Below are 72089 nucleotides of genomic sequence, written 5' to 3'. Positions count from 1 at the left end.
AGCTTGTAATTCCTCCCTAACCGCCACCTTTTACAAATTTCAAAAGTAGACATTCTTCTACAGAATGGAAGAAGTTGTCAAAGAGAAATATTTTCATTTGATTTTTATATTTATTTTTCATGTCTACCAGGCATTTTAGATAATCGTTAAAGCGATCAAAAATTTCGGTGGAAGAATTGTGCAATTTCATTGTGCATTCCTTTTTGTGCTAAAGAGAACCTTAATGCAGAGTAATGAATGTGATTTTTCTTCTGCTATTGTATGTATGTGCACTGTTGTTCCTGCAGTAGATTATTTACAACAAACTTCATGAAGGTATAAATATACTGTGAAGCAGTAATAAAAATGCCCATCTCCTTAAACAGAGGTCTGTGAGATGATCATCAGTGATTACCACATATTATTCTTACAATACTCTTTGAACAATGAAGACTTTGTTTCTTAAAGCTGAGTTATCCCAGAACATGGTTCCATATGATATTGTTGAATGAAAATGTGAAAAATATGTCGGCTTACTGATTTGTTTCTCCTCAAGATTTGAAATAATTTACAAAAAATTGAAGTTTCCACCCTAGTTATTACTTCCTCAAAATTTGGTACACTTGTCATTGGTGTATATCCTCTAAATGTGCAGAACTGAGTGTGTTGTGTCTTTTTTTTTAAATTGAGAGTGAGACCATTCACAAAAAAACACTCAAAAATACTTTGTTTTATTTTCTCTGTATGACGACAGATCCTTTAACATTGTGAGGTGATACCTGGCTGAATAAATAAATAAATTACAGACAACAGCCTTTTTGGATGAAAGCTTATTTTGTGACAGTGTTTTTGTTGTGCCTATCTGCAACTCAGCATCTCTGTTATATGCTGAGTAGCAACTATCCTGTTCGTAATATTGTTACATTCCATCCTGGATTTTCCATTATTTAATACAATATATACATACAACATAAATGAAACAACATTAGTTTTCAATATCATTTTGGAGACATGTTTTAAATTCATATACTGGTTAAAATGCTTTTGTCTGAGCAAGTTTTGTGTGGTGTCTTTAAATACACTAACGAGGGGACCTTCTGGGAGGTGCATCGAGTTATGAGCTCCCACTTTGCCTGCTTATAGTGTGGGTAGGCACCTATCACACCCTAAAATTGTTGGTGCCAATATGCCCTCATTTTTTAAATATTGCCTGTTAAAGTTTGAGCAGCCCTTTATATATAGAAAAGGTTCACTATTGTGGCAAGTGAGCGAGTAGCCGAGTGGCAAGCAAGCGAGACTCCCATCCAGGCGACCCTGGTTCGAGACCCGTATATGCTGCTTTTGTTTTTGCGAAACACTACATCCATCGCAAAAAGAAGTATTCCATAACGTCAATGCAGTGGCGTTTCCTGCGGACTTGAGAAAATACAGATGCGATTGCGACAAAAATGAATGTGCATTCATACAATGCTCATGGTGTCGAAAGTACAAATGTTTTGATTGTATTTATAACAAGTATCATCTGTCAGAATGTACTCATCAAAATATAAGAAATATTGATTAACTTTCCATTAAATGAAAGATATTTTTAATCCCTTATTTGTTTTTTTTTTAATATTCCCTACCTCAACGGAACAAAATTAAAAATACAACAAAAACAAATTGAACAATCATAAAATATTTCAAGATATTATTTTATGGTTAATTTCCTGTTAAAATAAAAACGCAAATGATGGAAACAGAATGTGACATTCAATTTGTAATTTTGATTTATAGAGGCTTGTAATTCTTTTTAATCAATTCCTTGCGGAATGTTCATGATTAATTATAAATTAAAACAGGCATTTGAAAAAAAAAGAAACAAAAGTAGCATAGACGGGTCTCGAACCAGGGTCGCCTGGACGGGAGTGTAGCTCACTTGCCACTCGGCTGCTCGCTCACTTGCCACAATAGTGAAACTTTTCTATACATAAAGAACTGCCCAAACTTTTAACAGGCAATATTTCAAAAACGAGGCTGCATTGGCACCTACAATTTTAGGGTGTGATAGGTACCTACCCACACTATAAGCAGGTAAAGTGGGCGCTCATAACTCGATGCACCTCCCAGAAAGTCCCCTCGTAAGTGTCATGCTCAATGCCTTTGCTGGCAAATTGTTATATGTTTATGTATCATATTGCTGCACAGACTGTCAGAGTTTATGGTTGTGTTGGTTTTCCTTTCTGCATATCAAATAGTTAAGATTAAAGAGAGACCTAACTGTTGGTATTGTCAGACTTTTGAAACATTGTCTACTCTGTACATAGATGTAACACACAAGTTTTTCAAGTCAACTTTGAGTCAGGATGAATCCTGAGAAGTTTAGCAGAAGCATAACTATTGTCAAATGTAATACAAAAACTGAAGAGAAATTTACAGTTAACATAGGCTTGATTTATTCTAATCTACATACTAGCTGCTCTGAAATTATTTTTACTTTTATGCTGTCAAATCTTTCCAACTGTAGCAAATGGATGGCATCTGCATATAGTATGAACTTGCACAACATAATACTTTTACATAGATTATGAATGGGGAAGGTCTAAACACAGGACTTTGTGACACACCACATATGACAGCGAAAACTTTCATTCTATTGTTGAACTACAGTATTTCTTTTCTATTACTGTCATATGAGCTGATCAAAAAGAGTTTTGTTTTTTTATCAGAATCATGTGGCTGACCAATTTGGGTGCCTTCCTGAGATCCAATGGCTTAGCACTAACAAATAGTCACAGGTGAAATGAGTGTAGCACTAATGAAACTGTGTGTTGAACTGCTTTCACTTTAGACACACCAGACCATCATACTGTGAGTCACTGAGAATGTTATTTGTTGATAGATGCTCACAGATTTGCTGCATACTCTAGTACTTAGAATTTTGGTCATAATTTCTCATGAAAAATCAAAACAATTGTGATGCAGAGAAAGTAAACTACATGAGGTTATAAAGTAAATACATATTCTAGTACGTTTGCATACTCTAGTACTTTTGAAAGAAGTGTGAACGAGAGAGATTGTCACTATTTTTTAGTAGAGCTTGAACTACTACGTTGTTTAAGGATGAAGCTTAATAAATACTATTAAATACTCAATGATTAGAGAACATAGAGGATTTGTTGTTATGTCAGTACTTTTTATTGCAAAATTGGGAATACCATAAATGTCCTCTGATTTTGAGTGACTAAAGTTTACTACTTTTGTGGTAATTTACTTTAACCTCTTTGCATTTAAACGCAAAAACAATGAGTTCAAAATGTTTCAGTAAGTTATTACCATTATTTGAGGCTGAAAGTTGTCAAATTAATTTGTTCACTTGCAGCAATATTATTTAAATCACAGGCATTATTGAAGAAACTGCTGAAGGCATTTGGGGTGATACCAACTTCAGAGGAAGTATTTTTGCTATTTGTACTTCTTCCCAGTTGCTCCTGATAACATTTCATGTACTTTACAATGTTTTGAGCGTTATTCACTTGGTGAATCTGAGCTCTACCATATATTTACTGTATAACCTCGTGTAGTTTACTTTCTCTGTATCACAATTGTTTTGATTTTTCATGAGAAATTATGACCAAAATTCTAAGTCTTTTCTGCTCTACTGTGAACCATTTATGCACAGGTGTGAGATCGTGTTTCCTGTACTTTGTTTATTTTGTTTATACTGCCTTAGGGCAACATGATTTTAACATACCTGAGTGCATTGATAAATAACAGAAATGCCCTGTTGAGATAAAAATGTTCAAGGTTGTATTTTAAACAAATACTAACAAAGAGATAGAGGTGCTGGCCAGTACTTACCTCAGCTCAGTACAGCCGATAGATACACATAAAACAGAACTGAAAATTTACGTTCCTAGCTTTCGGAACAAATGTTCCTTCATCGGGGTGGAGAGAGGGGAAAGAAAGGGAAGAAGGGAAAGGAGATTCAGTTACTCACAACCCAGGTTATGAAGCAACAGGGAAAGGAAAATAGGGAGGGTAGCAAGGATGGAGGCATGGTTGTCAGAGGGAAGCCAAAGATATTCTACTGTAAGTACTGTGCCAGCTTCAAACCAAAGAGGATGCATACAGAAGTAAAGAGGTATATAGTATAAAGATAAACACAACTATGTAGGATGAAAAGATGCGTGAATGGCTAAAGAGGAAAGGGAAAGAGGAGAAGACTGAAGAGTGAATGGGAGTGAGGTTGTTTAACGTAGGTTCAGTCCAGGGGGATGGCGGGATGAAAGGATGTGTTGGAGTGCCCTTGAGCACTACCTCTCCCAACGCCCACCCGAAGATCTTCCAAAAACCTCGTTCCTTATCACACTTACCAACTTCATCATCACCCATAATTACTTCACTTTTGAAGGCCAGACCTACAAACAAATCAGGGGAACGGCCATGGGAACCAGGATGGCTCCATCCTATGCCAACCTCTTCATGGGCCGCATGGAGGAGGCTTTCCTGAAGACCCAACAGCTGCTTCCCCTGGCCCGGTATAGGTTTATAGATGACATCTTTGTGGTCTGGACTCATGGTGAAGAAACACTCCTTAATTTCCTCCATAACCTCAACTCCTTTTCGAATCTGAATTTCAGCTGGTCCTTCTCCAAAACCCAAGCCACCTTCCTGGATGTTGACCTTCATCTTGTTGAAGCTCACATCCACACCTCTGTCCATATCAAACCCACAAACAAACAACAGTACCTTCACTTTGATAGCTGCCATCCTTTCCACATCAAACGCTCCCTTCCCTACAGCCTAGGTATTCGTGGCAAACGTATCTGCTCCAGTGACGAATCCCTCAACAATTACACCAATAACCTGACCAGTGCTTTCCTCTCCCGCAACTATCCTGCAGACCTTGTCCACAAACAGATTTCCCGAGCAATACATTCCTCCCCGTCCAACAACAATGTTCCTACCCCCAGACCACACAGAAGCATCCCCCTTGTCACCCAATATTATCCTGGCCTCGAAAACATCAACAAATTACTCCGCCAGGGATATGACTTTCTCAAGTGAACCCCTGAAATGAGATCATCCCTTGACAAAATTCTCCCCACACCACCCAGAGTTGCCTTTCGGCCCCCCCCCCCCCCCCCCTAACCTCCGTAACATCCTTGTTAAACCCTACAATATTCCCAGACTACCTTCTCTACCCAGCGGTTCTTACCCCTGTAACCGACCCCGCTGCAAAACCTGCCCCACGCATCCCCCCACAACCACCTACTCCAGCCCCGCTACTGGTAAAACACACAATTCAAAGCACGGCTACGTGTGAAACTACACATGTCATTTATCAACTGACATGCCTGCACTGCACAGCCTTTTACATCGGCATGACAACAACTAAACTGGCTGAGCGCATGAACGGACACAGACGAACTGTCCACCTAGGAGATGCCCAATACCCAGTAGCGGAGCATGCCCTCCAGCATAATTCTAGGAACCTGCTACACCGTATGTGCCATTTGGCTTCTCCCACCCAACACCAGTCCCTCTGAACTGCGGAGATGGGAACTTGCACTCCAACACATCCTTTCATCCCGCCATCCCCCTGGACTGAACCTATGTTAAACAACCTCACTCCCATTCAGTCTTCAGTCTTCTCCTCTTTCCCTTTCCTCTTTAGCTATTCACGCATCTTTTCATCCTACATAGTTGTGTTTATCTTTATACTATATACCTCTTTACTTCTGTATGCATCCTCTTTGGTTTGAAGCTGGCACAGTACTTACAGTAGAATATCTTTGGCTTCTCTCTGACAACCATGCCTCCATCCTTGCTACACTCCCTATTTTCCTTTCCCTGTTGCTTCATAACCTGGGTTGTGAGTAACTGAATCTCCTTTCCCTTCTTCCCTTTCTTTCCCCTCTCTCCACCCCGATGAAGGAACATTTGTTCCGAAAGCTAGGAACGTAAATTTTCAGTTCTGTTTTATGTGTATCTATCGGCTGTACTGAGCTGAGGTAAGTACTGGCCAGCCCCTCTATCTCTTTGTTAGTATTTGTTTCACATCTTTATATGAGATTTTCCATTAATCATTTAGATCACCTAAAGGGTTGTATTTTCTATTTTTGCATTATGAAACCTGTATATTGCAATTCTCAATGTTCTCACCTTTGCGAAGTCTTATATACTTCGTTTTCTGGCAATGCTCTGCAGCCATTTTAGTTTTTAATTTTAACAATGTACCTTTTTGGGCCAAAGTTAAATAATGGAGCCACCTTGCACAAACAAACAAACCTAGACTTTGGGATATGCTGCAGGTTACTCTGCCACTAAAATTTATATATTACGGGATGGGGTTAGGCCACTGTCATCCTCTAGTGACCTTTATGAAGTGATAAAAATAAATAAATATTGAACAGTCCAAGTTCCTACTGATTTTTCTGATCATTGGCGACTACACTATCAAAATTCTTTTTGGTTGCTCATTAAAAGAGACACTAAAATATGTATACTTTGCTCAGGCAGAATCCTTACTGTGATATGGCATAATTTTTTTGGGTAAACGCATCTGCTAGCAAAGTTGTTTTATATGCCAAAAGAGCCATAGAGAATGCTGCCTCAAGAAGCTCATGCAAGCCCTTATTTAAGAAACTTCACATACTTGCACTACCATGTTTGCATATTTTACAAGTAATAATATTTGTTATGAAACTGTTAGAAAATAGCAACAAACTTGCATTAACTTACCAGAGTATCTATCTGTATAGATTATACAACAAGCTACCTAATAACATTAAAAGACACTTCAAAACTTAAAACTGCTGTCCATAAATATTTATTACAAAAGTGTTCTTATAGTATAGGTGAATATCTTGAAACATAAAAATTTATGGCCAAATATTTAAAAAAAGAATAAATGAAATGTTAATCAAAAGTTTTATGGGAAAAAAACCAGATTGAATTACTTGTTTTAAATATCATACACAAAAGCTGAATTTTAAGTTGTAATAATATTAAGCCTAAACCAATGTAAATATTCTTCTATGATTTAAAAATGTGCACTGTAAATCGCAATGACTTATCCAATGTCGTATTGTACACCTTGTACAACAAATGATTAAAAGGACCAACAAAAGATAAAGTGAAATGAAATGAAATACATTACCAAGACAGAAAAATTATCTGCTTGCATTACTAATGCGATATGGGTCACGTGATCTAACCATATTTAGAAAATTAAATTGCTCAGGTGATATCAACATTTACATCTCAAAAGTTTAATAGCCTGTATTTAAACCATTTTTCATAACATAAGATCGTTTTCCCCAAAAACTGTGCAGATGCTTCAACATTAATGTCTGGTATATGGTATGGGCATTGTACTGCACATCTGTGCCAGCACTAATATATATCAGAAGCGACACATAATTTTGTTTTTCTTTGTTTAAATACAAGATATGTATAGCAAACTATTGTGTATATCTAAAAAGAAAGATGATGAAACTTACCAAACAAAAGCGCTGGCAGGTCGATAGACACACAAACAAACACAAACATACACACAAAATTCTAGCTTTCGCAACCAATGGTTGCCTCGTCAGGAAAGAGGGAAGGAGAAGGAAAGACAAAAGGATATGGGTTTTAAGGGAGAGGGTAAGGAGTCATTCCAATCCCGGGAGCGGAAAGACTTACCTTAGGGGGAAAAAAGGACAGGTATACACTCGCACACACACACACACATATCCATCCACACATACACAGACACAAGCCGACGAGGCAACCATTGGTTGCGAAAGCTAGAATTTTGTGTGTATGTTTGTGTTTGTTTGTGTGTCTATCGACCTGCCAGCGCTTTTGTTTGGTAAGTTTCATCATCTTTCTTTTTAGATATATTTTTCCCACGTGGAATGTTTCCCTCTATTATAAACTATTGTGTATGATATATGTATATGCATCAAAATTCTTGGCAGGCATTTGTCTGTTATCCAATATCGATTTCTCATTTTATTTCACAGTTTTAGTTTTTATAATGAAAAGTCCATTAAATATGGCATGAACATAGACATCAGGCTTCGTTACAGATTAATTTGGTGCCAGAACTATTATTTCATTTCCACACTTGTTGGCTATGCCACCTTGCCAAACCTTGATCTCAGCCATTGCTATAGATTTAACCAAATGAATACTCAACCTTGTTATGCCAATCTTAATCTAGGCAGATAAAATAAGTGGTTACACAATCTGAAAATTCACTGGTTTTTGGAACATGTAAGAAAATTGCTTTTGAAATGCTGTGTTACAGAAGAATGCTGATGATTATATGTTGGTAGATCAGATAACTGAGGTGGTACTGAGTCAAACTGGGAAGTAAAGAAATTTATAGCACAACTTGACTGAAGGATGGGATTGATTGAAAAGACACATCTTGAAGAATCAGGGAGTTGTAAATTTGACTTTGCTGTGAAGTGTGAAGAGGAGGGCGGTAAAACTTGCGGAGGCACACTAAGGTTTGACTACAATAAGCAGGATCAAATGGATGTAGGTTGCAGTTATTATGTAGAAATAGAGAGACTTGCACAGGGTATACGAGCAAGGAGAGCTGCGTCAAACCAGTATTTAGGCTGAGGAAGAAGTCAGCGACTATAACATTTGAAAGTTTTGAAGTTTACATTTATGTTCCAATGCAATGAGCTTTTCTTTCCCTCTATGTGATTTGCAGGTACATCTTTACTCCTGTTACATATTTTATTATTTCATGAATTTTTTCAGGCAAAAGACTCATCAAAACTTAATCTATTTAAATGTAAGCCGTCCGTCCCACACTACCTCTCAGAAGTGTGTTAGGATCATAGGATATTGCAGCCATGTGTGTCTTACAATGAGCGCAATACCAAAGTTCATGTACCTGAGTGAAACAATTTGTTTGCACATATAGGTGTATCTCATCCAGACATAACATCTTTTTCATAACTGTCCATATAGCATTGTGCTTTATAATAAAATGTTTTATGTCTCCATGCTCTTCATCAAATATGAGGAGTCTAGGAATTCTACGTACTCAGTTTGCCAGACAAACAATTCAAACAAATCATATTAATGAGTTTTATTACAAAATGAAAAGAGACAATACTTAATTACACAGGTATGTCAGAAGTAAAGGGCAACATACAAAATAATCAATTTTCTTCAGTATAGACCAGGGGTTCCCAACAAAATTTTCTCTAGGACCTCCTCATCAAGCATGATTGGTACCTTGTCATATCACAGTATCAAGAACTTAAAAAAGCCACATTAAGAGTCTTTTTATAAGTTTTTTATTTTTGGTACTTAGAAAAACATTGACATAGTCATTATTGAAAAAATATTGAGTTTACAACTTTTTCAGTTTAGCCATCATTGTTATTGTTAAATTTTTGATTATTGCTCAAAATCTTTGTCTTCAAATCTGGGTGTTTAGTATAACAAACTCCTTAAAAAATAAAAATTGAATATGAACTGAAAATGACAGGAAAAAATTAAAACTGAGTGACTTACTTGCTTGAACATCAAATGCATTCAGAATGAGATTTTCACTCTGCAGCAGAGTGTGCGCTGATATGAAAGTTCCTGGCAGATTAAAACTGTGTGCCCGACCGAGACTCGAACTCGGGACCTTTGCCTTTCGCGGGCAAGTGCTCTACCAACTGAGCTACCGAAGCACGACTCACGCCCGGTATCAGCGCACACTCCACTGCAGAGTGAAAATCTCATTCTGGAAACATCCCCAGGCTGTGGCTAAGCCATGTCCCCACAATATCCTTTCTTTCAGGAGTGCTAGTTCTGCAAAGTTTGCAGGAGAGCTTCTGTAAAGTTTGGAAGGTAGGAGACGAGATACTGGCAGAAGTAAAGCTGTGAGTACCGGGCGTGAGTCGTGCTTCGGTAGCTCAGTTGGTAGAGCACTTGCTCGCAAAAGGCAAAGGTCCCGAGTTCGAGTCTCGGTCGGGCACACAGTTTTAATCTGCCAGGAAGTTTCATCAAATGCATTATCTTCCTCTTCATCTGTAGGCCTTTCTCGTTATAATGAACCACTTTTTAACCAACAGTCCATATGTAACTACATGAACTGTAGCTTTCGTGAAAAACAACGCTTTACAAACATTACCTTTTTAATACAGAATATTGAATATGTAAACAACACGGTCTGTGAAAGCACTGGCAATAAATTACCAGTGGTCGATTGTCGTCTGAAATGCGAGTTTGTGTGTAAAGTGACTGTCAGTTGTCAGCTGCAAAGAGACAGTTTTGCGCTAGAGTGTGCTAGTGTCAGTTGGCTCTAGGGAGACACTAGACGCAGAAGTTAGCGTTCGCTAAAGCTCTGCTCATGCAGGAAGCAGCAAAAACAAAAAAATCTGTTATCATACGAAATATATTTAATATATTTTTTATTCTAATAGCATCTTGCGGAGCCCTCTATCACAGCTAGCGGACCCCTGGGGGTCTGCGGACCACCTGTTGGGAACCACTGGTGTAAACAATCCTAAGTCGCTGCTATACAAGTCACTAGTCTTGAAGCTGCTATTGTACTGGGCATCGACAGCCAGTCATGGTGCTTATGTCCTCTTCACATAGGGGCCGTTGCTGTCGCATTGTGATTGTGGAGCGTGCAATTAGCTGATGTCTTCTAATGGCCACCTCTTCTCTTTTGTACCCAACTGGCATGCCAGTACTTGACTTTATGCCATAATAAAATGTATCAAGTTTTCTGAGTAGCTTATAACTGCAGCTAATGCTTGTAAGTGTGACGTGCATCGACTTTTTTTGTCAATAATTGTCATAGTTGCTTCTGAAGGATATCACATATATTTCTGATTTTTGCTATTTTCAGTCATCTATTCTCAATTACAATATATACTATCAGCAAACGTTTTACACAATGCTGGGTGTATGTAAAACCATTTCTATCACAGTTCCAGCATGTTGAAGAAAATATGTCGTTCAATTTTAATTGTGTAATTGCCAAAGGAAACTAGACTGCATCCGTCTTGTATTGCTTCATTTGCGAATTATTTTGCAAATCTCGTACTTCATTTATAACAGACTAAAAATATTAAATACAAAATAAATTTTAATCATTCTGGGTCTAAAATACAGTGTGTCTGCAAAATAAGTAACTATTTCCTTGAAAATGATATATTTCAGATTTCATACATTTTGCGTGCTACAGACATCTTTTATGTTGGTTTTATTTACTACACCTCGCTGGTTCATTTCAACGTGTCTGCCATTGATGTCTCTGTACACTTCCCATCTGTGCACAGTTTCATGAAATGCATTTTGCAGGTGTTATGGTGTGATTAGGACACAGCATCAGAGATTCTAGCTGTCAGTTTTTGTCAATTTTGTTATGCAGACTTTTGATTTAACTAATCCCCATACAAAAAAAGTCTTAAGTGAGTAAGCTCCAGTGACCCTGCTCCCATGGTCAATGGCCTCTTTGTCCTATCCACCTGTTGGGAAACACTTCATTCAGTTAGTCCCTGACCACTATCACATAGCAGCATGGGGCACTATGTTGGTAAACAACAGTGTCTAAGATATTATCTTGTTCCAATTGTGAGCGGAGAAAATTAAGTCAGCATATCCAAGTAACAGGTACCATTAATGGTTTACTCTCTGAAAATGAAATGTCCGTAAATCTATGTCCTCATAATTCCCAACCACAATTTGGTGTTTGAACTGCCCCTGATATACTCAGTGAACTGAGTTGGGGTTGTGTCAGGCCATATGTGACACTTATGCTGGCTGACGTGTCCACTTACATGGAAGGTTGTCTCATCACTAAACAACAGGTGTGACATCAAATCATCAGTCTCCACAGAAACCAACAAATCTATGCACATCACCATGCATTCCACTAAGTCCTCATAATGAAGTTGGTGTAAAACTTGCAAATGATATGCACACTTCTTCACGATGAATTTTAGTGCATTGAACACTGTTGATTTTGGAATTTGCAATTGACAAGAAAGATACTATGCAGATTTAGCATAGCATTCAATTGATTCCCGTATGGTGTCGGTGTCAGCTACTCTTGTGGAAGGAGGATCTGGTTGAGACTCATCAGCAATTGGGCCTGTTCATCGAAGTTTATCCAACAGTTTCCATATGCTTCTATTCATTGGTCCATCCTTTCCATTGAAACCATCATTGCAGCTCATCATAAGAAAAACCCTATAGACACCATGTGACAATGGCAATATGTTCAGAAATTGTCAACATAATGCTCAGTGATCAACCAGTAACAAAAAGACATTTGTAAGTTATCGCAAACTCATAATAATTACACCCTGTATTGTTTTGCAATGTTGCAAAGGAACTGCTTAAGGAAGCAAGATGTACTGGACAATCTCTCGTAGCAAATTAGCATTCTTTGGCAGTACTTTCAGTCTGTCATTGGTGTTACAACTGCTAGAGAATTAGACAAGGAAAATCTTGGGAATATTATAATGTTTAAAAAAATTCCAGTTCTACATTTTGCTTTCTTTACTCTGTGCTTTTTTTTTAATTTTTGGCCACAACTGAGTCATAAATAAGCAAAAACTGCAGTTGTAAAAATTAGAGTACTGTGTGTGGGGATCTGCTGAAGACCAACAACACTGTACTCCAGTGTTTACACAGTCACTTTCATAAAGGACTTCAGTGGATACTGATACTGTACTTATAGAAGGTAGCAAAGACATGAAAATTCATGAAATGCATGTTGTTGTTGTTGTTGTTGTTGTGGTCTTCAGTCCAGAGACTGGTTTGATGCAGCTCTCCATGCTACTCTATCCTGTGCAAGCTTCTTCATCTCCAAGTACCTACTGCATCCTACATCCTTCTGAATCTCCTTAGTGTATTCGTCTCTTGTTCTCCCTCTACAATTTTTACCTTCCACACTGCCCTCCAGTACTATATTCGTGATCTCTTGATGCCTCAGAACATGTCCTACCAACCGATTCTTTCTTCTTGTCAAGTTGTGCCACAAATTCCTCTTCTCCCCAAGTCTATTCAGTACCTCCTCATTAGTTATGTGATCTACCCATCTAATCTTCAGCATTCTTCTGTAGTACCACGTTTCGGAAGCTACTATTCTCTTCTTGTCGAAACAATTTATCGTTCATGTTTCACTTCCATACATGCCCATACTCCATACAAAGACTTTCAGCAAAGACTTCCTGTGACTTAAATCTGTACTCGATGTTTACAAACTTCTCTTCTTCAGAATTGCTTTCCTTGCCATAGCTAGTCTACATTTTATATTCTGTCTACTTTCTCCATCATCAGTTATTTTGCTCCCCAAATACAAGGTGTACAACTTAACTTTGCTTCCGCCGTTTGCTGATGTTGGTAACAATGGTAAGTAGCAGTTGAAATAAACATATCGCAGACATCAGGCAGTTAGCTTGGACCTCGGTCAACATAAACTCATTCAAACATTAGTCGATTTGTGTCTGTATCATAAAGTTGTTCTTGATTGAAAATGTCAGTTTACGAGCGTAATTCTCATCATTTGCAGAAGGTGCTATTGTTTTGTTTCATCAGCTGAGTCTCATCGAATGCTCTCAAGTACGTATGGTAAAGAAGCTATTAGTGAAAGAACATGTCGTGAGTGGTTTCAACACTTAAAGAACGGTGATTTTAACGTCGTAGACCAGCATAGTGGTGGAAGAGAGAATGTTTTCGAAGATGCAGAATTGGAGACATTGCTGAGTGAAGACTCCCATCAAACTTGAGAAGAATTGGCATGATTAGTGAGAGTGACATAGCAACCCATTTCAAAATGTCTCAAGGCTATGGGAATGATTCAGAAAGAAGGAACTTGGGTCCCGTGTGAACTGAAACCAAGAGATGTTGAACGGCATTTGTGTGTTTGTGAACAGTTGCTTCAGAGGCAAAAACGGAAGGGATTTCTGCATCACATTGTGACCGGGGACAAAAAATGGGTTCATTACAATAACCCTAAATGCAAAAAATCATGGGGATATCCCGGCCATGCTTCCACGTCAACGGCCAAACCGAATATTCACAGCCCCAAATCATGCTCTGCATTTAGTGGGACCAGCTCGACGTCATATAATATGAGGTGTTAAAACCAAATGAATCAATCACAGGTGCTCATTATCAAATTCAATTGATGTGTTTGAGCAGAGCATTAAAAGACAAACAGCCACAATACAGTGAGAGGCACGATAAAGTGATTTTGCAGCACGACAACACTTGACCCCACATTGTAAAAGAGTTCAAAACGTACTTGGGAACATTAAAATAGGAAAGCCTACCCAACCTGCTGTATTCTCCAGACATTGTTCCCTCTGACCATCACCTATTTAGATCAATGGTGCATGGCCTGGCTGACCCAACACTTCCGATCTCATGAAGAAGTCACAAATTGGATTGATTCATGGATCGCTACAAAAGATAAACAATTTTTTCGATGTGGGATTCGTACACTGTCCGAAAGATGGGAGAAAGTAGTGGCCAGTGATGGAAAATACTTTGAATGATACATGTGTAACCAATTTGTTTCATTGAGGCGTCAAATGTTGGGGAAAAACAGCAGAAGCAAAGTTGTACAACTTGTAGCAAAACTCATCTACTACTTTAAGTGTCTCATTTCCTAACCTAATTTCCTCTGCATCACCTGATTGAATTCAGCTACATTCCACTATCCTCAGTTTGCTTTTGTTGATGTTAGTCTTATATCCTCCTTTCAAGACACTGCCCATTCCATTCAACTGCTCTTCCCGGTCCTTTGTTGTCTCTGACAGAAATTGCATGTAGCCCACTTAATATTTAAATAATCAACTGTATATTTCAGTTAACGCTTGTTAGTACCCTCAGACTTCAAGAAGAATATAATAATTCCAATCCCAAAGAAAGCAGGTGTTGACAGATGTAAAAATTACCGAGCAATCAGTTTAATAAGCCACAGCTGCAAAATACTAACGCGAATTCTTTACAGACGAATGGAAAGACTAGTAGAACCCGACCTCGAGGAAGATCAGTTTGAATTCCGTAGAAGTATTGGAACATGTGAGGCAATACTGACCCTACGACTTATCTTAGAAGCTAGATTAAGGAAAGGCAAACCTATGTTTCTAGCATTTGTAGACTTAGAGAAAGCTTTTGGCAATCTTGACTGGAATACTCTCTTTCAAATTCTGGAGGTGGCAGGGGTAAAATACAGGGAGCGAAAGGCTATTTACAATTTGTGCAGAAACCAGATGGCAGTTATAAGAGTCGAGGGACATGAAAGGGAAGCAGTGGTTGGGAAGGGAGTGAGACAGGGTTGTAGCCTTTCCGCAATGTTATTCAATCTGTATATTGAGCAAGCAGTGAAGGAAACAAAAGAAAAATTCAGAGTAGGTATTAAAATCCATGGAAAAGAAATAAAAACTTTGAGGTTTGCCGATGACATTGTAATTCTGTCAGAGACAGTAAAGGACTTGGAACAGCAGTTGAACGGAATGGATAGTGTCTTGAAAGGAGGATATAAGATGAACATCAACAAAAGCAAAACGAGGATAATAGAATGTAGTTGGATTAAGCCGGGTGATGCTGAGGGAATTAGATTAGGAAATGAGACACTTAAAGTAGTAAAGGACTTTTGCTATTTGGGGAGCAAAATAACTGATGATGGTCGAAGTAGAGAGGATATAAAATGTAGACTGGCAATGGCAAGGAAAGCGTTTCAGAAGAAGAGAAATTTGTTAACGTCGAGTATAGATTTAAGTGTCAGGAAGTCATTTCTGAAAGTATTTGTGTGGAGCGTAGCCATGTATGGAAGTGAAACATGGACAATAAATAATTTGGACAAGAAGAGAATAGAAGCTTTTGAAATGTGGTGCTACAGAAGAATGCTGAAGATTAGATGGGTAGATCACATAACTAATGAGGAGGTACTGAACAGGATTGGGGAGAAGATAAGTTTGTGGCGCAACTTGACTAGAAGAAGGGATTGGTTGGTAGGACATGTTCTGAGGCATCAAGGGATCACCAGTTTAGTATTGGAAGGCAGCGTGGAGGGTAAAAATCGTAGAGGGAGACCAAGAGATGAATACACTAAGCAGATTCAGAAGGATGTAGGTTGCAGTAGGTACTTGGAGATGGAGAAGCTTGCAAAGGATAGAGTAGCATGGAGAGCTGCATCAAACCAGTCTCAGGACTGAAGACCACAACAACAACAACAACAGTACTAGGATAAAGATGTGAACAGAAACAAGGCACCGAAATTAATTATTTTACTTATTAACACTAGCATTCCCACAATGCCATAAAACCTGATACATTACTGATTTATTATATGGCGAATTTCCCCAGCAAATCTATAGACCTAGATGTAAATCAAGAGCATATCACATTAATTATTACATTATGTGTGATCAGATCCAACACACACAGTGAACAATTCACATTTAGGTGCTAATTATTGCTTATGCCAAAATCCCTCATGATTTATAGGTCCTGTGAAGTAATAAGGTGCACCCTCTTGTCTTCTTCAGTATGGATGTAGTGTGTCACATCATCCTAAAACCTCAGTAACCCTGCACGTATCTCAATTTTACCTGCAATGTTTCAATAGTTAGCCAACCATAAACATATCCCTAAACAAATACCACAAACTTGCATGACATTATACATTTTATATCACTCTGTCAGGTTGAATTCTGGGTGACAGCAATGGCCTGAACTGAACAGCTGAACAATGTAAAATTGCTGTGAGGAATAAAGCTTACTGCAGTTCACTACAGACTACAGTAATGTGCATTTTATTTTAACAATATTAGGAAAAGGGTAGACTGCTATGCACCATAAAGATGGCCTACCGAGTTGGAGACAGGCACAATGGAATGACTGTTTCACATTATAGCTTTTGGCCAAAGCATTCTTCAGCAAAGAAGACACATGCACGGTCACCCAAGCAAGCACACCTAATTGTCAGAGCTGCTGGTGATAGCGATCATGTGTGTGCGAGGTGTGCTTGCTTTTGTGAATGTGTGATTTCTTTGCTGAAGAAGGCTTTGGCCAAAAGCTATAAAGCATAACAATCTTTTCATTGTGCCTGTCTGCAGTTCAACAGGCCATCTTTATAGTGAGTAGAAATCTATCCTTTTCCTAATATTGTTGACACTTCAGCCTGGAATTTCCGTTGTTTCTTTGTATTTTAAGTAGACTATATGCAAACTACAGCTTTAACACAACTAAGTGGTACTGATATTTTTGCTTTTAATCTGTAGAAGAGACACAGAAAAATGTACTATGTATGGGTGTGAATGAGGCAGCACATGAATTTGAAGGATATACAGTGGCAAAATGCTGTCTGCTGAGGTGCTCTTGTAAAGAACATACACTAAAGTAATATACTTAGTCTGCTACAGAGGAACACTATTTGGAAGGAAAGTACGGTACCAGGTGGGGCAAAACAATTACTACAGGAGAGCCAAAATAAAACTGTCACGAGACTTTTTGTGGTTAACTTTTTGACATTTCACATCAAAAATAGCAATTTCTGGCACTCTCTTCATTAATTAGTCAGTGTACCGGATGGTTATAATTTAACTTTCCCTATTTAACATATTACTAATTACTAATACTTATTAGTAATTAGTACCAGTCTACCAATAACTAATTACCATATGAGTACCAAACTTGCTGACATTAATTTCAAGGACATGGGGAAGAGAAACAATCCAGAATCAATTAAATTGAAACACTTTTAATGTGTTTCTATGGTACATCATACCATTACATACCAGTACCATTACTGCTACAAAAGGGGCTACATAAGGCGCCCATCAGTGTCCAGAAGAGTCTGAAAGCACAGGATTGCATTTTGCACAGCAGAACGAAGTGTGTCTGTAGGTATGCTGGCTACCTCTCTTGATATGCTGTGCTTCAGATCAGCACATGTGTGAATGTTCCCCTGGTAAACCCTGTCCTTCAGGTAGCCTCACAACCAGATATCACAGGGAGTGAGATGAGTTGATCTTGCTGGCCAAGCATATGAAAGCAGTTGGCTCATAATTCAATCGTTTTTAAATGTGTTTCAAAGAAGCAGGGGAACTTCACGAGCATTGTGTGGTGGAGTCCCATCTTGCATGAAAATTCTTGAGTTCAGTGCGTCTCTCTCCTGTAGGGCAGGTATGACATGCTGGTGGAGCATATTGCAGTAATGCTGGTTAGTCAAACTGCAATCTTTGGTCCTTGAGCACCAACATTTTCAAAAAAGAATGGGGCAGTGATGGAAGCAGCCATGAAGCCACACTAGATGCTGGCACATTCACCATACAGAGGAACTTCATTGGCAGTGGCTGGAGGTGAAGATCCCCACACTTGGCAATTTTGTGTGTTCACCTCACCCCTCAGAGGAAAATGAGCCTCATCTGTCCATAGGATGATCCAGGGCCAGCCCTTGTCAACTTCAATCCTTGCGAGAAAGTGGAGAATGAAGTCAACACATCTTTGTGCGTCCTGTGGTGCAAGCTGCTGTACAATATGGATCTTTTACGGATACCGTTCGAGAATGGTTCGAAGCACCTTCTGTACAGTGGACCACAGATAATTCAACTGTCGTGATACCACACGCGCACTGCCTGACAATAGGGAATTGCATGCAGCATTGTCTGCCATAGCAACAGCGATTTCATCAACCAAATGTGGTGCAACCGGTCATCAGTCTCTTCCCGGAGCAATGCCCAGTTCTCTAGTTGGTTCGAACTTCTTCATCAGAGACCTGGCGAGACCACATGACATGAGCTATGACTGGCTTACAAAAGCAGATGGCAATCTCGATTTCAATGGTTCATAAAGTAACATGCGGTGTTTGATGGAATTCGAATTTATACGTCCGTAATATGAAAATATGCAGTGTACATGTTGCTGCATATCATAGATCTTTCCAAAATGTGACTTATTTCCCCAGAGTTTTATTTTCTAAAGTACAGGGAAATTCTACAATGCTGTATAAAACCATAACCATTCAAAGGATTGATAAGTTTTACAGTTCCGAGGAAAAGTATACTGTCACTTAACATGGAAAAAGTGTATTTTCACCCAGGAGAAAGTGTATTTTCAACTGGGAAATCCAGGAAAAATGTATGAATTTTTTTCCTTGTCCACATATACATCCTATAATAGTTTATTATGTGTATTGAATGATGAGTACTGCATCTGAGGATGAAAGACAGAGACCTTCAGATTATAACAATGTCAGGAAATGGCAAGTACAGGGCAAATGAGCACAGTCATGAAGGAACAAAGGGTTCAGTCACGAGAACTAGGAAAGGACTGCAACTGTTAAGTTGAAGAGTTTTGGGCTAGTAAGTGCTGAGGAAAAATCAAATATTATTCGCAAATTTATTGATATGTCAGAGTGCAATGAAGAATCATTGTGTCTGACAGGCATCAGAACAATACTTCCACTTCACAGAAGGTGATCAAGGAAGAATGAAAATGAAACACAGCTTCAAGAGTATTGTTTCAGACACAGAGTAAGAGTGAAAGGTAGCCACATTGTACATGAAATTCCTATACACAGAATAGTTTTAATGGCAGTAGATAGAGTTCAAGATGACAATTAACGACAGTTCAGAAATTTTTGAAGTTGGGTAAGTCTTTTTGTGCTGGAATGGGTAAGCATGGAAGTAGGCCATGGACAATTAAGGAACAAATAGAAATGGCTGTGCATGATCACATTCCTTCATTTGAGGGTATATCAAGTCTTACAACAAAGACAAGACCAAGAAGTTGTATCTCCCAGAGGAATATTGGGTGGAAAAATTGTCTGAATTGATCCAGGAAAAATACCTGAATTTTGACATTTCATATGAAATGTATAGAACAGAAATCAACATCAGATTGATTAAATCTTTTGGGTTTCCAAGGAATGATGCTTGCTCTAACTGTGATAAGTACATTGCTGAGATGAAAGTGCTGGATTCAATGTTATCTGAAAATTTAGATGGTGACATGAAGAAGCAAGTCTTGGAAAAAATTAATAAGATCACCATTTACCAGAAAGTATTCAAAGTGAAAGCTGAAACATTGTATCCCAGAAAGATAAGTTCTCGTTTAAGAAGTCAAAATTCTAATGAAACAGAAGCGATCTGCATTGACTATGGAAAAAAATTTCACTTACCAAACGTAAGTACTAATGACATTTATTGAAAAAGGCAGTTATCGGTTCACTCTTTCAATATTAATCATCTTTCAATTGCAACTTTGACATTCTACACTTACAGTAAAGATATTGGAAGAGAAGGGGCCAATGAAGTTGTTCCTTTTTAAATCTCTTTGTGGCAGAATTGCTGCACAAGAAAGTCACACATTTTGAAAATTTTTGTTATTTGCACTCAAGCTGTAACAGGAATTACATTTTATCAAGGTGTCTTAAATATCCTGTGAGTGAACTGAAATTTTGGAGACAGTGAAAGTAACTTTCCATATTAGAGGACACCCTTTTATGGAGTGTGATAAGAATATGGTACTGACGAACATATAAGCTATAGCAGAAATTCCAACGGATATGTGTGGATCACAGTTGAAGCTTGATGTAAAGCTAAGCCTCTTGATCTTGTGGTGGTCAATTAATATATGATACAAAATTGGGGGCCATTTATGAAGAATAAATATTTGAGGAAATATCTTTTCCCTCCCCCCCATGAACCATGGACCTTGTCGTTGGTGGGGAGGCTTGCGTGCCTCAGCAATACAGATGGCCGTACCGTAGGTGCAACCACAACGGAGGGGTATCTGTTGAGAGGCCAGACAAACATGTGGTTCCTGAAGAGGGGCAGCAGCCTTTTCAGTAGTTGCAGGGGCAACAGTCTGGATGATGGACTGATCTGGCCTTGTAACATTAACCAAAACGGCCTTGCTGTGCTGGTACTGCAAACGGCTGAAAGCAAGGGGAAACTACAGCCGTAATTTTTCCCGAGGAAATGCAGCTTTACTGTATGATTAAATGATGATGGCGTCCTCTTGGGTAAAATATTCCGGAGGTAAAATAGTCCCCCATTCAGATCTCCGGGCGGGGACTACTCAAGAGGACGTCGTTATCAGGAGAAAGAAAACTGGCGTTCTACGGATCGGAGCGTGGAATGTCAGATCCCTTAATCGGGCAGGTAGGTTAGAAAATTTAAAAAGGGAAATGGATAGGTTAAAGTTAGATATAGTGGGAATTAGTGAAGTTCGGTGGCAGGAGGAACAAGACTTTTGGTCAGGTGAATACAGGGTTATAAATACAAAATCAAATAGGGGTAATGCAGGAGTAGGTTTAATAATGAATAAAAAAATAGGAGTGCGGATTAGCTACTACAAACAGCATAGTGATCGCATTATTGTGGCCAAGATAGACACAAAGCCCATGCCTACTACAGTAGTACAAGTTTATATGCCAACTAGCTCTGCAGATGATGAAGAAATAGATGAAATGTATGACGAGATAAAAGAAATTATTCAGGTAGTGAAGGGAGACGAAAATTTAATAGTCATGGGTGACTGGAATTCGTCAGTAGGAAAAGGGAGAGAAGGAAACATAGTAGGTGAATATGGATTGGGGGGAAGAAATGAAAGAGGAAGCCGCCTTGTAGAATTTTGCACAGAGCATAACTTAATCATAGCTAACACTTGATTCAAGAATCATAAAAGAAGGTTGTATACCTGGAAGAATCCTGGAGATACCAAAAGGTATCAGATAGATTATATAATGGTAAGACAGAGATTTAGGAACCAGGTTTTAAATTGTAAGACATTTCCAGGGGCAGATGTGGATTCTGACCACAATCTATTGGTTATGAACTGCAGATTGAAACTGAAGAAACTGCAAAAAGGTGGAAATTTAAGGAGTTGGGACCTGGATAAACTGAAACAACCAGAGGTTGTACAGAGTTTCAGGGAGAGCATAAGGGAACAATTGACAGGAATGGGGGAAAGACGTACAGTAGAAGAAGAATGGGTAGCTCTGAGGGATGAGGTAGTGAAGGCAGCAGACGATCAAGTAGGTAAAAAGACGAGGGCTAATAGAAATCCTTGGGTAACAGAAGAAATATTGAATTTAATTGATGAAAGGAGAAAATATAAAAATGCAGTAAATGAAGCAGGCAAAAAGGAATACAAACGTCTCAAAAATGAGATCGACAGGAAGTGCAAAATGGCTAAACGGGGATGGCTAGAGGACAAATGTAAGGATGTAGAGGCTTGTCTCACTAGGGGTAAGATAGATACTGTCTACAGGAAAATTAAAGAGACCTTTGGAGAGAAGAGAACCACTTGTATGAATATCAAGAACTCAGATGGAAACCCAGTTCTAAGCAAAGAAGGGAAGGCAGAAAGGTGGAAGGAGTATATAGAGGGTTTATACAAGGGCGATGTGCTTGAGGACAATATTATGGAAATGGAAGAGGATGTAGATGAAGATGAAATGGGAGATAAGATACTGCGTGAAGAGTTTGACAGAGCACTGAAAGACCTGAGTCGAAACAAAGCCTCGGGAGTAGACAACATTCCATTAGAACTACTGATGGCCTTCGGAGAGCCAGTCATGACAAAACTATCTGGTGAGCAAAATGTATGAGACAGGCGAAGTACCCTCAGACTTCAAGAAGAATATAATTATTCCAATCCCAAAGAAAGCAGGTGTTGACAGATGTGAAAATTACCGAACTATCAGTTTAATAAGTCACAGCTGCAAAATACTAATGCGAATTCTTTACAGACGAATGGAAAAACTGGTAGAAGCGGACCTCGGGGAAGATCAGTTTGGATTCCGCAGAAGTGTTGGAACACGTGAGGCAATACTAACCTTACGACTTATCTTAGAAGAAAGGTTAAGGAAAGGCAAACCTACGTTTCTAGCATTTGTAGACTTAGAGAAAGCTTTTGACAATGTTAACTGGAATACTCTCTTTCAAATTCTGAAGGTGGTAGGGGTAAAATACAGCGAGCGAAAGGCTATTTACAATTTGTACAGAAACCAGATGGCAGTTATAAGAGTCGAGGGGCATGAAAGGGAAGCAGTGGTTGGGAAAGGAGTGAGACAGGGTTGTAGCCTCTCCCCGATGTTATTCAATCTGTATATTGAGCAAGCAGTAAAGGAAACAAAAGAAAAATTCGGAGTAGGTATTAAAATTCATGGAGAAGCAGTAAAAACTTTGAGGTTTGCCAATGACATTGTAATTCTGTCAGAGACAGCAAAGGACTTGGAAGAGCAGTTGAACGGAATGGACAGTGTCTTGAAAGGAGGATATAAGATGAACATCAACAAAGGCAAAATGAGGATAATGGAATGTAGTCAAATTAAATCGGGTGATGCTGAGGGGATTAGATTAGGAAATGAGACACTTAAAGTAGTAAAGGAGTTTTGCTATTTAGGGAGTAAAATAACTGATGATGGTCGAAGTAGAGAGGATATAAAATGTAGACTGGCATTGGCAAGGAAATCGTTTCTGAAGAAGAGAAATTTGTTAATGTCGAGTATAGACTTAAGTGTCAGGAAGTCATTTCTGAAAGTATTTGTATGGAGTGTAGCCATGTATGGAAGTGAAACATGGACGATAACTAGTTTGGACAAGAAGAGAATAGAAGCTTTTGAAATGTGGTGCTACAGAAGAATGCTGAAGATTAGATGGGTAGATCACATAACTAATGAGGAGGTGTTGAATAGAATTGGGGAGAAGAGAAGTTTGTGGCAAAACTTGACTAGAATAAGGGATCGGTTGGTAGGACATGTTTTGAGGCATCAAGGGATAACAAATTTAGCATTGGAGGGCAGCGTGGAGGGTAAAAATCGTAGAGGGAGACCAAGAGATGAATACACTAAGCAGATTCAGAAGGATGTAGGTTGCAGTAGGTACTGGGAGATGAAGAAGCTTGCACAGGATAGAGTAGCATGGAGAGCTGCATCAAACCAGTCTCAGGACTGAAGACCACAACAACAACAACATCTTTTCCCTATAAGGTCTATCAGTCATCAGAAAAAACATCCCCACCTCATTCAACATGGAGCAACTTATAATGGAACTTGGATTTTATTGGTGGTGAGAGTTTCATACCAACTTCAAAGAGCAGCACACTAATATCAACAACAACAATAATAATTTGTCTTTATGTGTCCTCTGACAACACAAAACCAAAGTATCAGTTCTTCCAGGTTTTGAAGTAGTATTGCAGACAAGAAGCTAGAGTGTTTTATGCAAATGTTTTTCACTAGGCTGAGAAGTGCATGTTGGGAAAAAGTGATACTGTGTTTTATTGTTTTTATACTTTACCACATGAAATTGAAGTAGCACAGAGAAACTAATAACCAAAAAATATCTTTATTGTTGCAAACATTGTTTTCCATTACAAAATAATCTGACATTGTGTTTAACAAAAACTGCAGTTTTACTTGCAATATTTTCATTCCACTACATACAAGTAGCATGTTTTTCCTTGTAACAAATGATTGTACTAAATATTATGCAAGTAAAACCACAATATAAATGTTTAAGAAATCAACTTACATTAAAATTAATGAATTAATCACTTTTGTATTCATTGATTTTGTTCATTAGTATCCACGTAATTCGGTTTAAAATTTGGAACTGCTCTCCTGAACAGTTTGATAATGTGGACATGGCAAGTTCTTTTCCTGTGCTCTTCAAATGGCTAAGTTTAACATTAAATTAAATGTAGGGCAAACAATAAGTGAATCTTCTAACACGATCAAAGTTATTGTTGGAGTAATGCCCCAGGTAGCGAAAGTGAATCCACTCCCCAGCAGTAAGGTAATATTTTGCAGGGATGTGACAAGGCAAATTTGACAAAAGATTCCCTTGAAGCACATGTTTCAGGAGAAACTTCTGTTCGTATAATAGGTGACGCTTTGTCACAATTATTGATTGAAATTTTCTTTCTTCTTCCATATGGTCTCGCCAAAGATGCAGCACTGGGGTCGGATACTTCTTTAGTTTGATGATTGAAACCAAGCAACAACCCAACAGTAATACTACGTCATCAATGCAGGAAGATGCACTCCTAAATGAACCAATTTTGGGCATGAAGTAGCGCAAATAAAATTTCTTCCACTGATATTTCGGTGGTCTATCATCCAGCCATCCTCAGAGTGAGTCACAAGACTGAAGAAAAAGTGCCAAGCGGGGCCTTATATGCTCCAACACAGCGGTACTGTGCATGCGGGTCACAGACCCTGGTCGGTGGCAAAGAAATATGCTTACACATGCGCCGACTGTGGCGAAGGCGTACAGACATTCAATTCACTTATCGATGTATGTTCGGTGGTGGTGACATCATGATGACTTCTCTGCAGTTTAATTACCCCCAAGATCTGGATTCCATGCTTTGTCCAAATTAAAACCATTATCTCTATTTATTAAATTATTGAGTAAGCTAATCTCTATAGCCTCCTTGAAGACAGAACCCTAAAAGCAAGAGGTTGATGTTAAAATGTTCACATCACTGTAGCTCATGGAACGCTCTGTATCAGTACAATGTTTAGCCATAGCTGATTTGTCTGGTTGTGATAAGCGTATGCATCTTCGATCCTCCACAAATCTCTCATGAACAGTGAATGTTGTTTGACCTACGTATGACTTCTAACAGTTTCCACAAGGAATCTGATACGCACCCACTTTACAAAGCAGTAAATCGTCCTTTACAGAGCCGAGTAAAGCTGCAATCTTTGTGAGAGGCCGTAAGATCACCTTAATAAAGTGTTTCTCGAGAATACGGCCTATCTTTGAGGAAAGAGCACCCACATAGAACAAAAATGCACTTGCACTGAAGAAATTACTATCTTCTTCCCCATCACATACTTGCATCCTAGGTTTTTCATTTAATGCTCTATGAATTCCCTTAAAAATGCTCTTAGGTTATGTCAACTCTTCTTGCAAAAAATCTTTATTTGGTATACAGTGCGCCCTATGCACTAAGGTCATAAGGACACCTATGGTATATGAAGAGTGATGGCAGCTACTGGCATGTAGGTATATATTTGTATGTGTTGGTTTACGATACACGGCAAGTCCTAGTGTGCCATCAACTTTACAGTGAATGACAACATTCTAAAAGGAGAGGCAGCCATCATATTCTATTTCCAAAGTAAATTTGATACTAGTGTGGATAGAATTCAAATGCTCAAGAAATTGATGTAATTCATCAATCCCGTGTGGCCATACCACAAATATGACATCCATGTACCTCCAGAAAACCGTTGGTTTAAAACTTTCTGAGTCCAGTGTCTTGTCCTCGAAGTCTTCCATAAATAAATTAGCTACCAGTGGGGAGACTGGCCTTCCCACAGCAACGCTATAAATCTGCTCATACAATTCACCATTAAACTGAAATAAGATGATAAATGCACATAATGTTCTTATCAAAATATTGGCCGATAAGAGATAAAGTGTCCTCTAAAGGTACCTTGGTATACAATGATACCAAGTCAAACCTAATGAGGACATCCATACTATTTAGTCTGACATTGTTAAGTCTCCGAATAAAATACAAAGAATTACGAATGTGGTGACTACATTTTCCTACCAATGGTTTCAATAAGGAAGCTAAATATTTGACAGAAAAATACTTTGCCGAACCAATAGTGCTCATTATAGGCCACATAGACAAGTCCTGTAGACGCTGATCCTTATCCGTCTTGTGAACTTAAGCAGCCCATAGAATCTCAATCGTACTTCACTTCTCCACAGGCGGTGCACGTGTAAGTGTATTTGTTTGCCGCCGACCATCGTCTGTGACCGGCATGTGCAGTACTGCCCGGTGGAGCATGTAAGGCCGCACTTGGCACCTTGATGTCAGTCTTGTGACTCACTCTGAGAATGACCGGACAATACGCGGCTGAAATACCAATGGAAGAAATTTTATTTGCGCACCTGCATGCCTGAAAGTTAATGGACTATTCATTATTACGCGAGAAGTTGAAAACTGCACATAACATAAATTTGCCACTTAAATACAGGGTGTTACAAAAAGGTACGGCCAAACTTTCAGGAAACATACCTCACGCACAAAGAAAGAAAATGTGTTATGTGGACATGTGTCTGGAAACGCTTACTTTCCATGTTAGAGCTCATTTTATTACATCTCTTCAAATCACATTAATCATGGAATGGAAACACACAGCAACAGAACATACCAGCGTGACTTCGAACACTTTGTTATAGGAAATGTTCAAAATGTCCTCCGTTAGCAAGGATACATGCATCCACCCTCCGTCGCATGGAATCCCTGATGCGCTGATGCAGCCCTGGAGAATGGCGTATTGTATCACAGCCGTCCACAATACGAGCATGAAGAGTCTCTACATTTGGTACCGGGGTTGCGTAGACAAGAGCTTTCAAATGCCACCATAAATGAAAGTCAAGAGGGTTGAGGTCAGGAGAGCGTGGAGGCCATGGAACTGGTCCGCCTCTACCAATCCATCGGTCACCGAATCTGTTGTTGAGAAGCGTATGAACACATCGACGGAAATGTGTAGGAGCTCCGTCGTGCATGAACCACATGTTGTGTCATACTTGTAAAGGCACATGTTCTAGCAGCACAGGTAGAGCATCCCGTATGAAATCGTGATAACGTGCTCCATTGAGCGTAGGTGGAAGAACATGGGGCCCAATCAAGACATCACCATTAAATGCCTGCAATGAGTCGCATGTCAACACAAGCACTGAAGTCAACATTACCTTCCTTCAATTGGGCCAACTGGTGGTGAATCGAAGAAGTGCAGTACATACTTACGAAACTAAAATGAGCTCTAACATGGAAATTAAGCGTTTCCGGACACATGTCCACATAACATCTTTTCTCTATTTTTGTGTGAGGAATGTTTCCTGAAAGTTTGGCCGTACCTTTTTGTAACACCCTGTATATGCAAACAATGCTCAGTCAGCAAGGTATTATAAGTAAGCTGTTTGAACAAATGGATAACAAGTTTTATCACCAATTGAAACAAATGCTTGACAAATAGCAGGAGTTAGCTTTTCATAGCTGGGATTCACAGTCATGCGATTTTTTTTTTTTTTTTTTTTTTTTTTTTTTTTTTTTTGAAAAGACATCATGTTTACGCCAGTGACTGTTGAACTTTTTATTTCCACTATTGCAATTTCGGCCTTAGGTCATCATCAAGTGCAGCTAAAATACAAATACACTGTTTGTTGTGTTCATTGGTAATTCAGCAAAATCCTGTGTGGCTGGCTAGGCAAGCAATTAACTAACTTAAAAGTTAACTAATTGTTTGCCAAGCCAGGCACACAGGATTTTGCTGAATTACCAACGAACACAACAAACAGTTCATTTGTATTTCAGCTGCACCTGATAATGGCCTAAGGCCGAAATTGCAATAGTGGAAATAAAAAGTTCAACAGTCACTGGCGTAAACATGATGTCTTTCAAATAGCAGGAGGTTTCGTAAAGGTTAGATGATCTTACAAGAAAACAATACAGTTTATGGATTGCACATGACGAATTGGCAAAAGATGCATCTGCCGTCCAAAAGAAATGCGATCTGTCTGTATTAAACGACCTGATCAAGTACAGATATTGCTCGAAGAATAGGTTTTTTTAAGCTCAAACACGAATGCCAAGTGACAATTGAAAGAAACTTAATAATAGTACTGAGAGAGGTTTTTTTGATAGTGATACTACTTTCGCTGAAAAGGTAGTACACCCACGCTGAACTTGAATTAAAGAAGTTGAAAATTTTATATCTTATAGAAAAAGTGAAAAGCGTTTCTGAAGAAGAGAAATTTGTTAACATCGAGTATAGATTTAAGTGTCAGGAAGCCGTTTCTGAAAGTATTTGTATGGAGCGTAGCCATGTATGGAAGTGAAACATGGACGACAACTAGTTTGGACAAGAAGAGAATAGAAGCTTTTGAAATGTGGTGCTACAGAAGAATGCTGAAGATTAGATGGGTAGATCACATAACTAATGAGGAGGTATTGAATAGGATTGGGGAGAAGAGAAGTTTGTGGCACAACTTGACTAGAAGAAGGGATCGGTTGGTAGGACATGTTCTGAGGCACCAAGAGATCACCAATTTAGTATTGGAGGGCAGCTTGGAGGGTAAAAATCGTAGAGGGAGACCAAGAGATGAATACACTAAACAGATTCAGAAGGATGTAGGTTGCAGTAGGTACTGGGAGATGAAGAAGCTTGCACAGGATAGAGTAACATGGAGAGCTGCATCAAACCAGTCGCAGGACTGAAGACCACAACAACAACAAGAAAAGGTGAAATTCTTATGGAAGTGGACAATGATTTTAAGGTTACAGTGCAGCAGATACACACTGAGGTAGACTCATGCAAAATCAGTCCAGTCGAATTAACTGCAATTTATCTCCGCGATATGAACAAAGATTATACAGAAAAGTCCTCATTCAACTTCACCAATACATTGTGCTAGAGAAGAAAACAATGGCAATTGCAATCTAGCCATGTCACTAGTCAGTCATGTAGGTTACCAACTACCACCACCCCTGTCAGTATCAATATAGCCGGAGGCAGAACCCTTGCTTCTTCAGTATTAGTCGATGAGAGTCTGTTGAAACATCGACAATTCGAATATTTTCTTCTGACACAAAGGAAGTACACTCTGGTTTTTAGAAGATATTTTCGTAATGTACTGCCCCATAACTGGACAGAAGCTCAGAAGATACATTACACAGGGTGATGCTTTAATTTGGGCAGCAGACATAGCTGAACGACGTCACACTTACATACAACTTCAAAATGCCTTCTTGGCCAAATTCTGGTCTTGTTTAGTCCAAGTGCATCTTTGTAGAAAGGTATTTAATACAGAATTTTTTAATGGTGAGTAAAGGGGCTTATACAATTACTTTTAGCATTACATCAACAAGACAAGATATTGGAGTAAGCCAATTTCACATATTGATGCTCTGCAAATTAAGAAAAGACAATTATCCTCTAGCATTTGTGAAAAACTAGTTACTGTGCCAGAAACAGATTTAGAGTGTTTCTTTTCTGTACTTGATTCAGTCTATCTCATTCATGAGAATGAGAAAGGAAAAAGTAATAATACAAATGTACATTGTGGTTCAAAGGGTAATGGACATTCGAAGAATCATAATAATAATAATAATAATAATAATAATAATGATTATAATAATTCCAGTGGTTGGCATCCCCCTAACTAGTATTAGAATAACGGTCAACTAAACATGAATTACCATACAAATAGTAACAATTATCAAAGGAGAGGGGAATACTGATACAACCCTGGGTATCAAAACATAATGAACCAACACAATAACTGTGGCCACTTTAAAAACAGGCAAAATGTTTCAGACAACAGATGTGTGATCATGGTAGAACAGCAAACACTGAACAAATGCAAGGGAAAAATATGCAGCTAGGTAACCAAAATCTTCACAACGACACAGACATGAATTGGTGGAACAGAAAATCGACTGTCAACATAGTCAAAGTAACAGGTAGTAGGAGTGCTGGTCCACTGTTCGTGGAAACCTAAATCACCCTTGTTAAGCTCTCAGGCAATGGTTAAAGGAGACAGTGGGTGCAGGCAATTTGAATGCATACAACTTTTATGATACAACTAGTAACAACTTGTTCGCAATAAACTGTGTTACATGGAGGCGCCATATCAAGAAGTAACTGAAAAAATAACACAAGCAGTAGTCAAGGTTCAGACTGGTGACATTCCTGTGGTCATTATTCTTGACACAGGTGCATCCACAAATTTTATTTATACAGGTTTATTTGCTGAAATTAGAAAAATGATTTGCATACTCATCTTTCCTATAGAAAATAGTTGTCTGTTGAATGCCAGTGGATAGTATATGACAAGGTGTTAAGACTCATGTTCATGTTCCTATGAAATTTTATTGTATAACTGTGAAATGTTCATTTGTAGTGGTAGATAAACTGGTTTTCAGTAGTATATTTGGAATCAAGTTTTTTCAACAATGTGGAGCAAAAATATATCTTGACAATGGTAAGTGCAATTTCTATGTGGGTGAACAATAAATTTCTTTGAATTTGCTTAAGACTAGACTGAACCATAATAAGTTTTTTTCAGAAAGTGACTTTGCAGCTCATTCACCCAGAACTATTATTTTCCCATGAGCAACAAGCAGACACATTAGTGGATTTGCAAATTGACTTTCCAGTCATAAAAGAGAAAGTAAAGGAATCCTAACTGCAGTAGAGAAAGATTAATTATTTGGGTTATTATCATAATATTTGCCAGCGTTTGACAAAAGACCTGGGATTATTCCTGAATATGTGTGCAAGATGAAAGTTTTTCCTCACCAGACATCCTGTCACGTTTCTTAGCCTATACCTTGGGCAAAAAGGGAAGCAGTTAGAAGCAAAATTGAAAGAATGACCAAAGGCTGCAAAGCCAGATGGTAGCATACAGCTAGTGTCAGACATAAGTGCAATTAACAGAATTATCTACATCCACATCGACATTTATTTTCCGCAAGCCACCCAACGGTGTGCGCTGGAGGGCACTTTAAGTGCCACTGTCATTACCTCCCTTTCTTGTTCCAGTCGCGTATGGTTCGCGGGAAGAATGACTGCCGGAAAGCCTCCGTGCACGCTCGAATCTCTCTAATTTAACATTTGTGATCTCCTCGGGAGGTATAAGCAGGGGGAAGCAATATATTCGATACCTCATCCAGAAACGCACCCTCTCGAAACCCGGACAGCAAGCTACACTACGATGCCGAGTGCCTCTCTGGCAGAATCTGCCACTTGAGTTTGCTAAACACCTCCGTAATGCTATCACGCTTACCAAATAACCCTGTAACGAAATGCACCGCTCTTCTTTGGATCTTCTCTATCTCCTCTATCAACCCGACCTGGTACAGATCCCACACTGATGAGCAACACTCAAGTACAGGTCAAACGAGTGTTTTGTAAGCCACCTCCTTTGTTGATGGACTACATTTTCTAAGGACTCTCCCAATGAATCTCAACTTGGCACCCGCCTTACCAACAATTAATTTTATATGCTCATTCCACTTCAAATCGTTCCGTACGCATACTCCCAGATATTTTACAGAAGTAACTGCTACCAGTGTTTGTTCCGCTATCATATAATCATACAATAAAGGATCCTTCTTTCTATGTATTCGCAATAAATTACATTTGTCTATGTTAAGGGTCAGTTCCTGTTCCCTGCACCAAGAGCCTATCCGCTGCAGATCTTCCTGCATTTCGCTGCAATTTTCTAATGCTGCAACTTCTCTGTATACTGCAGCATCATCTGCGAAAAGCCGCATGGAACGTCCGACACTATCTACTAGGTCATTTATATATACTGTGAAAAGCAATGGTCCCATAACACTCCCCTGTGGCACGCCAGAGGTTACTTTAACTTCTGTAGACGTCTCTTCATTGAGAACAACATACTGTGTTCTGTTTGCTAAAAACTCTTCAAGCCAGCAACACAGCTGGTCTGATATTCCATAGGCTCTTACTTTGTTTATCAGGCAACAGAAATGGCATCTACCTGGGAACCTGTATCTAATATATTCTGGGTCTCATGAACAAAAAAAGCGAGTTGGGTCTCACATGATCGCCATTTCCGGAATTCATGTAGATTCCTACAGAGTAGATTCTGGGTTTCCAGAAATGACATTATACGTGAGCAAAAATCATGTTCTAAAATTCTACAACAGATCGATGTCAGAGATATAGGCCTATAGTTTTGCGCATCTGCTCGACGACCCTTGAAAACTGGGACTGCCTGTGCTCTTTTCCAATCATTTGGAACCTTCCGTTTCTCTAGAGACTTGCGGTACATGGCTGTTAGAAGGGGGGAAAGTTCTTTCGCGTACTCTGTGTAGATTCGAATTGGTATCCTGTCAGGTGCAGTGGACTTTCCTCTGTTAAGTGATTTCAGTTGCTTTCCTATTCCTTGGACTCTTATTTCGATGTCAGCCATTTTTCGTTCGTGCGAGTATTTAGAGAAGGAACTGCAGTACGGTCTTCCTCTGCGAAACAGCTTTGGAAAAAGGTGTTTAGTATTTCAGCTTTACGCGTGTCATCCTCTGTGTCAATGCCATCATCATCCCAGAGTGTCTGGATATGCTGTTTCGAGCCACTTACTGATTTAACGTAAGACCAGAACTTCCTAGGATTTTCTGTCAAGTCGGTACATAGAATTTTACTTTCGAATTCAATGAACACTTCACGCATAGTCCTCCTTACGCTAACTTTGACATCGTTTAGCTTCTGTTTGTCTGAGAGGTTTCGGCTGCGTTTAAACTTGCAGTGAAGCTCTCTTTGCTTTCGCAGTAGTTTCCTAACTTTGTTGTTGAACCACGGTGGGTTTTTCCCGTCCATCACAGTTTTACTCGGCACGTACCTGTCTAAAACGCATTTTACGATAGGCTTGAACTTTTTCCATAAACACTTAACATTGTCAGTGTCGGAACAGAAATTTTTGTTTTGATGTGTTAGGTAGTCTGAAATCTGCCTCCTATTACTCTTGCTAAACAGATAATCCTTCCTCCCTTTTTTATATTCCTATTTACTTCCATATTCAGGGATGCTGCAACGGCCTTATGATCACTGATTCCCTGTTCTGCGCTTACAGAGTCGAAAAGTTTGGTTCTGTTTGTTATCAGTAGGTCCAAGATGTTATCTCCACGAGTCAGTTCTCTGTTCTCAGTTGTCTCAGTGTAATGTCACTCGATGCTCTGTCCCTTCCACCCATCCTAAACATCTGAGTGTCCCAGTCTATATCTGGTAAATTGAAATCTCCACCTAGGACTATAACATGCTGAGGAAATTTATGTGAAATGTATTCCAGATTTCCTCTTAGTTGTTCTGCCACCACTAATGCTGCTGAGTCGGGAGGTCGGTAACAGGAGCCAATTATTAACCTACCTCATTTGTTGAGTATAACCTCCACCCATAATAATTCACAGGAACTATCCACTTCTACTTCACTACAGGATAAACTACTACTAACAGCGACAGACACGCCACCACCAGTTGCATGCAATCTATCCTTTCTAAACACCATCTGTGCCTTTGTAATTATTGCGGCAGAATTTATCTCTGGTTTCAGGCAGCTTTCTGTACCTATAACGATTTCAGCTTCGGTGCTTTCTATCAGCGCTTGAAGTTCTGGTACTTTACCAACGCAGCTTCGACAGTTTACAATTACAATACCAATAGCTGCTTGGTCCCCGCATGCCCTGACTTTGCCCCGCACCACACCAGTCAGAACAGAGTAGACAATTTAAATGAACAACTATTAAAATTCCATGAAGCCAGATACCTAACTGGGATAGGTTTTTGATGTTCTTATTGGCATGTTTCTCTCCATCCAAACAGTCGCAAATACACAACTTTTGTCTGCTCAGGTACAAGCTGTCAGTTTTGCGTTCTTCCTTTTGGTCTAAACATCAGTACAGGAGTTTTTATCTAAGCTTTGGATACTGTGTTGGACCCAGAGCTGTTAAGTAGAGTAACAGTATAATTATGTAGATGATCTTTCAATTGTGAGCACATACTGGAAGGAACACTTCGCGATATTAAGTAAATTGTTGTATAGGTCCCAGGCTTTGGAATTATAGTGAATCTACAAAAATGCATGCAGCAGATAACATTTTTAGGGTACATTATTTATAAAATTTTTAAGGCATGTTATTTGTTCATCTGGAATACGCCCTGATAAAAGAAAGATTGAAGCGATTAAACATTTTCCTGTACATCAAACAAAAAGAAAACTAAAAGTAATACTTGGACTTGCGCCAATTTTTCGTTAGCTTATACCAAACTAACTTTTAAACAGCGATGCCTTGCTCCATTTACTGAGAAAGTATTGCACTTGGTTTAGGTCAAACCAGTGGCAAAAGGATTTTGAGTCAAAAAAGGACTCCTTAGTCAGTGCAAGCCTATTGCACTGACTGGACATGTAGAAAGATTTTTGTTTAGCTATGGATGCATCGTTTCATGGGGTGCGGGCATTTCTGTTTCAAATTAAAGATGCTGACAGACGACCCACTGTTTGTGCAATAAATTTTGCGAGCACAATTCTCATGGAGTGTGAACGATTGTACTCAGTGATAGAATTAGAAGTATTACTTGTTGTTTGGGCTTTTAGGAAATTTCAATATTATCTATGGGGTAAACACACCAAAGTTTCCTGTGACCAACAAGCGTTGTCATTCTTTTTACTTGTGAGCTGCTTCACGCACAATTAGCATGATGGTCTGTTTTTCTTCAAGAGTTTAATTTTGAAATTGTACATGTAGATGGAGAACAGAACATTGTTGTGGACACTGTTTCACATCTTCCACGAGCTCTTAGTGAGTTTGTGGAATCCACAGCGCAAACTTGGCGCTCCATTTAGTGAAATAAGTAGCAACAATATGCAAAAACTAGGATACCTGAAGCCATGTCCTCGGGGTGGCAGCTGCAATGCACAGCTATGTAACTGTTTCTGAGACAGCGTTACTAGTGGACTAAGTCATCACGCCGAGTGTCTGTGAGTACATTAACTGTGGGAGAAGCAGACAGACAAGTCCTGGTGTAAAAATATTCAGATTTCCTGTCAAAAATGAAGAAAGGTAATGAAAGAGGATTTTGAATTCAGGTGAATGAATTTATTAAAGAGGTCCTAAGCACTCGATACCGTCTAAATTAGGTAGATCTTACATGTTGAAATAATGCGGGAACTATGCTTCCTGTATGGAACAATACGACATTTGCAAATGAATACATTGTCGTCATTTGACATTTATTTATTTATATCATTATCACGATTTCGGCTGCAGAGCCATTTCTAAGTACACGGTGAAAACTGCAATCCATAAAACATATTGATAACGAAGGGCAAGACACAATGTGATAACATTTGATAAACACAATTTAGGGAGCAGTGCCTGAATTGTCACATTGGACTTGAAAATAGCTCTGTAAGCGAAATTGCAAAAGAGAAATAAATGAATAATAAAAGCTCACAGTAAAATGGCAGCAATTATTTCATTTAAAATGTATATTATGACTCAGGTGCCCAGACAACGAAAAATCGTCATATGATATCACTTCCGTGTTACAGAGCCTGGCACATACTAGAGCGAGTGGAAGTGAACAAAAGCGAACGAGCATTTACAGACTATTCTCCGGTGTTCAATAGCATTCGTTTGTACCTGTGGTCAAGCGTCCACAACTCTACTGACACTGCGGTTTTTTCTGGTAGTAATCCTCACATAGGTTTCACACAATAACAGCACTAGCCACAGCTACGATGTAAATCTTTGATACTGAAACAGGGTTCCTTTGTCCAGTTTTTTTTGGAAGATAGAAAGATCTTAACTTGTCCAGATCTTTAAAAAAACAGTTCTTCCTACTTGTCAAAAATTAAGGGTAGATTATTGAATTGTAGAAGTCAAATAATATTGCCCACATGATCAGCAATTCCTGCCTCCCTTCTCATTATTCCAGGGCACTGGCTGAAATGCAATGTAAGAATAAAAAGCGGCAGTGGTCCTTGGCTGAAAAAACTCTCTACAAAATTGTTAAGGCTTTCGTGGCCACTTGTTGACAAACTGCCTATTGACTTCTGTCTCGGGTTCTTCGGCCGACGTTTATCTAATGATTTTACTGACGTTTCGCCAGCACGACTGGCTGGCATTGTCAAAGCTTCACCCTCCACTGCCGGTGGTGAACTGGAGCCGAGCTCGCGGCCGCAGACTATATGTACCTGGCGCGCCAATGTCCGAGGGCATCTCCGCGGTCATTTCCGGTGCGGTTCTCCTCTAGCTACCTGCGGCGGTCGTTCGCTGCAGTACGGGAACGAAAGATCCGTTTACCTTAAGGCTTTCCTGTTGATGCTGTTCGCGTGTTTTTGTATTTCTACAGCTTCTCTGAGCAAGCGCGTGTGGCAGTGCTTCGCTACAGCCAGAACTTACGTGTCGGCGAATTTTATTATGTGGTCGGTCTCACTCAGTGCGTGCTCTGCCACGGCCGATTTCTCCACCTGCCCCAACCTACAATGTCGCTTATGTTCTTTGATCCTGGTGTTGATTGATCTTCCAGTAATTCCGACATACACTTTTCCGCATGTGCATGTTATACGGTGTATTCCCGACATTGCAAGTGGGTCCCTTTTCTCCTTTGCCGATCTAAGACACTCTTTGCTCTTCCTTGTCGGTTTGAAAATCGTCTTCACGCCATGTTTGCGCAATATACGGTCTGTCCGTCACTCTGGGAATGTATGGCAGAAAGGCCGTACCCGACATTTCTTTTTCTTATTCCTTCCTTCGGCGGGTGTTTGGCTCTGTTACACTTCTATGAGGGCAGTTCAATAAGTAATGCAACACATTTTTTTTTCTCGGCCAATTTTGGTTGAAAAAACCGGAAATTTCTTGTGGAATATTTTCAAACATTCCCGCTTTGTCTTGTATAGTTTCATTGACTTCCGACAGGTGGCAGCGCTGTACGGAGCTGTTAAAATGGCGTCTGTAACGGATGTGCGTTGCAAACAACGGGCAGTGATCGAGTTTCTTTTGGCGGTAAACCAGGGCATCTCAGATATTCATAGGCGCTTGCAGAATGTCTACGGTGATCTGGCAGTGGACAAAAGCACGGTGAGTCGTTGGGCAAAGCGTGTGTCATCATCGCCGCAAGGTCAAGCAAGACTGTCTGATCTCCCGCGTGCGGGCCGGCCGTGCACAGCTGTGACTCCTGCAATGGCGGAGCGTGCGAACACACTCGTTCGAGATGATCAACGGATCACCATCAAACAACTCAGTGCTCAACATGACATCTCTGTTGGTAGTGCTGTCACAATTGTTCACCAGTTGGGATATTCAAAGGTTTGTTCCCGCTGGGTCCCTCGTTGTCTAACCGAACACCATAAAGAGCAAAGGAGAACCATCTGTGCGGAATTGCTTGCTCGTCATGTGGCTGAGGGTGACAATTTCTTTTCAAAGATTGTTACAGGCGATGAAACATGGGTTCATCACTTCGAACCTGAAACAAAACGGCAATCAATGGAGTGGCGCCACACCCACTCCCCTACAAAGAAAAAGTTTAAAGCCATACCCTCAGCCGGTAAAGTCATGGTTACAGTCTTCTGGGACGCTGAAGGGGTTATTCTGTTCGATGTCCTTCCCCATGGTCAAACGATCAACTCTGAAGTGTATTGTGCTACTCTTCAGAAATTGAAGAAACGACTTCAGCGTGTTCGTAGGCACAAAAATCTGAACGAACTTCTCCTTCTTCATGACAACGCAAGATCTCACACAAGTCTTCGCACCCGAGAGGAGCTCACAAAACTTCAGTGGACTGTTCTTCCTCATGCACCCTACAGCCCCGATCTCGCACCGTCGGATTTCCATATGTTTGGCCCAATGAAGGACGCAATCCGTGGGAGGCACTACGCGGATGATGAAGAAGTTATTGATGCAGTACGACGTTGGCTCCGACATCGACCAGTGGAATGGTACCGTGCAGGCATACAGGCCCTCATTTCAAGGTGGCGTAAGGCCGTAGCATTGAATGGAGATTACGTTGAAAAATAGTGTTGCGTAGCTAAAAGATTGGGGAATAACCTGGTGTATTTCAATGCTGAATAAAACAACCCCTGTTTCAGAAAAAAAATGTGTTGCATTACTTATTGAACTGCCCTCGTAATATAATTTGAGGAGTACCCATTGCTCCTCAGAACACTTTCCAGGTGTTGCATTTCGCGTCTGAGGTGTTGCAGCTCAAATATTCGTGCTGCTCGCGTTACGAGAGTATTAATCATGCCTCTTTTCTGTCTCGGGTGGTGGTTTGATAGTTTGTGCAGGTATCGGTCCGTGTGTGTCGGTTTTCTATACACGCTGTGTCCCAGGTTTTCGCCATCCCTTGTGATCAGCACATCTAGAAATGGCAGTTTTTTGTTCTTTTCTACTTCCATGGTAAATTTTATGTTTGTATGGAGGCTGTTCAAGTGTCTTAGGAAGTCAGCGAGCTGTTCTTCACCATGGCTCCACACAGCGAAAGTATCATCGACGTATCTACACCACACCTTAGGTTTGCAAGTCGCCAAGTCCAGTGCCTGTGCTTTGAATTGTTCCATGAAGAAGTTGGCCACCACTGGACTAAGAGGATTACCCATGGCGACGCCTTCCAGCTGTTCGTAGAAATCGCCATTCCACGTGAAATAGCTCGTGGTGAGACATGCATGGAAGAGCTTTGTGATGTCCAATGATGGAACCAATGTGCTCCAGAGCGTCCCTGAGTGGCACTTTCGTAAACAAAGAAACAATATCAAAGCTGACCAGGATGTCGTTTGGTGCAAGTTTCAGTTTCTTCAGCTTCTCAATGAAATGTCCTGAGTCCTTTATGTATGTGTCGGTCTTCCCCACGTGTGGCTGGAACAGAGAGGCCAAGTGTTTTGCCAGTTTATACGTCGGTGAGCCAGGAGTGCTAACGATCGGTCTCATTGGAACGTTGTTCTTATGGATCTTGGGTAACCCATACAGCTGAGGTGGTAGGTGTCGTGTTGGCAGAAGATTCAACACCGGGTTACTACAGGAGGCCGAAAGGCACGCGTTTTAGCTCACGCAGGCTAGCGGTAGGAGGGAAGAACTATACTGACGTGAGGTCTGGAACATGACAAGGGATTAGAATTAAGAAAGCGGACGTAGTTACTTTGATACTTAACTTTAATCTATTAATGATGAACGTCGCTCTTGACTGTACAGGATTCACAATATTAACTGTTCAGATTATAGTAACTGAATATGGCGCCTTGCTAGGTCGTAGCAAATGACGTAGCTGAAGGCTATGCTAAACTGTCATCTCGGCAAATGAGAGCGCTAGCAAAGTTGACTGTACAACAGGGGTGAGTGCTAGGGAGTCTCTCTAGACCTGCCATGTAGCGGCGCTCGGTCTGCAATCACTGATAGTGGCGACACGCGGGTCCGACGTATACTATGGACCGCTGCCGATTTAAAGGCTACCACCTAGCAAGTGTGGTGTCTGGTGGTGACACCACAGTAGGGCTTCTGTGCTGCGGAGGTTTCTCTGTATGTCTGCCGGTAGAGAAGACGCCTTGATTAATAGATTCGTATTCCGTGTGATACGCTGCTTCAGATCTGCATTTCATTAAGGCTGTGAACCCAATTATCATAAAACTCTTGGTAAATACTGTTAAAGCTATTGCTCAGCTTTTTTTGTAGAGGAATAAATAGTTGGCATTAAGTTTTTACTGACTAGCAAGTTGAAAAAAGGTGTCCTAGTGAATTTCTTTTCATTGTAGCATTAGAAAGGTTGTTACAACTGCAATCACACTACAAGAACACTAAGGTGCTTGTTCAAAACCAGCATTATTAATTCACTAATGAAACCTGACACTTCAAACTGTGAGGGTGACACTGATAACGTGCTGTTACTGAACGACTGTGAGTTGAAAAAGGAAGATTATGAACCTTAAGAGCTTAAAGGCTCTGGAAACGTGGAAAGCCCTACCATTCCTGGTTTCTCTGTGAAGGAATAAGACAGTGGCATCGACTTGAAGAATACCTGTCTTGCTCTCAGAGAGATCTTTCTTCTCAAATGCGTTATGCAGCATACCTTGCTGGTTGCTTAGCATGTAAATGCATCGAAAAGTATGGATGCTTTGGACGTTGGACGTTGTTATGGGCATGTGAGTACTTTTTGTAGCGTGTGAGTACTTTTCGTATGTCTTAGTTATGAGAGAAATATAAAGTTTAGGATATTTAAGGGGGGATATAGTGGATTTTGGTCCAAAAAATCTATTTTTCAAAACTATTATTTTCTTGATCTACACAATTTAATTGATGTTGCGTGTGAATTTTATCGTGATAGCAGCTTTATAAATGTCTTTAAACGTTACATTGATTAACTCTGCACTGGCGGCCACTGACACTTTTTCGAACATCAGGGGAACTGCTTGCTTCAGCGGAATTTTTGTCAGTGTGGAGGCTATTTTCTTTTGATATCTTTGGATGACTTCTACATCTCCGGCTGATATCTATATATTTGCCTGAAAACTTTCATGCATGTGATTTATTTACGTTTTAATAATACACATATTAGTAGGTGGAAGGCTGAATTCGCCAACTTTTTCGTGAGAGTCAAGATTTATGCATAATAGGTGGTGGAAAAACTGTGTTTAGGAAACTGATGTTTCATGTAAATCGGTTTACCAACAAAAACGAGGAAGCAGCTCGAAGTGCAGAACATAAGCTCTCAGCTTCAGCATTGAAACTTGGGACAACAGAATAGTACTGATGCGTAAATTTTGTGGTTATGGATTCCACTGAATTAAGACTTATTGATTTAGAGCTTCTCTGCCAGGCTATAAAGTTTTCATGTTCATGTGTTAGCTGTAAAAATACGGAAAACATGATTGCTCCTGAAGAAAGAAGAGAGGGAATAGCTTGTGATTTTAAAATTAATTTGTAATTCGTGTGGCTATGAACATTACTTTTTCCTCCCAAAAAACTGACACTAGTATCAATGAAAGCAATTTTAGTTTAACATATGCTCTGAGATGCCTTAGACACGGCAGGGAAGGAGGAAATTTATTGGGTGGTTTTCTGAACATGCCTCCACCTTGTGTCCGAAAAACGATTGGTGTAAATTCAACAACAGAAATGTGAAGTATTCACATAAGCACCCATTACCAGGACCTGTTATGAATGAAATTAAGCCCATAATCAGGTTTCTTGCAAATCTTGATTTTTTGAGGATGTGTGTTCATGGAAATACACAAAATGCAAACGAAAGCCTCAATAATTTAATCTGGGTTGGATGCTCAAAAAGGACATTCTGTGGACTTGAACTACTCAAAATAGGTGTCTATGATGCAGTTTTATGTTACAATAACGGAAATAATGGCAGAAAACAGGTTATCTACCACTGTCAGAGTTAAATGCAGAAGAGCCTCAGGTAGAACGAGGAGCAGGAAATGTGCAGCACACTACAACTGAGGCCAAGAATCCCAGGAATGTACAAAGTGATAGGAAGAAGAAAATGCTGCTGCTATGTAGTAACCATGGGCGAGGTGTAGGCCCTCAGTTACAGGAAAGTTTGGGGGCAGCGTACCAGGCCACCAGTATCTTCAATCCAAATGCAGGGCTAAGACATGTGAAAAAAAAACTAGGGTCTTTATGTAAGGACTTTACAAAAGAGGACCATGTAGTGACAGTGGGTGGGGCGGGAAACAGTTTGGACAGGGATGGGGCATATGACATAGGTGGTGACGTGGACAAGATAGCTTCCCTGACTCATGGCACCAATGTACACTTTGTTAAGCTGTTCCGGCGTCATGATCGACCACTCCTTGATGGAGCTGTGAGGTGAATCAATGTGGGTTTAGGACTGGCTATGAGGACAGCCAACTTTGCTCATGTTTCTCTGGTGCCCATCGGGACTATCAACAGATGGGGTTTTACTAGGCATGGCCTACACCTAAACAGGACTGGGAAGGGAAGATTGGTACAGCTGATTCATGAAAGTAAAGGGGGTGGATCTCGGGCAACACATGGTCAAATACCTGTTGTTATAGGTAGGAAAAGTAGTTTTTTTAAGGATAAATCCAGACAACAGGTTCCCCTGCCTAAAGAGTATCTCCAGCACTTTAAAAAATACTGAAACACTCACTCAAAAGACAAATTTTAACACCTCAAATATCATATATACCAGATGTCATAAAGAAGAACAAACCATTGGAAATAGTAACATGGGGCATTTCACAGACTTAACAATTCTCCATCAAAACAAGCAATGAACACAAAATAAAATACAACTATTAGAAGTTGAACTCCAATCTTTGAACTGCACAGTAGTTTGTGTTATTGAGCACTGGTGAGAGACACAGAAATCCAACACATAGTATTATCATTGTACGAAAAGACAAACTCTCACTGCAGAGCTACTTCAAGGGATGGAAGATCATGCATTTATATCACAAAAGGGTCCGCCCCGGTAGCTGAGTGGTCAGCGTGACAGACTGTCAATCCTAAGGGTCCGGGTTCGATTCCCGGCTGGGTCGGAAATTTTCTCCGCTCAGGGACTGGGTGTTGTGTTGTCCTAATCATCATCATTTCATCCCCATCGACGCGCAGGTCGCCGAAGTGGCGTCAAATTGAAAGACCTGCACCAGGCGAACGGTCTACCCGACGGGAGGCTCTAGCCACACGACATTTCCATTTTTATCACAAAAGGAACACAGTTCAAATCAAGACGTGACCTCAGTACTGTAATCGAAGACAAACACTTTGAAATATCAGCTATTGAAATATCAGGGCTTGATATCACCAAAAAGTTAATCATTTTGTGTGTGTATAGATCTCCCAGTGGTAGTGTGGACACTTTTTTCAATAAGTTAATAGAAGGTCTAGGTAAAGTTTCAAGTACAAAGGTCAACATAATTCTGTGTTGGGACAGTAACGCTAACACGAACATCGTAAATGAATCCAGCAGCACCTTCATAAACATCCTTCAAAGTTTTGGCATGTCCCGACTTCATCAGTAATTGACCATGTGGCCACAAATATGGACAGGGAAAAATGGGCTGTAGCTGTAAAAGATCTCGGACTATCAGATCATCTCTGTCAAATAACAACAGTAAAGTCAGGCATCGAATCATTTGCTAAACTACAAGCCTGCAAATGACATATCAGAAATCAAAATAAAAGATTTTTCAAAAGAACTAGAAAAACAAATTTGGGATGAAGTGTATAAGGAAACCAATGTGACTATAAAATTCTCTAAATTCTCCACATTGTATAAATTGAACTTTGAAAAGGCATTTCCAAAAGTATGCATGTCTGTATCAACATCTCACAAAAATAGATGGATAACAGCAGATATTAAGAAGTCCTCCCAAACTCTTAAACACCTCAGTTCGATGAAAAGGATTCGAAATGATCCCGAATTCTCAATTTCTATCATAGATACAAAAGATCTATAGGACGGTGCTGATTGCTGCAAACTAAGTAAACGAGCATTTTTCAAGTATTGCAGAGAAGGTACAGCAAAAATTCCCCCAAACAAATATAAGACCTGTAAGTAATGATGCACTAAATACAGTGATGATACTCCCAACCGCAGAGAACGAAGTCAGTAAAACAATTCAAAAAATAAAAAATAAAAACTCAGTAGGCTTAGATGAAGTACCAATGTTTGTACTGAAATAATACATAGGGATATACAAGACCCCTTAACAAATATAATAAATGTATCCTTTACACCAGGGAGATTTCCAGAGCAGTTAAAACAGGCAAGAGTGGTACCTTTGCTTAAGAAAGGTAATGCAGAAGACATAGAAAATTACCAGCCCATTTCACTGGTGTCAGCATTCTCAAAAATAATAGAAACAATTATGAAAGACAGATTAATGAATTACCTGAATAAATACAATCTTTTAAGTGAATCACAGTCTGCTTTCCAAAATATGGAGTCAGCCGTAGTAGAATTTACAAAAGTTGTACTCGATGCTCTTGACAAAAGCGAGTGTATCACAGGCTATTTTTTGGATCTTTCCATGGCATTTGATACAGTTGACCACAAGATTCTATTAAATAAATTAGAAACATTAGGAATAAGAGGGGTAGCTAATGACTAGGGCCCGGATTTTAATGACAAGTCATGTTTTTTTTCTGAACTATAGGGTGAATTTTAGAACAATTTATACACAAACCTAGGCATTTTAGTGTCGAAAACTGTATTTTGATTGTGCATATAAAGTCATATTTCAACAAATTTTAGTAATATGTCATATTGCAGCTAACTTTTAATAAAATAGGCCATATTTCCTTCAACTTTTGCCAAAAATGCATTCACCGTTTATCTCGTATCTCACGGGACACACGAATAAGAAAATGAATATGTTGCTCATGAGACAATATTTACGTGCTATTATGAAAGATAAACAGATGAATTAGTACACGGCTTTATTTCTCAGGACAGTAGGAGAAAATCGGTGTACCACAACAGTCGTTTCGCGAACATAAAACACTGTTGCGCAGAGTCGACAATACGCTCTCAGAGCCAACAAAGGCAGCTTCTGCCATAATAATCATCGCAGTCACACAGGTGTTCCCAGTAACCAGTTTGAATACAGCCTTTGCCTTGTTCAACACGCCTAAAGCGAAGTGCTCTGGCAGCGTGAAGTTGCGAGGATATGTTCAGATCTTGGAGAGGAGTTCTTTAGAACTGACGGAAACGTATTGTTTTGTAAACTGTGTGAAGTTAAAGTTAGTGCAGAAAAGCGCTTTAATGTGCAACAACACTGTAATACCGCTAAACACAGCGGCTGTGTGAAACGAAGTGCTGCAAATAACAGCAGGCAAACGCTGTTATTTGAACAGACAGGTCAATCGTCAACCATGCAATCATTCTGCAAGGATTTGTGTGAGATGATGGTGTCCTGCAACATCCCATTGGAAAAGCTGAAGAATCCACGCTTCTGATGGTTCTTGGAGAAGTACACAACACATCCAGTTCCAAATGAATCTACACTGAGAAAGAACTATTTTCCGTATGCTGCAATGATGAGCTCAACAAAATACGAATTACTATTGCTGAGCAAAAGATCTGGCTGTCGATAGATGAAACTATGGATATTATTGGGCGATATATTGCAAATGCTGTTGTTGGTGTTCTAAAAGCTGATGGCCCTGGAGATATGTTCCTACTAACGTGCGAAGCTCTAGATAGAGTAAACAATTCGACGATTGCTATTTTGTTTGACAACTCTCTGAAGCTACTGTGGCCGGGTGGTGTGAAAAGAGACAACGTTTTGCTGCTTGAAACAGATGGTGCTTCATATATGGCTAAAGCAGCCAAAGTGCTCCAGATTCTCTACCCCAGTATAGTGTATGCAACTTACCTTGCACATGTGTTGCACAGAGTTGCCGAAGAGGTGCGATCAAATTACCCTGACGTGGACAAATTAATTTCCTGTGGCAAGAAAATCTATGTGAAGGCTCCTCTACGGGTGCAGAAATTCAAGGTACAAGCACCTTCAACGCCCCTCCCACCTAAACCTGTTCTTAGACGGTGGGGTTCTTGGCTTAATGCTGCTGAGTATTATTGCACCAACTACACCCAAATAAAGACAATGTTCTGTGAGCTTGATAGCGATGAATCAAGTACTATCAAAATTGTGAAAGAAGTTTTTATAGATACGTTGTCTCGAAACTTGGCATACATCAACGTCAATTTTTCAGTGATATCGAAAGCCATCAAACGACTGGAAGCTGTTGGCACTCAGCTATGTGAGGCCCTGGGTATTGTGCAACGTGGGCAGAGTGAATTGGGTCGAGCTCATGGTCATGTGGCTGACAAAGTGAAAACCAAATTGCAAAGTGTTCTCCAACAGAATCCTGGATATTCTACACCGTGCAAAAAAAAAAGTCTTTCAGGGAATGCCGCAACATTTGAAGGTACTGAAACAAAGGTAAACTCCAGTGACTTGGATGCCTTCAAATACGCTCCAGTGACGTCATGTGAAGTGGAGAGGAGCTTTTCCAGGTACAAAACTACCCTCAGTGACAAATTTAGATCTTTGACAATGGAAAACCTGAAAATGCACCTTTTGATCCAGTGCAACTTTGCAGATACTAAAGATTGACATACGGTATTAAATAATGTGAAACACTTTAAATACTATGTAGGAATAAAAACATTGTTTTACTGTTTCGATAGATGATCTTTTCATTGTACTTTGTGTTTAGAAAATAAAACATTCACACATTCAAAAAATAGGTGCAAATTAGTCACAAACCCTACAGAAAGAAAGAACTATACTTACAATATTTTGGGAAGTGAATTTTGTATTACTTTATGGTGAATAAAAAATTAAATAAACAAACAAGAATGTTTTAAATAAACTTCTATTAGCCATATTTTATTTTTAAGGTCATATTTATGTAAGTTTTAGGTCATAAATGCTTGCATATTTCACTGTTTTTTAGGTAATTAAAATCCGGGCCCTACTAATGATTGGTTTTGATCATACATAGCCAAGAGGGTAGAAAGAGCAGAGATAACACACACTTCGAATAGATCTAAACATTTAGTAAAACACTTATCAGAACCAAAATGTTTAGATCTATTCAAAGTATGTGTTATCTCTGCTCTTATATATATATAGGTTTTCCGCAAGGTGGCATATTAGGACCAATACTGTCTTTCCCAGTAGTGTTACTCATGGTGAAAAAATCCTCTTCGCTGATGACAGCAGTATTAAAGTCACTGAGAAAACGTGCACTCCTTGGCGAGAAAGCAAATGAAACTCTCAAGGAAGTTTATGATTGGTCAATAAGTAATAAAGTTACATTGAACATAAAGAAAACTAATGCCATGAATTTCAGTTTGGATAGGAAAAATGACAATGATGAAATAAATGTAGATGGCACCTCTATAGACTGTGTAACAAATGCAAAATTTATAGTAATGAATATTGATTCTCAGTTGAAGTGGTGTGATCACACAAAGATACTTGCAAACAGAATGTCATCAGCATGTTATGCCCTTGGAATCCTATCATCAGTGTGTAACATGCAGTGTCTTTTAGTTACATATTATTCATATGTACACTATGGCATTCTTTTTTGGGGAACAAATGCACAAAATATGAACACAATTTACAAACTCCAGAAAAGAGCCATAATAACCAAAAATACTAGTCGAGCTCATTGTAAAGATCTGTTAATAACACTGGGTATTTTAACTGCTCCACATGAATACATTTACCAGTCAGTTGTACACATCAAAAATAACTTTGGTAATTACTGCACAAATGGCGCTGTTCATGACCAAGCAACAAGAGATTGACTCAACTTACATTTAATAAGAAAAAATAAATATAAAACTCAAAACAGCGTTTACTACCAAGGAATAAAATTGTACAATAAATTACCAAGAGAGATTAAAGAAATTGCAAAATTACTCTTATTTAAAAAGGCAGCTAAAAAGTACCTGTTATGCAATACATTTTATACATTGAAGGATTACTTAGGTAAAACACAGTAAGGGATTGATTAAAAATGTTATACAAATAAAAAAAATAATGATTATAAAATATGCAGCATTCCACATAACACATTCACTTTATGTTTTTTCCTTCTTTTTTCCTTTCTAGAAATACCCCCTAGCTATGCATAGCACAATACTAACACCTGTTCCTCTTTCTGAGTTCAACATCTCACTCATTATGGAGGGATGCTGAGTCACTTTTTCAGGATAGCAAATGGAAGTCGCAGTACAGAAAATGGCCCAGAGATCACCAGTGTGTGTGTGTGTGTGTGTGTGTGTGTGTGTGTGTGTGTGTGTGTGTGTGTGTGTGTGTGTACCAGGAGTAAATCTAACGATTGTTTCTAACTAGAAGTCTGTAAATATATGCATACACGAATTAGGTTATTTTAAATTGATCTAAATTTGCAAATACTTTGACATGTCCTATATCCTTGTAAAAAAATATCAACCAATGAATAAAGTTACTGCTACTACTACTACTACTAGAACTGTAGAGATGAAGAGAGTTGGTATGGCTCCTGGTGTGTTTACAACAAAAGCATTTTACACCATCGAAGAGAGCAGGGTCAAGGAAGCTAACAGGTCAGTGTTTCACCTGCAAATACAGGCCAGGCAGATTCGAAGAGGAGAAAAGGGAAACCTGGAGGATGAGGAAGAGTATGGAGAATTTTAAAATTGAGGTAAGCTTATTACATCTAGAAGTATGAGAAGAAAATCTTTGAACCTCATTTTCTTTGTTTTACATTTTTTACATTGTTACAAGCCTTTCTCAAAAAGTATAAGCGCTAATGCTATGAAATTTTCATGTTGCTGTCTCCCTGGAAGTAAAAAATGCGAGATCCTGCAATTACATTCTGATTTTTAGTTAATTATATGTAGAAAAAATGTTAAGTTTGGTTGTACAAAATTAAAATCTCTGTTAATGATACAATTTGTAGCCCAAATTAATAACTGTAGTTCAGTGGCCTTATAACCTTCTCAGGACAGTACAATAAAATTTTCAGATTAATTTCATGATCAAAATTTGAGTTATGGCTTTTTATAAAAAAAGACACTAAAAATTAAAAATTCAAATTTCTGGCAAAGTATTAATCCTGCATATTTTATTATATTTTTCCATTAAAACTCAGCTCTTTTGCTTTACACATGCAAACTATGAAATGCACAACGGAAAAGTTTTCACTGGCTGGATGATGAAGGATGTAGAGAACATAAACTTTTATTTTGAATAATCTTCCTAAATGTAATTTATATTCCACTTGGAGAACTATGTTCAACGATAAGTTTCATAAAACTCTCTGAAAACTTACGGAACTAAAAAGTATGCAGTTTATTTATGTTTTGTTGAAGTGACAATTAAAAATATGTTACATTGCACTAATAGATTTCATTGTCTTTTCTTCATCACTCCACCTTATTTAACTGCAGAAAGTAACTGTTAAATCAGAGAAAAACAGTACTGCTTGTGACAGTAGAAGATGTGCTGGGAGTATATTGAAATTTTTTACAGTCTCGCCAATTTCTTTTTTGGTTAATAGAATTCTTGAAGATATCGTTTTTCAGTGTATAGATTAAATGACATGCATTTACAATTAATTGTAGTCAGATGCAAAATATAGTTGTTGCCTACAGAAATACTTACAAATGAAGCCAAAACTGTTTCTTAAACTTGTATGCTGTCTCAGTGTGAAAAATACATTGTTTTTTTATAATCCAGCTAGTCCTTATACATCCACTATGCAAAGTAGAGGATGATGTTTGTAGCGTCAGGAAATGATACAGTAGAACCCCTCTAATCCGTCACCTTCGGGACCGGGACCATGGTCGGAACGAAAAAAAGGTCGGATTATCCGAAATATCTAATATTTATTGCAAAAAATATAAAAAAACATTTAGTACAAAAAATTAAATGATTTAAGAACTAAAAGACGTCTATAGTAATACAAAAAGATGTTTTTATTCAGTGTTAAACAATATAGTAACTAAATAACGTCTACACATACATGATATGTATTGGTTTTAAAAGGAAAAACGACAAACAAATTATAGTATTGTACTGTACTTAATAACGCTTAAACGATATATACTGTAAACTAAAAAATTTTTATAGCACTGTATATAAACAAGAAATTTTTTAGAAAGAAATAAACTACTGTTTGTATAAACTAAGAAATGATTATACTGTATGCATTGTTTTTACAGTAAAAACGATAACAAATTCCTTGGAAAAAAGTCAGTGATACATTTTTGTTTAGCAGATGTTATTGTAGATTTAACTGCACTGTCCCCCACTTTTTTTTCCACAAAACTTCCATTGGAGCTAAAGTTAGATTCTGCTCGATGTACTGAAGGGCGATGTCAAAAGCGTTTTTTGCATCATTGTGTGAATTCCGGGTGGGGGGGTTCATCTTTGCGGTTCGAGTCATCATTCACAGTTTCCTGGCTAAAGCCCGGTCCACACGCAACAATCTGTCTGCGCAGACATCGGCGCAGATGTCTGTACATGCAAAAGATCGCTGCAAATGTGGTGTGTTCACACGACACAAACCCCAATCTACTACTCGCCCGCCATCTGTCGGTGTAGAAAAGAAATATCAGTGGCAAGCGACTACGCTCCCCGTAAACGTCAAAAATTTAATTAATTTATTTTGAAATATAGAAATGGAGGAAGTTCTGTTGTAGACTGTGTTCGCAACTTGTTTTGCAAAAAACATTCAGACCAACCGCAGGAAACAGACAAAGCGGTCAAAATGGTGTAGACAGTGGCTGCTAAAGCGAAAGCAGTTTTCTCGCGTAAATTTACTGCGAGATTTGCAGGGCGAACCTTAAGAAAGCCAAGCAGATCAAAATACCATTACGTTGGCTGGTATACTTGATCTACTCCTATACCAGATCTTCTAGATTTCTGAACTTTGGGTAACTCTTTTTGGTAAACAGTTCGCAACGAATTTTTTTTAATTTTTTTTTATTACTGTTTCTCTGTTTGCCGAGGCGTCAACTGCCCGCAATTTTTCAATTAGAGCATTGTATCGTGCTGTCTTTTTGTCTCGGTCACTATATTCTTTACTTTTAATCTTCCACAAACATGGGTGGTTTCTATATATTTCAATGAATTCACTTACAAACTCTCGAGAACACTGACGAGTATCAGCCACTTTAATGCCCTGTGCGCACAAATACAAACACTAGACTGAGCAAACAGCTGTTTCGCGCCAGATTTGCGGCGATCTCCTGTCCACACGCTCCAACTTGTCTGCGCAGATGTGGTTTGAACCCACAGATTTGAGAGGTTTCGCTCAAACCTCCAACTCCAACTTCCAGGTTTGCACACACCTCAGGTTGGTGCAAATCTTCTGTCCACACGCAACGATCTGTCTGCGCAGATGTGATGTGCGCAGACATTTGTGCAGACAGATCGTTGCGTGTAGACGGGCCTTAACAGTGGCAACAATCTGGTCGTCATTGAGCTCTTCAAAAGTGTCACAGTCTTTGTCACATTCATTGATCCACTCTTCAACTTCATTGGCAGGGACGTTCGGCTCCAGAGTTTGTAGATCTTTAACAATTTACCGTGGGTCGTTGTTTTGATCATCTTCGGTATGCTCATTTTCCAACGAGTTAAAATTTCATAGAGTGGCTGAGATACTAGTTACAGCGTTCCTAGCGGCAACCAACGCTAACTCGGCCGCCATGTTCTCCTTAGTCAAAACATTAGGAAAGCGTTACTGTTGTTTGTGTTGGAAGTGTGTCAGCTGTTGTGATATTACTGCAATATTTAACTTTTCTAGTTGACTTTTTTGTTACAAAATATGAAGTCAACATGCCTGCAGTGTGTTCAGCGTTCAACTGCACAAATCGCAGCGATAAAACAACAAATATTTCATATTATAAGTAAGTATATTAGTACCGAAATACGACACACGTTTTTTAATGTTTATTAAAGAGTCATTTGCATTGGAACTGTAATTATGCTTAAGACAAATGCAGGAAGTAATTTATTTATCGTTGATTACAGATTTCCTTTAAAAGATAAGGAAATTACAAAAAGATGGGTTATAAATATGAAGCGAGAAAACTGGTTTCCTACTACAGCCAGTTACCTCTGTTCAGCTCATTTTGAAGAGAAATATATGTACCACACAAATGTCCAGAGGCGCCTTTTGTCAAAACCAGTACCTACTGTCTTTAACTTTCCACCACATTTACAAAAGCAAGATAAAGTATTACGACCACAACCCAGAAAGCGATCTTTCAACAGTTTGCAAGATAGTGCTATTACAGTGACATCATTAGCACAAAGTAATTCAATAATTTAATTTTACTCCGTGTTCTTATTACTTTGAATTACATACTTTCTATTATAATCTTATGGTGTAAATCTGTTATAAACTTATGATGTAACTACATTCTTTCAGTGCCTGTCGGACCCACATCTGTTTCTGCTGACCACAATTACTGTCTACCAAGCCCTAAGAAGTTGAAAACACAATATAACAGAGTACAAGCAGAGAATGTGCGACTAAAGAAGCGGATAAAGCAAATGAAGCAACTTAGTGTACGACACAAAAGAAGAATAGTGCAGTTACAGACTTTAGTTGCTGGTTTGAGAAGAAGGCTATGTAGTTCAGTTTCTGATATGTTAAACAGTGAACATGTAGTTGGTTTGTTGAAAGAGCTATTGGAACTTCAGTGCAGTTCTAAAGTATGCCATTATTCTCAGCAAATAAGGAAATTTGCCCTGACTCTACACTTTTATTCTGCCAAGGCATACAGCTACTTACGAAAATTTGTGAAATTACCCCACCCAAGAACGCTTCGACTTTGTTATTGAATTACTATGCTTGTGTTAACTACTTGTAAGACATATTTCAAATAAATTCTCGTTCACAGTGTACTGGTTTTTGAGGCTTTGACTGTTTACTTTGAAATAGCGACAAAAATATCGCATTTCTGCGCCCGTTACTGTTTCTAATAGTTACCCACAGCATGTTTAGAAGTTTCACCGTAATATTCTGGTGGTACCTGCTCTAATTGCATTAATTTATGGGCAACAAGTAACGTTATAGTGGATTGACAGACTTATTTGAGTTGTCTTGTAGTGTTATCTACATCTAAAAGTTTAGCCATATTTCGACAAAAACATCCCTTTTTGCTGTCAGTGTACACTGAAATCACTGCTGTCTATTGCTTGTTCTAGAAAAAATAAAGCTAGCATGGGCTATTTCAAGTAAGTCAAACGCAGTTACAAGGGGGCGGGACACAGCAGACGAATGCCTTGACTAAAGAAAACATGGCGGCCAGGACTTCAATTTGCTTCAAACATGGCGGACCTATAGCCACTCTATGAAATTTTAACTCGTTGTCATTTTCAGTCACAGCTTGTGGCCAAAGCTTACGCCACGATTTCCGCAGTGTGTCAGGTTTCAGTTCATCCCATGCTGCAGCGATTGTGTAGATAGCGTCTTTGATGTTCAGGGATCTCATTGCCTCAAATAATTTATGACCTGCTTCAGATTTTTCCAAGATTGAGCTGATATACTTTCTGCGATATCGCCTTTTTAACCATTCGATGACGCCCTGATACATTGGTTGGATGAGTGAGGTCGCATTAGGAGGCAGAAAGAGAGCTTTTATGTCCCCTTTCACCAAATCTTCCTCAGATGGCTGTGGTGGTGCGTTATCCATCAGCAGGAGAGCACGAACAGGCAGATGTTTTTGCTTCAGGTCTTTTTCGACCGATGGCACAAACTCATCGAAAAACCAGGTTTTAAAAAGGTTGCAGTCCATCCAAGCAGATTTTTGATTGCGGTAATAAACCGGCAAGGACGATAAGTTTATATTTTTGAATACCCTTGGCTTCTTAGATTTGCCAATGACGAACAAGGGGAGCTTGTGGGTAACATCTGCGTTGCTGCAAGGAATGACTGTTATTATATGTTTTATAAGTTTCGTTCCTACCACGGATTCATTTGAAGCTGCGAGCGTTTTTGTTGGCAACATTTTAAAGTTCAGCCCTGTCTCGTCGATGTTATACACTTGGCAGGGTAACAGGTCATTTTCTTCTACAATTTCTTGAAACTTAACAGAAAACTCCTTAGCATCTGCGGCATCGGCAGATAGTTTTTCACCGGAAATAGAAACAAATAGGACACCATGACGAGTTTTCCAACGATCAATCCAGCCTGCACTGGCAGCAAATTTACTTTCGGCTTCCAGTTTTTTGTGCAAAACTATCGATTTTTCTTTGAGAATTGACTCAGATACTAGAGTTCCTTCCCTCCTGTCTTGACAAAACCACATCCACAATGCGTTATAAAGCAGTTCAAGTTTTGGCTTTTTTAATGTTTTGCGATTCTTCAGAGTGTTTTCACCATCAATCATAACTGTATAGGATTCAATGTCTTTCCGATTCTTCCTCCAATCCTTAATTGTCGTAACACCTACATTCAGTTCGTTTGCTATTTTTTGGGGGGATCCTCCTTCGTCCAGTCTTTGTAGCACTGCTAATTTTTCATTTAGTGAAAGAATTACGTGTTTACGTTTGAATCCAGACAATTTGAAAAACAGACAATGAATCCACAGTAATAAGTACTGAAGAGAACACGGAATAAAGCAAACAACGACGTTTTTCAATCCCAACAAAGGATAAAACTGCACAATAATGTATAGTATAACAACATGCACAGCGATAGACACCGCAACAATGGCCCCAAAGGCGTCCAGTCAGTGACAAGTCGGCACAGGCTCGCGAGCCTGAGCCTGGTCGGACTAACCGGAGTGACGGACAATCCAAGGTCGGATTAGAGGGGTTCTACTGTACTCAATGGGACCTATGTTGTATATGATACAGGAACTGTGCACAAATCATTTGCTTGATTAGTTGTTGTATTGAACCTTCTGCACCTGTTATTCACCAATTATCTTTTTACTTAATACAGTGGAATCTGTTTTGTTGTACATGTTCGTTTTGAAGTCGGGCAGGAGCATTCAGATGGAATGGGTGCCTGTATACTTGGGCCATCCACAATTGTATAGCACTGCAGGTTGATATCGTGTTGATGTAAGGCTATTGTGATCAAAATGCCCAATGTGCGTGTCCTATGTATGCTGCTCGGTATCCTGGACGACATCATCCAAGTGTCCGGACCGCTAGCCGGATAGTTACGTTATTTAAGGAAACAGGAAGTGTTCAGCCACATGTGAAACGTCAACCACGATCTGCAACAAATGAGGATACCCAAGTAGGTGTTTTAGCTGTTGTCGTGGCTAATCTGCACATCAGTAGCAGACATATTGCGCGAGAATCGGGAATCTCAAAAACGCCGGTGATGAGAATTCTACATCAACATCTATTGCACCTGTACCATATTTCTATGCACCATGACTTGCATGGCGACAACTTAGAATGTCGTGTACAGTTCTGCCACTGGGCACAAGAGAAATTACGGGGCGATGACAGATTTTTTTCATGCGTTCTATTTAGCAACGAAGCATCATTCACCAACAGCGGTAACGTAAACCGGCATAATATGCACTATTGGGCAACGGAAAATCCAAGATAGCTGCGATAAGTAGAATATCAGTGACCTTGGCGGATTAATGTATGGTGCGGCGCCGGCCTGAGTGACTGAGCGGTTCTAGGCGCTACAGTTTGGAACCGCGCGACCGCTACGGTCGCAAGTTTGAATCCTGCCTCGGGCATCGATGTGTGTGATGTCCTTAGGTTAGTTAGGTTTAAGTAGTTCTAAGTTCTAGGGGACTTATGACCTCAGCAGTTGAGTACCATAGTGCTCAGAGCCATTTGAACCATTTGAATTTTATGGTGCGGCATTATGGGAGAAAGGATAATTGGCCCCCATTTTATCAACGGCAGTCTAAATGGTGCAATGTATGCTGATTTCCTACATAATGGTGTACCAATGTTACTACAAGATATTTCACTGCATGACAGAATGGCGATGTACTTCCAACATGATGGATGTCCGGCACATAGCTTGCGTGCAGTTGAAGCGGTATTGAATAGCATATTTCATGACAGGTGGATTGGTCGTCGAAGCACCATACCATGGCCCGCACATTCGACAGATCTGATGTCCCCAGATTTCTTTCTGTGGGGAAAGTTGAAGGATTTTTGCTATCATGATCCACCAACAACGCCTGACAACATGTTTCAGAGCATTGTCAATGCATGTGTGAACATTACAGGAGGCTGTTGAGAGGAATGTCATTACACGTATTGCCAAATACATGAAGGTTGACAGACATCATTTTGAGCATTTATTGCATATATGTGATATTTACAAGTAATCACGTTGTAACAGGAAGAGTTCTCAGAAATGATAAGTTCACAAAGGTACATGTATCACATTGGGACAACCGAAATAAAATGTTCAAACGTACCTGCGTTCTGTATTTTAATTTTAAAAACCTACCTCTTACCAAGTGTTCGTCTAAAATTGTGAGCCATATGTTTGTGACTATTACGGCGCTATCTATCACAAAGTGAAAAAAGTGGTCCATTTAAAACATTCATATTGCTTTACATACTACATGAATATGTAATAAAAAAATAGGGATTCCTATTTAAAAAAAAAAACGCAGTTGATATCCGTTTGACCTATGGCAGCGACATCCAGTGGGCCAACCATAGTGCCATCTGGTTTCCCCCGTAAAGCTAGACAAGTTTCGTTCTTTGCAGTTTTTTCGTTTGACGCTTATTTCTTGAGATATTTGGCCCGGTCACGAGCCGGCCGCGGTGGTCTAGCGGTTCTCGGCGCGCAGTCTGGAACCGCGCGACTGCTACGGTCGCAGGTTCGAATCCTGCCTCGGGCATGGATGTGTGTGATGTCCTTAGGTTAGTTAGGTTTAAGTAGTTCTAAGTTCTAGAGGACTGATGACCACAGATGATAAGTCCCATAGTGCTCAGAGCCATTTGAACCATTTTTTGAACGATCAATGGACCACCCTCTATACATACTAGGCGTGAGCGAGAAATAGCGTATCTGTTCTAAATCACAGTGATTGAGAAGTCACAGATATCACAATAACAACTTTACAGAATCTAGCTGCGTTTTCAGTCACAGCTCGGAGTTGCAAACAGCCTTTAACGTTCAATGCTGTGTGCCATGTGTTGGCCGAATTTTGTACTTCTTTCTGTGAACCTCTTGTCTAGCTGCGATTTCAGTGACAAGTTGCAAGTAGTAACTAAAAAGCGCAGTTAACATTTAACCCTTTGTGCCACCTGGCGGCCTAAGTTCGTACTATGGTTTACCTTTGTGACGTGCTATCGAGACAAACTGCAATTTCCGTGACAAGTTGCAGGTAGAAGTCCCAAGTAGCAACTAAAACGCAGTTAACATCAGATGCCGTAGGTCTTCCATTGCCCTACATCCGTACTTCGTTCCAAGAACCTTGTGACTCACGATATAGACGTTGTTATATGCTTGTGGTCGAAGAAATGAACCAAGAAGCTAAGTTGCTCTGAGAAAAATTTTCTACTCGATTGAGAATTGGTGCAGCCGAGGAATGTTACAGCCGAATGAAGATTGTGCTAATAGAGTTTTCGTTACATACTGAAACATACTCTTCATCATAAAATCTAAAACTGAAGGGGTAATTTCAAAAACAGAAAATGGATAAGTCTCTGAAAATTATTTTGATGCGTATTACACACATATACCGTACATAAACCACTAAAAATTCAATCTGGTGTTTGCTATGTACCTTTCAACAAATGTAACAACTGTATTCACAAGACAGATATTTTTTCTGACAGTAAAATACGCAGTTAACTTTTCTCCGTATTTTCAAATATTACGTTAGTACTATTACCAATGTCAGCTTGTAACTGTATGATCACTGCTTCCCACTGTTTTCACTTGCACATCATCAACATAAAAATTCGTAACTTTCCAACATAACCGAGACTTTGGGCTACACTACGGGTCAGTCTGTCATCATAACAAACATTCAAGGTGGGAGGGGTGGACGGATCAGTAACACACTCTAGCAAGTCTTTATCACGAAATATACAGCAGAAAATTTAGGGGTATGGGATCAAAGGTCAAAATGGAATTTTCATAATGTATCATCCCGTCCAAATCGCATAATGACTTCAATGACACACTGTACCAATACTCATTTTCAACACTTATGGTATCAATTAACGTTCTTTTACGCTGCAAATTCTTCAAGGGTCGTTCTGAATCTTCACACATCTCTTCTAGATGTGGATGGGTACATAGAGGAGTCAGTAAGCGAAATGGGAACTGCGTCTGGAAAATCACGAGTATTATTAAACTTTTACACTGCTACTAATTACTGGCAATATAATTCACATTATACAACTGCTAACACTTCTGGTAATGGAAGCAGTGGAGCAGGTGGAGGTTTCACACTTTGCATAAACGATGCCCTTACGTTCATTCACGAACTTAGAAACTAACCTTACTTCTGTCGAAGTAGGTGTAAAGGCGCTATGGCAACTTTTCCAGTTCTGCTGTCACTCATATTTTGAATTATTGCTATATCGAGTGAATGACAATGTGGTTCAGATACATATGAAAATGAGAACACGGTTAGAATCCGTATTCTAAATCTGAACTCCTATGGTACTGTGTGGTATTTGTGTTATGATTATCAACATCACACTATCAACATTTTCACACATTAATATAAAACTAAAGCCAAGGGAAGAACATAAGTAAAACATACTTACTACTAACTGTGTTCTTGAGACGAAATTTTGTCTGTGGACAAGTGTATCTTTTGTATATCATGTAACAACTGAGGAAGAATCATTGGACATATTAGTAATACAGTTTAGGTAACTTTTTGTCAGTTGGGTTACAAATGTTAGATTAGGCCCTCATAGATAATCGCCTATACACGTAGAACATATTTTTCGGTTGCATTGACACAATTGATTTCTTACATGAGCATAATGGAAGTGTAAAATCTACGATGATAAATCGCAGAAACCTCGTTAAGTGCAGAAGTCATAGAAATCGCAGGGGTAGCAAAATGGTAGGAATCGCAGAAATAGCAGAGGGATACATGTTGTGAATTCGTTAACTGCGACAAATCGCAGTTTTACCGAAAGTAGTAGTCAGAGAAATCCCTGATATCGGAAAATCGCAGCTAAGCCCATCCGTAATACATCCTCTATGGGCACAGAGATTTATTATGTCTCTGTCTACGGGTGGGCCCAGCCCAGTGAGCTCGAAGAATATCTCTGTTTCATACCTTGTTTTCTATCTGTGTTAACATCTGTGGTTTATTATTGCAGTGTGTTCCAGTTGAGTTCTGTTTTGTTCGTCGAGAGGTGATCGAGAGTGGAAATGAATTTCAATGGAGAAACAGGAAAGTTTATGTAAGTTTCATGATTATTGTTGAAAAAGTTTCCCTGATGGCAGCGTCGAATCATGAATGTGTACTTCATAAAATTTAAGTGCGTAATATAAAACTATGTAGACAAATGAAAATGACAGGCGTACGTCGGCATTTAAAATTTCCATTTGCTGTTAACTGATACTATATAAAATCTGACATACCTGAGTACAATAATTTTAGTAAAACCTTTTGTTGTTTTTGTATTGTGTGTAGTCTGACAGCTGTTCAACTAATCATTCAGGCCAGACATTACGTATAGCCTTTGTTGGGTGATTGTAAGAGATGTGGTTCCTGCTGATTGCATTTCAGGATCATTCTTAAATTGGTGCACTGAAAATGAAATCGTGTAGCACTTTTAACGTTTCATTTCGTATGCTATATAGCTCTGCATGACCGTATTTGATTCTACTACATTCCTCTTCCCTTGTTTTACTTTTGTTGTCCATCGTATCATCCACTATAATAATTCCGTTCAACTGCTCATCTGAGTCCATTGCCGAAACTGGCAGAATTTAAAAAAATGTCGTCGGCAAACCTCCAAAGTATCTCTCCAAAACCTCTCCAGGAACTTTAAACTCTTTACCAATTTCTCGTTGGTTTTCTTTACTGCTTGCTCAATGTACAGACTGAACAACATCAGTCGTTAGGAATTGGCTGCAGCCCTGTCATACTTCCTTCTTAACTACTTTTCATGTTCAACTCTCAGAACAGCAGTCTGGTTTTTGGGCGAATAGTAGATAGCTTGTCGCTCCCCGTATTATATCAGAATTAATCGGAAAGCGTATTCTGATGACTATTGCCATAATTTTTCCCTAACTTAACAGTGCTATAAACGTATGGTAGTCCGGCCTTAGAATTTTCTTTCTTCTGTTTAATTTCTAAGGTAAGTTGTAAGGTCAGTATTGCGTCACATGATATTACGTTTATCTGGAAACGAAACTGTTCTTCTCCATGATTGCATTCTACCAGTTTTCGTATTATTCTATATGTAATTCATATCAGTATTGTGCAGTCGTGGCATTTTTAACTCATGTTTCGGCAATATTGATGACATTCACAAATGTCAGTAGCTGCATTGCTTTGAATTGGGAATTGCTAGTCTTTCTTGAAACCAGAAGATATTTTGCCTAACTCATGTATGTTCCACATCAGGTGGACTAGTTATGTTATGGCTACTCACAAGAATCTCTAGAAACATGTAGGAATGTCGTTTTTCCAGGAAATCTAACAGCACAAGTTCATGTCCACCAAACAGTTATTTTATATATTCCTTCCAACTCTCAACTTTGAGTCATTCCATGTCAAATTAACTAATGAAAGAATGATTTTAAACCTGAACCTCTTTGGTGTATTCATAAATGGTAACACAAACTAATTTTTTCCTTTCTTTTCTGGCGAAAGTTCACTAAGTAATGGATGCTCAAAAATATAAAAGAAATCAAATTTTAGCGTTGCAAAACAATACAAATTTATTTACTAGTGCTCTAATTAAACTAGAATGATGATGAAACTGAATTCATTCAAAAGCTCTTCTTTAAAAGGGCTTTTATACGATATAAGATGCAATTGCTTGATAATATATATACATTTTGTATATAGAGTGTTACTGAATTTTGGAAAACCATATTTTTGACATTTTCAAGTTATAGGTACATGATACTGTTTTCCTCTGTATTCTTTGGGATGAGCATGGGATCACTATCAAATGCAATTTTATGTTTAAGATGGTACTCTAAAACACCTTCAAAAAATAATTTAAATATGACTACTTCTCATCAAATCTGTTATTGTATTGCTAAATGTGGACATCAAAGTAAAATAGCTTCAATAGACTATAAACAAGAAAAATGTGGAAAAATTGTTAATGTTTACTACTACTAAATGCCTAGTTAATTTCAGATAAATGTAAGAGGGTCAGGTTGTAGCACTTGGTGGTTTGACATGGAACACCACCTTCCCTTTTTTCCCTTCTTTCCATCAGATATCTTTAATTATCCCATAGATGACATCTATTGTTCCCCTTGTATGATACTTCTAAAGCCTTGCAGTCTCCCTGTAGCTGTTTTTGTTTAGATATTTTTCAGTCCCCCCCCCCCCCCCCCCGTTCATTTGCATGTTTTTTCCACAACTTCAATTCAGTATTCCTTTGTTAGCCAAGAGTTTTTACTAAGCACTGTCTTTTTGCCTATTGGGCTGTCTGCTACCCTCACTATTTAGTCAGTCAAAGCTTACTATTCATTTCCTACAAATATCAGGGAGTACAAGCATTCAAACATGTCTGTCAGTTTTTGTGTGTCTGAAGAGATCAGCCAGAAACACTGTTAATACTAATAAACTGATATTTCGGAAATTATAAAGTCGAATTGTATAAAGCCTATGAAGAAAGGGAAGGCATCAGGTGACAATAGTGTTTCGATAGAAATGGTTTGCAGAAGGAGACAGTTTCCAAAAACTAAGATTGGCGATCATTTCTCCTTAACAAGAAAATATGCAGGCAGGAAAAGAAAGCTATAGACCTTAAATTATTGGGAATTACAACATAAAATTTCAGTCAGGCAAGGGAGAGTGTTGATTTTAGAAATATATGCAAAAATAGATTATTTCCAAGCCGTTAATGAAGTTATAGAATGGACCAATGCGTATGAATTACCACTTTGCTTGGAATATGTAAATTTTGAGAAAGCTTCAACCCAGATTTTTAAAAAAAATCTGTACTTGCAGACCGTGATAGAAAAGGCTATTCAGTGTAGGTCTATGCAAGTATACTGAAAAGATATGTATGTAAATATGGTACATTATCAATTAGATTTCATCAGGATAGTGAGACATTCAGAGCTGTTGTAACTGAAACGCCTCGCGAACAGGCCATGAAGGCCCAATGGTACTAACCGGCCGCTGTATCATCCTCAGTGCACAGGCGTCACTGGGTGGTCCTTGGAGCTTCCAACCAAATAAGGTTTTTAAGACCAAACATCTGGTGTCTGAAAAAGGGGAGCTTATAGTCAAATGTGTATTGACAGTGAGGCATAGTTTTCAAATGTTGAAGGTTTCCCTGTTTGAAATGGGAAGATGCATGTTGGGAATTACTGGGAGAAGCACTAAAATAAACACTGGAGTAGGCAACATAATTATGACTGTAATAGAAACTAAATGCAGGTGATTGGAACTTGTAATTAAGTGAATCGCTGGTTGATGAACCTACGGATACGTAGAAGTGGGACTCGCTTGTAAAGACCAAGTGATGCCATGCCAGCATCCAGTGTTGTTGTTGAGTGGTCCACTGTCGACACACTTCTCCCCACTGCCTCTTCAAGGCAGGCCGCAGTGATGGTCACATTGCAGGGTCTGTGGTGCATCCGACGTATCGCACTGTCGGTGCCGGTACCAGGCTGACATTGTGGCTGTAAGAACCATTTCAACTAAGGGCAACGTATGGGTCGGACCGGGGCTAGGCACAGACCACACCACGAGTGGGATGTCCGTGTGACGGATAGAGGAGACCTCCCTTACTAGGAGGCTGCTGCTGAATATACTGAGCAGACAATGCCACGTAACATGTATCCTCAATGTAGCGAAGCAGCTTAAAACACTTAAGACAGGCAAAGCCTCTGTCCACGCAGTAATGAATGCTGTAGACAGGGATCTCAAATTTGTTCCAATTTCCAGAAGGCTCTTGACTACGTTCCTCACAAGTAACTTTTAATTGAACTGCGTGCCTATGGATTATTGTCTGAGTTGTGTGACTGGTTTCATGTCAGAAATGTCAGAGTTCGCAGTAATTGACGGAAAATCATAGAGTAAAACAGATGTAATATCTGGCGTACCCCCAAGAAGTGTTACAGGCCCTCTGTTGTTCGTGACCTGCATAAACGATTTGGGAGACAATCTGAACAGTCATCTTAGATTTTTTTCAGATAATGCCGTCAGTTATCATCATGTAATTGATTGCAAAATGATTTAGATAAGATATCTGTATGGTGTAAAAGTGGCAGTTGACTCTAAATAACGTTAATGAATAGTGTGAAGGCATCCACACGAGTACTAAAAGGAATCCTCTAAATTTCAGACACAGGCAAAACAAACAGGTCTGAAGGCTGTAAACTCAGCCAAATAATTAAAACTAAAAAAATATAAAAAACTCGTACCGAACAGTCCATGATGGCCCAACAGTACTGACAGGTCGCCATGTCTTCCTCAGCCCACAGGCTTCACTGGATGCAGATATGGAGGGGCATGTGGTCAGCACACTGGTCTCTCAGGCCGTATGTCAGTTGTATGTCAGTTTATGAGACTGGAGCCACTATTTCTCAATCAAGTAATTCTTCAGTTTCCCTCGCAAGGGCTGAGTGCACCCCACTTGCCAACAGCACTGGCAGACTGGATGGTTGCCCATCCAAGTGGTAGCCCAGCCTGACAGCTTAACTTAGGTGATCTGACTGGAACCGGTGTTACCTCTGCGGCAAGGCCATTGGCAAAATACCTGAATTATGTTCCCTTTAATGAAGTGACTGGATAAATGGGATTATGACAATGAAAATTATTCAGGCTTGGAATGTGTGTTTAGACCCCGGAATGGTAAAGGTGACAGTCGTTAAAAAGCACAAAATCTAGGTTTGAGTTGCAATCTGCCATATGCTAGATCTTTGTTTGTCATGGTGTATTCGTTATGTTGCAGGTTCAACATTTGTGACTGTTTTTTATGAAACTGTTGCATCTCCATTGATTTCGTCATCATTGAGCTATTCATTTCATTTCGGCAAATATTATTCAATTCATAGTCTTTAACTACCTTGGCATCAGTGAAGCATCAAACAGTAGTCTTCCCTTCTCTATTTCTTTATTTGTTAAGCTATCCATCCTCTGACAGATTGAGTGATCTAAGATAAATGAGCTGTAGATTTTGTGTTGCTTGTCAAACTTCTACTGTCAACAATACAAGGTGTTATAGAAGTCTCTTCCTGCTTGCAAACATGCATAAGGCAGGAAATATGACATTCATTTTATCTTGAAGTGCAGGTAACCTATTAAAGTTTTTGTACACACACACACACACACACACACACACACACACACACACACACAATAAATTTCTTTTGTTACCAGAATAATATCCAAGTGATATCCCAATTCCATTCCTGTGTTGGTGGGTATTTCATGAAAGATGTAGAGATGTATGTTATCATTTCAGTATTTTCTGCTTCGTAATGCTGCAATGTCATTCACTGTTGTTTGATAAACATAATCCTTGACATAAACACAAACGAAGAAATCCAATAGTTTCATGTCCGGTTATCACTAGGCCAATTGATGAGGCGGCCACGCGCAATCAGTTTTCCTGGAAACGTATCCAAATAGGCACTGGCTTCTAACTTCCAATGAGGTGGCACGCCATCTTGTTTGACAATTAAGCCTGGAATGCCCTGAATTTGTGGCACAAAAATAATTGCAACATATAAACATAGATATTCTGTGGCTGTGATTGTTGATTTGCTGAAGAAGATTTTATTTTGCATAAGATGGCACCACATGTACAGCTTAGGGCTGTCTCTGATGGTCTCAAACACAGCATGGGGATTCTCGGAACCACAGATGCTAGCATTGTCGGTTCATAACATTTTCAGATGAAATGCAGTGTCGTCTGATAAAATGACAGGTTTCAGATAGCCAGTATAGCAACAGTCAAGTCTTAAGGAACACTAATCCGTTGGTTGGAAGGACTACACACTGTGAATTTTGTATGTGCAGAAAAGAAGTTGTTTATGTTGGATGCAGACTGAGTTCTTGGGACTTATCATGTAGGTGTCTTACAGTGTCTAAATTTTTTGTGCACTAGGCCCAGGCCTGCCTCTACTAGGGAAATTAGTTGCTCCATGTTTCCTGGAACTTCACTTACCACATTTGCATGCTTTTAAATCTGGTGGCTGTCTGTGTTGTGCCATTTGAAGTTTTCTCTGTACTATTTTTGGTGACAGCCTCGTGATACCAGAGGATGCATTGGTCTTTCTCCTGGTCAGAGTATGTGTTGTTTGCAAATGATATGATTCTTCTGCTGTTATGTCACTGACCCCTGTAACAAACAAAGGAACAGTAAATATGTATGTACAAAAAACTTGAAAGTCACATGCAATTAAAAGGTATTTGTGTGTCATATTTTATGCCTTATGAAAATTTGTATTCAGGGAAAGACATTTGGGACACCAGGTACATTTTGCTTGTATGCAATATGTTACATAAAGCACTGTCCTAGATACATTAGGTTAGATGAAACCTATGTGCCTGTTAACACTACTTGAAATAATTTTGTGTAGCTGTACAGTATCTGAAAATACCAGTTACTTACGCATAAATTGAATCACTATTGATTAGGTACACATCTTAAGAAATAAATATTAAAAATATTATTTTTACTGATAACAATAATTCCTGCTTTTATGTTCTGTATTCCAGTTTGGATAGTGCACGCCAAGCTAGTCCAAGGCTAGATCATACACCATCGCCATCTCCTACAAAACCAGCAACACCGGTTGGGAGCAGTAATGCAGCAGCAGGTGAAGAGACTAGCTTGCTGTCTCGTTCTCGCTTGCAAGCTCTGGTTCGTGAAACTGATCCGTCTGAACAGTTAGATGAAGATGTGGAAGATATGCTGCTTGTTCTCGCTGACCAGTTTGTTGAGGAAGCTGTTGTGGCAGCATGCAAATTAGCAAAACATCGCAAGGCAAACACTGTAGAACCTCGTGATGTGATGCTTCCATTAGAAAGGCACTGGAATGGTTGGCTTCCAGGATGTGCAGGTGATGAAATACGACCTGCACGACGTAATCCAGTTGTGGAAGCTCACCGACAAAGGTTGTCCTTAATGCGAAAGGCCATGAAGAAATACTAATGAAGCATATACTGTGCTTTTAATGGATCTTGTAATACTTATTATTTTGGTTACATGCCAGTTCAGTGAAACTATTGCTTTAGTTTGAATGGACAAAGTAGTTTACTCAGACTTGTGGGCACAAGTACTGATTATTGTATTGGCATGTTTCAGTTAACTCAATGACCTACTGTTTTTGCTGACACACTCTTGCAGTTGAAGACTGCATGGTGATGCCTTCAACATTTTCTGAACTGAAATATTTACCAAAGACATTATAGTTCCTAAGAAACACTAAATCTTTGCTAAGCGCCCAGAATGCTGGGTGATTTAGGACTTTTTTCTGAACCAACTATCTGATCTTAAAATTTCTTCTTCTACCTCCTTTCATCCCCCACATCTACTTTCTCACTCCAAATTTTGTCATGAGCCAGAATAGTTACGGTGCTCTTACTCTTGTGAAACGCAGACAAAATTTAGTTAACAGTATTTTTCATCTGTGTGTTGTTTCCATTCAGCATATGATCTGATTTGATCTGTCGTATGAATTTACACAGCTGAAATATTAGTAATATTAGGGGTACTGGGCAGTCAGTTTAAACTATCAGTTTATGAATATATATATATATGTTTTATAGCTCTGGCTGTGTGAGTAAATTGTATTAAATAACTAAATGTCACAGTTACCATTTAAAAACATTTATATTGTGTGTGATACGCTTTGTAATTCCATGTAAATTGAGAAGAATAAAGTTTTTCAAGCATTTATAAATAAAAATAGTTTTCTTGAAAAGAAAAAAGGAAAAGCTGTTATTAGCCCAAAGGTTAGTTTTAACACCACATTGCTTTATTAGGCATGGTCCTATTGCAGGTGGGATGCCCTTCCGTTCCACTAACTTTAGTACTAACGTAAACAGCTAGTTACACGAGGATCTACAGTTTAATGTGGAAGGTACTAATAAGAAATCAAGGCAAGAGTTGAATGTAATGATAAGTGACAGAAAAAAAATCCTTGGACTCAATAGTGCAACCCTACATGTTTTTTATGCAGTCTACCACTTGCCCACACTTCTTCAGATTATACTTTATTAACCATGTCCAAATAATAGCTGTCTGCATTTACAGAAAATTTTGGGTTGATAAAAACAAATTTTTTGTGCATAATTTGAGTGAAATAGTAAACAGACTTTCTAATCGTTGACAAGGATCCTTTTTGGCTGCAGTAGGACAGGTTCCTCTGCTCCTATATATTCAGTTATTATGTTGATTTGATTTTTCCTTGAGAGTGCTGGCTGAGAAGAGGATGATAAGAATTTTGCTGTAAATTTTGATTCAGTGTACATTGATGCAGTCTACGTTGATGCAAAACAGTTACCAGTTAAAATCATAGTTAACATTTATGAAACAAATTTTTTTTGATGAAACTCACTTTGACTGGCAGTTTGGGAAGTTTCAAGGTAGGGGTTAACCTCCAACCAACCGCATGTTTCTCATAAGTACAGGCAGAGCCGCCCCTCCACTGCAGTTTGTCAACTGCAAAGTTATTTCAGTTATAAGTTTCAGAATTGTTTACACATACTGATTAACTTTTTCCATGAACGAGATATGCTCAAAATATAAAAGAGAAATTTATAATGTTGTGTGTTGTGTTAGTCTGATATACCCCCCCCCCCCCCCCCAATCACCACCACCCGTTGTGGTGTTACTAAATGTCTACAGGGTATCTGTGCAGTGGTAGCCACATTGCCATTGCATATTTACTTTGTTGCCTGCCCTGAAAAAGGTTACGTGTTTCTTGGTAGTATTGACAGTTATTTATTTTGTATAGAAAGGGAACAGATTACCATAGATGTTAAGTCCCTTAGTGCTCAGAAAGGGAACAGAGAATTTGTGTTAAATATTGATCCAAGAACAGGATAAAGTATGAAGTTGAGAAATGTTAAATATTGCTTTTGGTGAGACTGCTGTGAGTAAAACAAGGGTTTACTATTGGTACAAGCACATGGAGGTAAAAAACAGGGAGGTGGCATTACAGACTTACGCTGTATGTTGTTTTGAAGCCAGAGTGGACAGCATTTTAAGTAGACCAAAACGTTGGGAACTTCTGTTTACGAGTGCTTCTTGTTCATTGTTTCTGTTTTGTTTACACAACCGCTGTTTGAAATACTAAAAATTAGAGCTTACATAAATAATGTAGTGTTAGGAAGGCAATTTTGAATGTTTTACTGTTCTTGAATGCGTATTTGCTCTAGTAATAAAAGACAGTCATTGATGTCATGGGGAGGTTCACCAAGGTGAACTATTGGGGTATGAATGCAGTGAACCTAATGTTTTGGGCTAGTTGGAATGGTAGACATTGGCTTCAAGTTTGTGACGTAATGCCACCTCCCCTCTTTTTTTATCTCCATGTATAAGCATTATGAAGATGTTGAAGGTGATCTATGGATGCCACAGCACACTTGCTTATGAAATTGTGGAAAAAGTGAAAGAAATGATTGCCAAACCGCAATATGAGAACTCACTAAGGATGTTGTCGAATCAGTTAGTTCACACCATGAAAGTTTTTTGGTGGGTGGAAAATGTGTGCCAGCAGCAATATATGTTCAAAACTGGAGAATTTTGAACAATAATGGTGGCTAATGCAAGTTGCTGTGGAGTTACTGGGTGAAATCAACAATGAAGCAGTACTACTGAAACGTGTAATAATAGGCAATGAAACATGGGTTGATGGATATGATGTTGAAGCTGTCATCCCAGTGGAAATGTTCTGCGTCACACTCAAAAATCTCACAGGTGCAGTCAAATGTGATGGTTGTACCATGTCCTTAGATTTAATGGAATAGTGCACCATGAGCTCTTGCCACAAGGCTGAAGCTGCTTGGTTGACACTTATACCTACTTATTTTTTTAGTACTGAAGGCACCTAAAATTTACCCTGGACTGGAATCAGCACTGTGTATACTGCATTGTCACTTTGAGAATATTTCCACACTCTGCTGCATTGGAACAAACCAGGCAGCCTTTAATTAAATGTTGTCGGTGACATTTGAGTCTACTTATTTTTGTATTTATGAAGTAAAGTTGTGTGATGTGTAGACTCTCATTGGGAAGTGCACTGAAAGTTCATCATGCTTAAAAGGAAATTGTCAAAAAATGGTTTTTTCCAGCAGTTGGGAAGACTCCTTCACAACTGAGAGCAAGTCAAAAACAAGTATGTAACACATCATTTTTATCATTTATTTTATCTATCAGTTTTCTTTCTAGTCTGAGATGCATATGAGATTATCAGTTTCTTATTTTTTATTACTGCCATCCTCTTAGTGGGACTTGCTTTGGAATTTCACTAGGCTAGCATTCCAAGAAAAGTGAAACCAAATTCACAAAAAAATTAAATCCTTGCTTATTATAGAGGAATACATTGCAGTAGAGTTCAAAGTTGCCTGCAGTTTATAACAACACGTGGTAACATTGTAATTTCTTTGTAATTGTGGATGCGAACCTATGTATCTGCTAACATGAATGCAAGCAGTTTAATAATAGTTTCAGAAGGTAAGTCTAATTAGGTATGTTGAGACTGATTATCTGCATTTGTATGTTTATAAATTATTTAGTACTTATATGAAGAATATGTAAAAATTTAGTTTTGCTGTAATGCAAATATACCTTTTAACACAATAAAAATGTGTGTTTGCGTCCCATTCTGTTACAGTAAAACAAACACTATTAATTTGTTTAAAAAATAGTGATATTTTTAGCTAATACTAGGGAAATGTTATATAATATGCAAATAATCAGCACAATGAAATGTTAACATTTAGATTAATTTCTTAGAACTTGCCCTCTGTGTCACAGCTTAATGGTAATTTGAAGATGCTCTGCAAAAGTTTAATTATTCCCTACTTTTAAAATAAACTTAAAAAGCTTTCACAAAAGAGAGGTTCAGAGTTTTGTATCTTAAGTGATGTTTGATGTTTATTGGGTTTATGTTTTCATTAGTATTTCTTCAAATAGGAACTGGCAAAATGTGGTTAAGTGATATTCTATACAGTATTAAATTCATGTTTCATTTGTTCAGTTGTGCATTACTTGATTGAAGAAATCCAGGATGACAAAATCAGCCACTGAATGAATGAAACAGCAAGCGGTGGAAATGGTTGTAACAAAATCCTGTAGAGTTTGATAAATGTAAAGAGACAGACAAAGGAAGGCTTGTAAGACGACAAAAAGTATAAAAATCTGTAACTATAAACACTAAGCTCTGTTATTAAGAGAAAAGGAGAGACTATGAAATAGAAGTCATACAAAAGATAAACAAAAGCTTATGGCGTCTCATGAGATTAAAACACTTAGATGTGCTACAACTAGGGGAAAAGCTATGAGAACAGTGGTGGCCGAGTGGTTCTAGGCGCTTCAGTTCGGAACTGCGTGACTGCTACAGTCGCATAATATACTGTGTGACACCAGGAAGAAGTAGATAATTTCATGAAAGAGATGAAATTGTGAATCAAAGCCCGTGGAAAAAAGATGCTTTTACTCCACAACAGAACAATGATCAAAAATTATAAAAGACCATGAACACAACCATAGTAGAAGCATATCAGGTCTATAAGAAGGAAAAATAGTTGATAAAGTGGGAAGGCAAATTTTTTTTCTCACTTCACCATAAATCTTTTTGGTCAGTTAGTGAAACAACTCATCACAGCTGTTCATCTATATCATGAAAACATGAAATTGGTATTGATTGCAGTTTCAGGTTGTAATGAGTGTATACCAAAATTGTCATCAATTAATATCCACAATTATTTCCAGTCCTGATAATGAAGACTGCATGTCTCGCAGATGTGAAAAGTGTGGTATGCAGAGCTTGTTCAAGCCGTGTTCATTATCAGAAGTGACAAGTATACTAGTGTGATATAGTAGGAATATCTTTGATGGCAGGAAAATGTAAATAGTGGAAGATGGCACTGTGGGGGAAGTGTTTACAGAGCTTCTTTCCAGAATTTACAGTTTTTGGAACATTGCTTTCTACAGCAGACCCAAAGCCAAACATTCCTAGAAGATAAATCAGCTGTCAATGAAAAAGCAACTACTACTCAAATCGAATTTGCTGAGAATTACAGTTTCACATAGCAAAATGTGGTTGTCTGCACAATAGAATTCTCAGCAAGTCACAACCGTCACAGCAGTGGCTTGGATAACTCCAGGGGTTGTACAAAGTTTTTCTGTAATGTGGCAAAATATCACAAGACCAACATGATGTTTATGGTCTTTGACATCTGCCTTCCATAACCCTCTCAACTGTGAAAGATTTTCTGATTTTTATTTTTTTTGTAATCTGTAAAAGATCACAGACCAGTTTTATTTGATAATTATAATGGTTTAAACATTTGTATTGAAAGAATATAACAAGAAAACCAAAAACAATTTAGAACTTATTTTAAATGGTGGGAAATCAAAAATTGCATTCAGCGTTATAAGCACAGGAAGAACTTACTGATAACATTGATAGTGGAGCACCACATGCTGTTAAAACCCTGAGTATTGTTGCAGCTTCCTTTGATGCAGATGCAATGCTGCACCCAATGACAAGCTAGACACAGCAGAGGAGTGTCACCATATCGTCTTTTCAGGTGAATCTCAGTTGTGACAGATCAAGATGGGCTTATCCATGTTCGGATGCTCTGAGAATGATAGTTACCAGATTGCATTTGTCATTTTCTTTTCAAAACTAGGTTACATACAAAAGCACATGAAAATGGTTACAGAATTCCTGGTACTAGACGGTATGTGGGACTCTCATTTTCAGAAGGTACCAAATCTGAAAAATTGAAAAATGAGATACCT

At 38.9% G+C, this 72089-nt stretch overlaps 1 protein-coding gene across 1 annotated transcript; it reads left to right on the top strand.

Moving 5' to 3' along the window:
• Positions 1-59222: 59222 nt before the first annotated feature.
• LOC124798364 (transcription initiation factor TFIID subunit 12-like) lies at positions 59223-66966 on the top strand. Its single transcript, XM_047261734.1, has 2 exons — positions 59223-59363; positions 65831-66966. The coding sequence occupies exons 1-2, from the start codon at positions 59332-59334 to the stop codon at positions 66264-66266; spliced, it is 468 nt and encodes a 155-aa protein (XP_047117690.1). The 5' UTR covers positions 59223-59331; the 3' UTR covers positions 66267-66966.
• The last annotated feature ends 5123 nt before the right edge of the window (positions 66967-72089 follow it).

This window comes from Schistocerca piceifrons, chromosome 5 (genome assembly GCF_021461385.2).
Source record: "Schistocerca piceifrons isolate TAMUIC-IGC-003096 chromosome 5, iqSchPice1.1, whole genome shotgun sequence".
NCBI classification, from domain to species: domain Eukaryota; kingdom Metazoa; phylum Arthropoda; class Insecta; order Orthoptera; family Acrididae; genus Schistocerca; species Schistocerca piceifrons.
The sequence above is the reverse complement of the archived record's forward strand: the minus strand, read 5'-3'. Positions and strand labels throughout refer to the sequence as shown.

Bases quoted from the DNA above. Each gene is read 5' to 3' on its own strand.
- LOC124798364 (XM_047261734.1), top strand. From the start codon at position 59,332: ATGAATTTCAATGGAGAAACAGGAAAGTTTAT. The intron at 59,364-65,830 runs GTAAGTTTCATG...TCTGTATTCCAG, and splicing joins GGAGAAACAGGAAAGTTTAT to TTTGGATAGTGCACGCCAAG.